A 72,089-nucleotide genomic window follows, 5' to 3' on the forward strand; every position below is an offset into this window, starting at 1 on the left:
TGTTGACCATAGGGAGATGGATCAAGGGGATGTGAGGGAGGAAACTGTGGTGGGAAATGCCTGTGGAGGTAAGCCAGGTAGCCATGGAAGCAAGGCGATACTGCTGAGTCATGTGTAGGAGGTGGACCCATCACCATAGCCTCTCTCCCCTCACATGCCGGCATTGGCACCTGAACAGTAGAGAGGCTGGCACATAAAACACTTGATGCTCTGAACTACAGAATAGGACCCCACCCAGGGTGCTCCTTGAAGTGACTGATGCCCTGAACAACAGAGAAGGACCCCAGGCAATGGCGCCCTCTTAAGTGCCTGAACGGGCGGAGCTATGGAGAAAGACTGGCCAAAGAGTCCTTGTGATAGCCAGCTACAAGAGACTCGAAAAAAGACTGATAGGGCCATAATTGCTGCGGCAGAGGCAGTCCGTGTCCCAGGGACTTGGCACCGCCAGGGTCCCTGCAAACCAAGCAGCTGCACCACCTTCACACTCAAATCTCACTGGGGCAGAGCTGCCACAGGCCAAAAAATCTTGCGTCTGCGTGCAGGATGGCTTTGGTAGTGTCAGACTCTTGCAACCCTGTAGACTGTGGCGTGCCAGGCTTCTCTGTCAGGGAGGGGGGCTCTCCAGGCAAGGACACTGGAGTGTATTGGCCAATACTGGTTGCCATACCCCTCTAGAGCACTATATTTCCTGCTGCCCTAGCCACCAACTCCCCTGAGTACCTGGTGCTGCCAGAACCCCTGCGACCCAAGCAGCTGTACCACCTCCACACCTGGCCTTCTCAGGGGCAAACCCAAGTCCTGTAGGGCAGCCTAAGGAGTAAACCCCAGTGGATGACCCACATGCAGAGGTGGAAATAAAACCACAATTGAAACCCAGGGGCAGTGTGACTAAGGAAGAAGACCCAAAACCCTCCCACCAGCTGTACAAGCTGCAGATGAAATCCACACAATCAACTAGGCAGACTCTGTGTCTATGAAATATATAGAAGGTCATTGAGAGCTCCCACAAAAGAAAATGCACTAGTTCTGATAGCTGTGGACATTGGAGGCAAGAACACAGAGTAGTAGGACCAGATTAGAATCTGAGCTGCCCCCACAGCAGGTCCAGAGACCAGCACAGTGTTGGAGGGCATCCTAGGGAGGTGAGGTGGACTGTGGCTCCCAGCGAGGGAAAGGACTCTGACAGCAGTGACTCAAGAAAACATTCATTATTCTTATTTTTTGACTTATTCTGTAGATTCTTTTGGATTTTTTTCTTCTTCTTCCTCCCCCGCGCCCCCCCACTGTTGTAGTTGTCGATTTTAGTGGCACAATGAAATCTAATTGAGGTTTTGAGCTTTTTTTTTTTTCTTTTCACAGTCACATTTTTATTGTTGTTATAAACCCCTGCCTCTACATTGGGCCTTTGTGGTTATGGGGAGTTTTCCTTATTTTTTTTCTTTTCTCTCTTTTTAATTTTAATTTTTACTTTTTAAACCTATTATTTTTTCTAAATTTATTTCTTTGTTTGTTTTCCTACTGTTCTTTCCCCCTTGCAGTTAATCTTTAATGTATATACATCTTCTTTATCTACCTCTATTTAACTTTGCATATCTATTCTTTCTTTCTTTCCTTTCAACGTATGTTAATTTTATTTTCATTGCTTTAATTCCCCAGTTGGCACCTTGCTTTAGTTTTGTTTTCCAGTTGTGCTTTAGTTAGTTTTGTTCTGCTAGGCATAATTTTTGGTTTCCTTTGTTTGCCAGGTCAATCTACTGTACTTTATTTTCATTAGACTTTTGATTTTGCTTATGGGTATATATGTATTTATGGATATTCAGTCAAACTTTTTATTGTTATAAACCTCTGCATCTACATTGGGCTTTTGTATTTCTGTGGAGTTTTCCCTTTTTTCCCTTTTTTCTTTCTTCTTCCATTTTTTTCTTTTCTCTTTTTTTATACTTTTAATTTTTAAAAACCTATTATATTTTTCTACATTTATTCCATTGTTTGCTTTTCCTACTGTTATTTCCCCTTGCAGTTGATTTTTATATAAACCTTCTTCTTCTACCTCTGTTTAACTTTGCATATCTATTCTTTCTTTCTTTTCTTTCTTTCCTCTCAAAATATTTGTTAGTTTTGTTTTCAGTACTTTATTCCCCACTTGGCACCTTGCTTTAGTTTTGTTTTCCACTTTGTGCTTTAGTTACTTCTGTTATTAACTGGTAAATATAATTTTTGATTTCCTATGTTCACCAGATCAAATACATCCTACTTTATTTTTGTTGGAATGTTTTGACTTTGCTCATGGGTGTATATATGTATATTCCATTATTTTAATTATTCTTTTCCTGATTTTCTAACAACCATTTGTCTTGGGTTCATCTTTGGTTTCTTGTTTTGGGGTATTTCTTTTAATCTCACTAAATGCTATAACAAACCACTTGTGGAATCTTCGTTTCTGACCAAAGATCAAGCCCTGAGCCTTTGGAGTGGGAACACTGACTCCAAGACCCTAGACTACCAGAGAACTAACCCTAGGGAGTATCAAATACTGAGAACTCAGACAAAGAAAAACGCATGAAGACCCAGCATCACCCAACCACCAGTAGCACCCTGAGCAGGATGCCTCATCTAAAGAACAAACAAAACAAATACAAACCCAATCATCAGCAGACAGGATTAACAACCTCACTCAGCCTTGCCCATCAGAGGAAAAACTAACAAACAAACAAAAAACAAAATCTCACCCTAAATAAAGATTACACAAACCACTGGACCAACCTTAGGAGGGAGGGCAGAAACCAAAAGGAAGAAAGAATTCAACCTTAGAAGCCTGGGAAAAGGAGACCTCAAACACAATAAGTTAAAAAAAAAAAAAAAGGCAGATAAATACTACACAAATGAAGGAACAAATTAGAAACTCAGAAGTCCAAATAAATGAAGAGGAAATAGTCAAACTACCTGAAAAAGAATTCAGAATAATGAGAGTAAAGATGATCAAAAACCTTGAAAACAAAATGCAGAAAATGCAACAGTCAATTAACAAAGACCTAGAAGAATTAAAGAAAAAAAAATACAGAGACAAACAGCACAATTACTAAGTAAAAGATAATCTAGAAGGAAACAAGAGCAGAATATCTGAAGCAGAAGAACGAATCAGTGAGCTGGAAGACAAAATGGTGGAAATAACTTCTGAAGAGCAGAATAAAGTAAAAGAATGAAAGGAACTGAGGATAGTCTCAGAGACCTCTGAGACAATATCAAACACACCAATTATAGGGGTGTCAGAAGAAGAAGAGAGAAAGAAAGAGTATGAGAAAATTTTTCAAGAGATTATATTTGAAAATTTCCCCAGCATGGAAAAGGAAATAGTCAATGAAGTCCAAGAGGCACAGAGAGTCCCATACAGGATAAACTCAAGGGGAAACATGACAAGACACATACTAATCAAACTAATAAAGACTAAACACAAAGAATATTAAAAGCACCAAAGGAGAAGCAACAAGTAACATACAAGGGAAACCTCATTTTCTTAACAGCTGATCTTTCAGGAGAAACTCTGCAGGCCAGAAGGGAATGGCAAGATATATTTAAAGTACTGAAAGGAAAGATCTACAACCAAGATTACTGTACCTGGCAAGGATCTCATTCAAAATTGATGGAGAAATAAAAATCTTTTCAGACAAGCAAAAGTTAAGAGAATTCAGTATCACCAAACCAGATTTACATCAAATGTTAAAAGGACTTATATAGTCAAGAAATACAGCAGAAGAAAAAGATCTACAAAATCACACCCAAACAATTAAGAAAATGGCAATAGGAGCACATATATCAATAATTACTTTAAATATAAATGGATTAAAGGCTCCAACCAAAAGACACAGACTGGCTGAATGGATACAAAAACAAGACCCATATATATACTGTCTACAAGAAACCCACTTCAGACCTAAAGACATAGACTGAAAGTGAGAAAATGGAAAAGTATATTCCGTGCCAGCTGGAAGCAAAAGAAAGCTGGAGTAGCAATCCTCATATCAGACAAAATAGACCTTAAAATAAACATTACAAGACATAAGAAAGGACACTACATAATGATCAAGGGATCAATCCAAGAGGAAGACATAACAATTGTAAATATCTATGCACCCAACATAGGAGCACCACAATACATAAGACAAACACTAACAGACATAAAAGGAGAAATTGACAGTAACACAATAATAGTAGGAGACTTTAACACCCCACTCACACCAATGGACAGATTATCAACAGAAAATTAATAAGGAAGCACAAGTCTTAAATGATAAATTCAGTGAGATGGATCTCATTGACATCGTCAGGACATTCCATCCAAATGCAGAAGAATACACCTTCTTCTCAAGTGCACATGGAACATTCTCCAGGATAGCCCACATCGTGGGTCACAAATCAAACCTCAGTAAATTTAAGAAAACTGAAATCATATCAGGCATCTTCTTTGACCACAATGCTGTGAGACTTGATATCAATTACAAGAAAAAAACTGTAAGAAACACAAACATATGGAGATTAAACAACACGTTTCTGAATATCCAACAGGTTACTAAAGAAAGCAAAAGAGAAATCAAAAAATTTCAAGAAACAAATGACAATGAAAACACGACAACTCAAAACCTATGGGATGTAGCAAAAGCAGTTCTAAGAGGGAAGTTTATAGCAATACAATCCTACATCGAGAAACAAGAAAAACATCAAATAGACAACCAAACTTTACACCTAAAACAACTGGAAAAAGAAGAACAAAACCCCCCAAAACTTAGTAGAAGGAAAGAAATCATAAAGATAAAGCAGAAATAAAAAGAAAGAAACAATAGTAAAGATTAGTAAAACTAAAAGCTGATTATTTGAGAATATAAACAAAATTGACAAACCTTTAGCCAGACTCATGAAGAACAAGAGAGAGAAGAACCAAATCAACAAAATTAGTCATGAAAAAGGCGATGTTACAACACACAATGCAGAAATACAAAGGATTATGAGAGACTATTATGAACAACTATATGGCAATAACAGAGAAGGCAATGGCACCCCACTCCAGTACTCTTGCCTGGAAAATCCCATGGATGGAGGAGCCTGGTAGGCTGTAGTCCATGGGGTCGCTAAGAGTCGGACACAACTGAGCAACTTCCCTTTCACTTTTCACTTTCATGCATTGGAGAAGGAAATGGCAACCCACTCCAGTATTCTTGCCTGGAGAATCCCAGGGACAGGGGAGCCTGGTGGGCTTCCATCTTTGGTGTCGCACAGAGTCGGACACAACTGAAGGGACTTAGCAGCAGCAGTAGCAGCATATGGCAATAAAATGAATAACCTGGAAGAAATGGACAGATTCTTAGATAAGTTCAATATTCCAAGACTGAACCAGGAAGAAATAGAATTTATGTAATTTACAATTACACTGCTTGTAATTGCAAGCAGTGACATTGAAGCTGTGATCAAAAATCTCCCCAAAAAACAAAAGCCCAGGAGCAGATGGATTCACAGGAGAATTCTATCAAACATTTAGAGAAGAGCCTATCCTTCCAAAACTCTTTCAAAAACTTGCAGAGGGAGGAACGCTTCCAAACTCATTCTACTAGGCCACCATCACCCTGATACCAAGACCAGACAAAGACAACACAAAAAAAGAAAACTGCAGGCCAATATCACTGATGAACATAGATCCAAAAATCCAGAACAAAATTTTAGCAAACAGGATTCAGCAACACATCAAAAAACTCATACAGCATGATCAAGTTGGGTTTATTCCAGGAATGCAAGGATTCTTCAATATATGCAAATCAATCAATGTGACACACCATATTAACAAATTGAAAGATAAAAACCATATAATAATCTCAATAGATGCAGAAAAAGCCTCTGACAAAATTCAGCACCCATTTATAATTAAAACTCTTCAAAAAATGGACATAGAAGGAACCTACCTCAACATAGTAAAGGCCATATATGATAAGCCTACAGTAAACATTATTCTCAATGTTAAAAAACTAAAAGCATTCCCTGTAAGATCAGGAACAAGACAAGGGTGTCTGTTTTCACCACTGTTATTCAACTTAGTTCTGGAAGTCCTAGCTGCAGCAATCAGAGAAGAAAAAGAAATAAAAGGAATCCAGATCAGAAACTAAGAAGTAAAGCTCTCACTGTTTGCATGATACTGTACATAGAAAAACCTAAAGATAGTATCAGAAAATTACTAGTACTAATCAGTGAATTTAGCAAAGTTTCAGGATACAAAATCAATACACAGAAATCACTTTCATTTCTATATACTAGCAATAAAAATCAGAGAGAGAAATGAAGTAATCAATCCCATTCACCATTGCAACAAAAAAGTTAAATATCTAGGAATAAACTTACCTAATGAGACAAAAGAACTTTATGCAGAAAATTATAAGAGACTGATGAAAGAAATCAAAGATGACATAAACAGATGGAGAGATATTCCATGTTCCTGGGTAGGAAGAATCAATATTATGAAAATGACGATACTACCAAATGCAATCTACAGATTCAATGTGATCCCAATCAATTCGCCAATGGCATTTTTCACAGAACTAGAACAAAACATTTCACAATTCATATGGAAACACAAAAGACCCTGACTAGCTAAAGCAGTCTTGAGAATGAAGAATGGAGCTGGAGGAATCAACCTTCCTGACTTCAAATTATACTACAAAGCTACAATCATCAAGACAGTATGGTACTGGCAAAAAAAAAAACACAAATATACACCAAAGGAACAAAATAGAAAGCCCAGAAATAAACCCATGCACCTATGGGTACCTTATTGTTGACAAAGAAGGCAAGAATATACAATGGAGCAAAGAGAGTCTCTTCAATAAATGGTGCTGGGAAAACTGGACAGCTATGTATAAAAGAATGAAATTAGAACACTTCCTAACACCATACACAAAGATAAACTCAAAATGGATTAAAGACCTAAACGTCAGACCAGAAACTATAAAACTCTTAGAGGAAAACATAGGCAGAACACTCAAAGACATAAATCAAAGCAAGATCCTCTATGACCCACCTCCTAGAGTAATGGAAATAAAAACAAAAGTAAATAAGTGGGACCTGATTAAAGTTAAAAGCTTTTGCACAGCAAAGGAAACTATAAGCAAGGTGAAAAGACAACCTTCAGAAAAGGAGAAAATAAAAGCAAATGTAACAACTGACAAAGGATTAATTTCCAAAATATACAAGCAGCTCCAAATAGGGAAAGGAGCATGTCAAGGCTGTATATTGTCACCCTGCTTATTTAATTTATATGCAGAGTACCTCATGAGAAATGCTGGGCTAGATGAAGCACAAGCTGGAATCAAGACTGCTGAGAGTAATATCAATAATCTCATATGTAGTTGACACCACCCTTATGACAGAAAGTAAAGAAGTAAAGAGCCCCTTGATGAAAGTGAAAGAGGAGAGTGAAAAATTTGGCTTAAAACTCAACATTCAGAAAACTAAGATCATGGAATCTGGTCCCATCACTTTATGGCAGCTAGATGGGGAAACAGTAGAAATAGTCACAGACTTTATTTTCGGGGGGCTCCAAAATCACTGAGGATGGTGACTTCAGCCACGAAATTAAAAGATGCTTGCTCCTTGGAAGAAAAGTTATGACCAACCTGCTGTTGCTGCTGCTGCTGCTGCTAAGTCGCTTCAGTCGTGTCCGACTCTGCAACCCCATAGACGGCAGCCCACCAGGCTCCCCCGTCCCTGGGATTCTCCAGGCAAGTACACTGGAGTGGGTTGCCATTTCCTTCTCCAATGCATGAAAGTGAAAAGTGAAAGTGAAGCCACACAGTCGTGTCCGATTCTTTGCGACACCATGGACTGCAGCCTACCAGGCTCCTCCGTCCATGGGATTTTTCCAGGCAAGTGTACTGGAGTGGGGTGCCATTGTCAGCATATTAAAAAGCAGAGACATTACTTTGTCAACAAAGGTCCATCTAGTCAAAGCTATGTTTTTTCCAGTAGTCATGTATGGATGTGAGAGTTGAACTATAAAGAAAGCTGAGCGATGAAAAATGGATGCTTTTGGACTGTGGTATTGGAGAAGACTCTTGAGAGTCCCTTGGACTGCAAGGAGATCCAACCAGCCCATCCTCAAGGAAATCAGTCCTGAATATTCATTGGAAGGACTGATGCTGAAGCCGAAACTCCAATACTTTGGCCCCCTGATGCAAAGAGCTGACTCACTTGAAAAGACCCTGATGCTGGGAAAGCTTGAGGGCAGGAGGAGAAGGGGACGACAGAGGATGAAATGGCTGGATGGCATCACCGACTCAATGGACATGAGTTTGAGTAAGCTCCAGAAGTTGGCGATGAATAGGGGGGCCTGGCGTGCTGCAGTCCATGGGTCGCAAAGAGTCAGATACAACTGAGTGACTGGACTGAACTGAACTGAACAAGCAGCTCATACAACTCAATGCCAGGAAAACAAGCAACCCAATCAAAAAGTGGCAAATAGAGCTAAACAGACATTTCTCCAAAGAAGACATACAGATCGCTAATAAACACCTGAAAAGATGCTAAACATCGCTCATTATTAGAGAAATGCAAATCAAAACCACAATTAGATATCTTCTCACACCAGTCAGAATGGCCATCATCAAAGTCTACAAACAATAAATGCTGGAGAGGGTGTGGAGAAAAGGGAATGTTCCTGCACTGTTGGTGGGAATGTAAATTGATACAGCCACTATGGAAGATGATATGAAGATTCCTTGAAAAACTAGGAATAAAACCACCATATGACCCAGAAATCCCACTCCTTGGCATATACCCTGAGGAAACCAAAATTGAAAAAGACACATGTATCCCATTGTTCATTGCAGCACTATTTACAATAGCTAGAACATGGAAGCAACCTAGATGTCCGTCAACAGATGAATGGATAAAAAAAGTAGTGGTACATATACACGATGGAATATTACTCAGCCATAAAAAGGAACGTATTTGAGTCAGTTCTGATGAGGTGGATGAACCTAGAACCTATTATACAGAATGAAGTGAGTCAGAAAGAGAAAGATAAATATCATATTCTAATGCACATATATGGAATCTAGAAAAATGGCATGGAAGAATTTATTTACAGGGCAGCAATGGAGAAACAGACATAGAGAATAGACTTATGGACATGGGTAGACGGGAGGGGAGGGTGAGATGTATGGAAAGTGCAACATGGAAATTTATATTACCATATGCAAAATAGACAGCCAATGAGAATTTGCTGCATGGCTCAGGAAACTCAACAGGGGCTCTGTATCAACCTAGAGGGGTGGAATGGGGAATGACATAGGAGGGAGGTTCAAAAGGGAGGGGATATATGTATACCTATGGCTGATTCATGTTGATGTTTGACAGAAAACAACAAAATTCTGTAAAGAATTTATCCTTCAATAAAAATAATTTTTAAAAAGTACTTCTGTAACTTGTCAAAGAGTGTTCTGCCTAGGTTCTCCTCTGAGAGTTTTATAGTGTCTGACCTTACATTTTGATCTTTGATCCATTCTGAGTTTATTTTTGTGTATGGTGTTAGAGATTATTCTAATTTGATTCTTTTCCATGTAGCTGTCCAGTTTCCAGAGCACCACTTATTGAAGAGACTTTCTTTTTTGGTTTGCTAGTATTTTATTCAATATTTTTGAATTTATGTTCTTCAGTGATACTGGCCTGTCATTTTCTTTGTGTGTGTGTTTCTCTGCCTGGTTTTGCTATCAGGGTGATGGTGGCCTCATAGAATGACCTTTGGAGTGTTCCTTCCTCTGCAATTTTTTGGAAGAGTTTGAGATGGACAGGCATTAACTCTTCTCTAACTGTTTGATAGATTCACCTGTGAAACCGTCTGGTCCTGGGCTTTTTATTGGAAAATTTTAAATCACTGTTTTACAGTACTTGTCATTGGTCTCTTCACATTCTCTGTTTCTTCCTTGTTCAATCTTGGAAGGTTGTACCTCTAAGAATCTGTCCATTTCCTCCAGATTGTCCATTTTATTTGCATATAGTTGTTTGTAGTAGTCTCCTATGATCCTTTGAATTTCACACAAGTGTATTCTTAATGAAACCAGCCCTGATTACCTTGTGGTGTGACCATAAAGGTAAAATGAGGGAATGTAATGCAGGAAAATTCTCCCCCCACAGAAGAACATACCATGAGCCCGTGTTAGAGGAATTTTATACAATTGGACACATTCTGGTGTTTCCTCACTAAAAAGTCTAGTCCTCTTTTGTATCAGCCAGAATAGCAGGGAGTTAGAATTGAATTGCTTTTGTGTGTGTGTGTGTGTGTGTGTGTGTGTGTGTGTGTTATGTTAAAAATCAAATGTTACCAGGAGAAATAGCCATTGGTTGTGGTGCTAAAGGCCATGGGCTACATAGAGGACTTGCGGTGAATGTATTCCCCCTGGAAATTGCCCAGACATCTAGATTCGCATGTCTGTAGTCTCTGCTGGAGGGGTAAAATGATTTGGTCATCTACCAGAAAGATTAAACCTCAGCATGCTCAGAAAGGAAGTGCAGAAATCAGTGTTTTAACATGTGTTCTCCTGAGTTGCCCTCTGAAAGTCAGCTCTGCCTGAGTCTAAGACAGCTTCCTCTTTCACTTTCTTCAATGTGATGCAATAACTCTTTCACCCTCCTCCTCACTAGGTAAGATTTTCAAGGTGGAGAGTGAGACAGAGCCTGAAATTCCATGGGCCTGTCTTCAGTAGACAAGCTCGTCCTCAGCACATGGTGGGGTGGAAATATTAGGAGCCTCTGACCAAATGGGCTCCAGTCATGGAACTGGACAAATTCCTTAGAAGTTGGGTAGCACGTGTGACTCTCAAGCTATGGTATGACAGCCACCTCTAAAGGAAAACTTTTCAGGGTTCTTTAAGTGAACCCTCAAATCCAAATTGGTCACCTTGAGACTGTCCATTCTTCTCAGTGGCTTTCCAGGGAATTCATACAGCCAACTCTTCCCAGAAACCAAACTAGGAGATGGAATTGGGTCCTAACTTAAGGAGAGATGCCTCTAGTTTGCCCCTTTTTCTTCTTAAAGTAACAAAGTGCTCTGAGCCAAGATAGATAAGTCCTGATGGCTTTCCTACAACTCCCATGAATGCAAGGGTTTTCCAGGGGAAGCCAACATTTCTGTGTCATCCGGAGACCTCAATTTCCTAATAAGAGTGCTGGTTGATGTTGGCTGCAATCCATGAAGGCTGGCAAGAGGCAGCAAGCATTGGTTAAAGACAGTTGGTCCAGGCTCTCTGCTGGTCAAGATGTAAACTATTTTGAGCACTAGAGTGGAAGAAATCAGTCAGTCGACTGCAGAGCTCAGTTAGGACTGATGAGTGGCCAGGAAGAGCCAAGACAGCTGACCTAATAGTAATAAATTCCATCCAGGCACTAAAACTCCAAATTTAAAGCAATAGCCTATAAAGAGACATGTGAAGGAAGCAAAGCCTCTGATAATCACCTTTCTTAAATACCAATTAATCCAACCTTGTCAATGCTTATGTAACATTCCAGTCCTGTTGGTACAAAAATCTTGGACCTGGGATTATAACTTTTTATACAATTTGAGAACCATCAACCAAATTGAGGATGATTTCCCACAAGCTTGAAGAATGTACAAAGAGAAATGGGGGGATTGAAACATAAAACACTGAGCAGTTTAAAGTGATTTTGCCTTCTTAAAACTGGTTGCTGATTAATCAAACCTTGAGTTATTTTTAGAGGCAGCACTGTGCATGTGCAAAAAGGAGCCTATGTTTCCAGGATGACTGCAGAACCAAGAGGGTTCAGTCTGTGGAACTCTCAGAGTAGGAATGTTGCCAGGGGAGAACTGTATGAAGTCCTTCAATAAGGAAAATCTGGCTTCTAGCAACATGAATAGCTTACATGAACTAATTCAAGACTAGCCAAATAGTTTCCAAGTTTGCAGTTCCCCTAAACCCTTTCATTTTACCCCAGTTTCTGGGTTGAGGAGACAGATTTGAGAGCCCTGCCTCATGTCTTCTTGCCACTCCACCTTGAAATAAAGTTTGTCTCTCAAAAGCCCATTCCATAGTATTGGCTTCTATGTGCATCAGGCAGTGAGCCCTTACTGGGGAACACTAGTGACTGATAGGCCTGGAATTAGATCCCTCTCTGAATTCCTCTAGATCCGACGCTGTTCTACTCCTCTTGGCCTAAAGCAGAACTTGTGTTCCTTAACACTCGAAAGTATCTTGGGATAAAAGTAAGGACTCTGGATATATTCCAATACACTTCGTCAGGCACAAAGCCTTGAAGGCTACCTCAGGAAATGACAGCAATAAGGAGGAGAAATAGATGATAGTGACAATAAGATCGTCTCTCTATGCAGTTTCAGAGAACTTCAATCAAAAGAGCAGAAAACCATATTGGACTGCTCCTTTCCTTTAGAAATGTGCGCATATCTCAGATATGGGGGGTTGGGTTCTAGATCACTGCAATAAAGTGAATATTGCCATAAAGTAAATCATAGGAATTTGGGGGATTCCCAGTGCTTATAAAAGTTGTTAATCCTATTGTACACTTACTAGAAGATGTCTAAAAAATGTACATAGCTTAATTTAAAATTAGAATACAACTACAATAGTAACAGAGACCTGGTCAGAGCACCATAAGGAATAAAATATGCGAAGAGTTTAAAATATTTCACAAATTTACAAAATGTGGCCCAGGGACCCCAAGTGAACACACGATTTTGGGGAAATGATGCCATAGTTATGTTCAATGCACAGTTACTGTAAACTTTCAGTTTGTAATGAAACACAATATATGTGAAGCATGGTTAAGTGAAGTACAATTTTTTAAAGGTATGCCTATAAATCAATTAAAACAATTCACATAAGAGACTGACTCTGGCTAAGTTTTTTGTTTTTTTCTTTTAAATTAATTTAATTGGAGATTAGTTACTTTACAATATTGTGGTTTTTTGCCATATATTGACATGAATAAGCCACAGGTGTACGTGTGTCCCCCCATCCTAAATCCCGCACCCTCCAGAAACAGAGAGATCAACATTTTTCTCTGGGAGCGTACCCCATCCTGCCCCCTGCCTTCTGTGACATTTTCCCCATCTCATATGAAGTCTGGAACATGAAACTCTAAGGTTTGCTTTAGGGACACTGCTCAAGATTTTGCAGGGATGTGGTGTTCCCCAGGAACCTATTATTCCAAGAGATAGACAAAATGAAGGCCCACATGAGTGAGGACTGGAGGGACAACCACCCTAAAATATAGGTCATTCAGAGACCTGCCCAAACTTGTTCTCAAACCTAGAACACGCAGACAGGATACTTGTAATTCCCTATTACAAGTCTTAGAGTTCTCTGTGAGGTCAAAGTCTCAGTCTAAGAAGAATGGCCTCAGTTCAGTAGAGGGAGAATCTCAGGTTGGAGGGTCAGGTCCCAGGACTGGCCAGGACCATGGTGAGGTCCCTGAGTGAAGAAAGAAGTATCACTAGACCCACAAATGAGGAGGCTTTACATACAGACCCCTGCCCCTATTCCTAACCCCAGAGGCTCCAGGCAGAGTTATAAGGATGAGAAGCCTCTTCATTTCTGTCTGGTCTCAGTGAGGGGAAGGGCTTTTTCTCTCAGGATCAGACCTCAGTTCTGCAGAGGAGGGCGTCTTGGCCATCACCACAGTGAAGGTGAGGCCCATCGGTGCTAATGAGAGGGTCTCTCCCACCAAGGAGGAAGGCTCACAGAGTGGCACTGCCACTGTCAAGGAGAGATGCTCAGAGACACGTCCTGACTCCCCACTCGGGATTTGGGGAGGCTAAGGCTTTGTTTGGGGGCAGGAGGACTTAAGTCCATAGAGTAAGGGGACTCAGGCTCTGACAGACGGTACAGGGAGGACCCTAGGGGATGACCCAGGGACCGCTGAACACTGAACGATGGAGTCCCCACAAAGCCCCACCCCTGCCATCATCCCTCAGAGATCCCGCACAGGGTAGCCATCACCAGAATCGGCTCCCCCCAACTTCCGTGCTGGTGGCAATGAGCTCTGATTGTTGTTCAGGGTGTTCGTTTAAATGAGAGTGGATTCCCAGGACTGATCTGAAGGCAAGGTGAGGACCTGAATGTGGACTCATGGGACCATTGCCCCTCCTGTAACAAAGCGAAACCCACCAAGTCTCACCTCTATGGTCGGCAGGGGATGGTTCCTACAACACTGTTAGGCTGAATTATCAGTAAATCTTGGTCTAAGAGATTGTGTAACATCAAAGAGATTACTTGATTCTATAATAGAAACCTAGGCCCCAACTCCAGCCATGGGGAGGGGTCCGAGTGCTAACTCAGCACTGGCAATAAAGATGGTGACACAAAGCAGCACCCATGCACTCAATTCCCTGACTTCTCCTCTGCTGAACTCTAGGAGGTGAAGCTATGTTTGGAGGCTTGTGGACAGAGTTCTGGTAAGGGAGGAGTGTCAGACTCTAATAGACATGAAGATGGAGACTCCGAATGAGGACCATAGGACACGCTCCGCGGCTTTCCCCACGCCACCCCCCGCGTGCCCCTGTCCCCCTGTGCCCCTGCGTCCCTGAGCTATCTGACACCCTGTGCATCATGGCCAGAAATGAGTCATCCTGACTTCCGTTTTACAGTTTCCTGGAAGTAAGGACTTCTATCCGGCAATCAGGCCTCTGGCGGCAGAAGGTGGATTCCCAGCACTGGTCCAGAGTCGAGGTGAAAACTGAGTTGGGACTGAGGCAGGGGCCACTCAGCCCATAACCAAGAGGGCCGCACTAAGTTTCACTGCTGCTGTGAGCCCTGGGAAGCTCCGGCAGAGCCATCAAACTGAGTTCTGCCTGGGCAAGTCTCAGGGATGGGAGGGCTTTGGTCAGGCGTAGCCCCTGCTTGCAGATGGAGGATACCTCTGTCCTAACTGCAGTGAATTGAGAACCCTAAGTACTGACTGGGGGGCCTTCCCCGTTTAAGGGTGGTATCACAAAGCAGAGTGCCTATATATCTAGGGGGCTCGAGTGAAGGGTAGTCATGTATGTCTTATCCTGACTTTGCCCCTCCAGGAACTCGGGGAATTCAGGACTTTGCTCTGAGGCTGAATGACCCAGGTTATTGGTGGGAGGAGTCCTGAGTTCTACCCAGACCGGAACGAGGTCTAAAGTGAACACCAACTCTAAGTGTAAGTTGTCATAGATTTTGGCTCTTTTCCAAATGGAAACCTAGCGTATCTATCTGTGAAGCTGAGTGAGTCTTCTCACTTTTGTCTGGAGAGTTCAGAGATGTGAGGATGTTGGAATATGTGAATGGCCTCAATTCTGCCAAGGGAGGAGGCCCAGGGCTTCAGAGGAGTCAGCATGAGGGCCCTGAAAGAACAATGTTGATCGCTCTCACCCTAGAACAGGGAAAACAATAGAGAGCACCATCCCCCACCCCCACCCACCGCACAGCACTGAGAAGCCCAGGCATGGAAGTCAGGTGTATGTGAACTCTCCTTCTTTCTGATGGTATGGGATTGGTGAGAGCCTTTGTCTGATAGGAGGTACACCAGGGCAGCAGATACCGGTGTCCCAGGCTCTACCTAGAGCCAAGGAAAGACCCTGAAAGAGGACGGAAAACCCCAGTGAGCCCAGGACAGAGTTCCCTAGAGCTGACTGCTGTGGGTGCCCCCTGCCAGGGACACTGGGCTGAGGTACCTCTTCACTTCTTCAGGTATCACAGGAAGATGAGGACCAGGCTTTGGGGTATAAGCTTTGAGCCGCACAGAGGAGGGGCCCCTGCATCTGCCAAAAGTTGATACGATTGTCCTGAATATGAACCGAGAGGACCCCCACCCTCCAGAATGGAGGGGGTTAACCTCAAGGACTGGCCCACTGCTCCTCAGCCCCAGGAAGCAGGCGGCAGGGCTGGCAGGCTGCAGCCTGAGTCTCAATTATTTTGACAGAGTTTTCAAGAGGACAGGGTGATCAGATCAGGAGTCCTCTGGGTTTGTAGAGCAGTGCCCACATGGAAACCTGCAGAGTGGGCCTTCTTAAAGGCCGAGTGGTGCCTCCCTGCCGTGGGCACTCACAACCTCTCATCCTCTCTCCTCTCTGCCCAGATCACGTGCTGTTCTACCTGCACTCCTGCCTGTTGTCCTGACCACAGTCACCATGCCTCGGGGTAAGAAGGCTAAGCTCCACACCTGTGAGAAACACCGCCAGGCTCAGCATGGCACCCAGGATCTGAGGGGTGCTCAGGTCACTGCCACCATGATGGAAGCACTCTCATCTTCCTCCAATCCTGGTCCTGGGGTTGATGCTAAGGGAAAGTCCGGTGCTAGGTTTTGTAACCATCTCAAGAGTCCTCAGGGGGCCCTGGCCACCACCACTGTACCTGTAGGTGTTTCTCCCACAAGATCATCCAAAAGAGCCCTTGGGAAAATTCGGAAAAAGCGAAATTCCTCTCAACCCCCTCTCTCCAATGTGCGGTCTGGAAAACACTCACTAACCAGGCAGACAGGTCTGTTGGTGCAGTTCCTGTTACACATGTGTAAGATGAAAAAGCCCATTAAGAAAGCAAATATGCTGAAGATCATCGATAAAAAGTACCAAAATTGATTCCTCAGGATCCTCAAAAGTGCTTCTGACAGGATGGAGGTGGTATTTGGTATTGACGTGAAGAAAGACAACACTGCCAAGCATTGTTATGTCCTTGTCAGCAAGATGAATCTCCCCCACAATGGGATCCTGCACCATGGCAGGGGTTTTTCCAAGACCGGTCTCCTGATGAATCTCCTGGATGTGATCTTCATGAAGGGCAACTGCACCACAGAGGAAGACATCTGGGATTTCCTGGGTAAGATGAATATCTATGCTGGGAAGAGGCACTTCATATTTGGGGAGCCCAAGAAGCTCATCACCCAAGATTTGGTGCAGCTGAAGTATTTGGAATATCAGCAAGTGCCCGGCAGTGATCCAGCATGCTATGAGCTCCTGTGGGGTCTGAGAGCACACGCTGAAGCAAGCAAGATGAGAGTCCTGGAGTTCCTGGCCAGGATTAACCACTTGGATTCCAGTGCCTTCCACTTTGGGTATGAAGAGGCTTTGAAAGATGAGGAAGAGAGGGCCCAAGCTAGCGGATGTCCCAGTGTTCCCCCAGCAGTTCCTTCCACACCTAGTGAAGCTGAGGCAAATTCTGCACTTTGTGGCTCAAGAGAGTAGTCAGTGTTCCAAGTAGTATAGGACTGGACGTCACCGAGGATTCATAGTGTAAAATACCTTGGTGTTCCTGTTCTGTATGGGGAATTTAGAAATCAACTTGTGTTTTTAAGTTCTCTACTTTTCTAATGCTGCTCCTAAATGAAAGCTTACCTAGCTTATAATCTAAGTGTATGAATAACATCAGTCACACTTTTATTGGTCTTAATGATAAGAGTTTTTCTGTTGTGTAAAGCAAATGGGGAAGCTTCCATCTTATTTAGTAAGCCAGTTCAAGACAAAATGGCATTGCAATATGTTATTTCCTTGAAAATATGAAAAAGTTAAGCAGTAAAATATGTGGGATCAAGAAACATAGGAAAAGTAAGATGGTATTTGGATTCCTCATGCCTTGTACTCTGCGTTTTACAAAATTATAAACAACAGTATATACTTGGTTAATTCAAAATGTAGAATTAAATTCTAATAATTTCAACCTCATGCTCACAGGCTCATTTATTCCCTGAACATGAACTGAGCCTCTGCTCATAGTAGGCTCCATGCTAGTACTTGGAGAGCTGAGAAAAAGATCTAGCCACTGACCATAAAATTACAGAGGCGAGAAGCAGCTGTCATGCAAAGGAAACGGTGACATGACAGCAGTCAAATGTGAATTCCCTGATGCAAGGGAGTGGTGGGCCTTGGGAAAATAGAAGTCCTTAAGTGGGAAGTAATTATAAGTTGTGTGCATGGCGGGCTGGATGAGGCTGTGGCAATCGTGACCAGGGACCAGGTTCTCGCATGGTGGGCTGTATAGTTTAAAAACAAAGCCTGGGATGGGAAACTGCCCTTAACAGTTACAGGCACACTTCACTCTGTTGCACGTTGCTTTATTGTATTTCACAGGTACTGCTTTCTTTTCTTTGTTCTTTTTCTTTACCAAATTGAAAGTTTGTGTTAGTCAACCTTGCTTCCAGCAAGTCTTTTGGCTCCATGTTTCCAACATCGTTTGCTCACTTCATGTCTGTGTGTCACATTTTGATACCTCTTGCAATGTTCACACCCTCAGCAGCAAAAATAATGGACTCAGTGAAGGCTCAGATAATGGTTAGCATCTTTTTTCTTTTAGCAAAGAGGTGTTTCTATTTAAGATATCTATATTGTTCTGAGGCATAATGCTATTGCCCACTTAATAGCCTACAATATAGTATAAACATAAGTTTTATGAAAGTACTGGGAAACCAAAAATTTGTTGTGACTCAATTGTGATATTGACTGTCCTTCAGGGGTTGGGAACCAAACTTGCAGGATTTTCTGGTTCTCCCTGTGCTTTGGGATTGTGAGTAAATCAGACAGAAATCGCGTGAACCTGGCGTGGAATGTATCCTGTAGCTCTTGTTCCGGTGCAGGCAAGCAATGTGCAGATTAGATGTTTTATGCACGTTGCCTTCTATTCACAGAGTTTCTGAGAAATCAGGGTGAGGTCTCCGCGGCGGCTGCAGCCCTAGAGCGCCCGATGCGCACGCGTGCAATCCGCCTCCACTCGCACTTCTACCCTGGCCTCGCGCCCCTGCCACACTTTGTGGACGCCAGCTCGGCTGGTGCGGTCGAACGCGCTGCGGCAGCCCTGGGCCCGGGCTCGGAGGCTCCCGGCGGAGAGGAGGCGGCCCGCCCGGCCAGGGACCCCACGCAAGGCGGCGGCTGGCCTAGGGGTTGCGTAGTCCCCGCCCGGCCAGGCCCAGCCGGGCCCTGGACAGAGACAGGGCAGGGCATTGTTCATGCACTGACCGACCTTAGCACCCCTGGCATGACCTCAGGGAACGGAAACTCTGCCTCCAGCATCACTGGCACTGCCCCAAGAATGGTGGGACGCTTGTCTCTGCTGGTGGGGAATCTCAAGAAGTATGCACACGGGTTCTTGCCTGAGAAACTTCCGCAGCAGGACCATAACACCACCACTGACTTAGAGATGGAGGAGCCCTATCTGCAAGAATCCAAAGAGGAGGGTACTCCACTCAAACTCAAGTGCGAGCTCTGTGGCTGTGTGGACTTTGCCTCCAAGTTCAACCATCCCAATCACTTCTGTTCCATGGCTTGTGCAAAAAGGTACAACGTGGGGTGCACCAAACGAGTGGGGCTTTTCCACTCAGACCGGAGCAAGCTGCAGAAGGTGGGAGCCATGACCCACAACCGCTGTCAGGCCAGCAAAGCCAGTCTGCCGACACTTACCAAGGATACCAAGAAGCAGCCAACAGGCACTGTACCCCTTTCAGTTACCGCTGCCCTGCAGCTAACACACAGCCAGGAAGACTCCAGCCGTTGCTCAGATAACTCAAGCTATGAGGAACCCTTGTCCCCCATCTCAGCCAGCTCGTCCACCTCCCACCGGCGACAAGGCCCACGGGACCTGGAGCTCCCTGACATGCACATGCAGGACCTGGCGGGCATGGGACACCACTTCCTGTCAAGCGGGCCCACCAAGTGGAACGTGGACGATGTCTATGAATTCATCCGCTCTCTGCCAGGCTGCCAGGAAATCACAGAGGAGTTTCGTGGCCAGGAGATCGATGGGCAAGCTCTACTGCTGCTCAAGGAGGACCACCTGATGAGTGCCATAAACATCAAGCTGGGGCCCCCCCTCAAGATCTACGCGAGCATCAGCATGCTTAAGGAGCAGGGCCGGTCGAGGGAAGGGCCCTCGCTGTGGGGCGTGGCTGGGGAGGAGGTCTCGGGACCTCCTTGGTGACTCTCAGGGGCCTTTCTTTCTGTGGGAGGGGCAGAGAGGTAGGTGGCACAGAAGATGGGGCTTTATGCTTGTAAATATTTGAATGCACTGGCTTCCTCCAAAGTCCCACGACTCTAGCCCCGCTTCTCTTCCCCTCTTTCTATCCCCCATTTTCCAGGGGGTATGTGGTCAGGGCTCCCAACCTGAGTTGGGTCACTTCCCAGGGCAGCCGTCGGGCCTGGAGAGAGGCTTCGGAAGCCCTCGCCTGCCTTCGTCCTCTTCTTTCTCGGGGCCCAGCTCACTCTTCCGTTGCCAGCTTCTCCCACTTCAGCCTGTTACTGAAGCCGCCAGAAGGGTTCTCCCCCCTCACCCCTGCAGGTGGAGGGAGAGAAGCTGGGCCCGCTTTGGCCACACCTGCTAGTACAGCCACCTTAACGCTATGTGTGTGACTGTGTGGGAGCCTGGACTGACTGACGGGCCGAGATCCCCCCCGGCATCTCCAGGTGTTTTGTAACAAACAGCCACTTAGTGCTTCGTCCTGGACTCCACTCAGCCTCAGGATGGGGAATAGGAAAAAGCGCTGCCTCGGTGCAGAGGCAGGATCAGAAAGCGATGCAGGTTAGCAGGAGATTTTCCTTTCCAGATTGTCGTGGTGTCTCTGCAGCCCTTTCTTGCACTGTGACACCCCCCGCCCCGACTGCCCTGCTGTGTCACAGACGGCATTAAGGAAGCTGCCAGTGGGCTGGGCCAAGCTGTGCCTCCTGGTCTTGCCTGTCCACCCACCGTGAGAGCCCAGTGGTGGGGCCCAGAGAACGTCCAAGGGCGGAAGAGCTGGAGTGACCGCCAAGGTGAAGAAGGCAGCCTTCAGCCTCGGCTCCCACACTTCTTTGCCTCTGGAACTTGCTGGCAGCAGTGTGAGCTGCCCATGGAGGAGGTGGGGCAAGAAGGGCAAGGGCCGGCCACTGACCTGCCCTGCACACTGCAGGCTCCCAGGGAAGAGTTGGACTCTCCCCAGGGGAGGGTAGGTGCCCTTCTCAGTTCGTTCTATTCCCCACTCACACCCCCAGGCAGGGTTGGAAATGAAGGACTTTTTTAACCTTTTTGGTTTTTTAAAAATAAATCTGTAAAATCCATTCCTTCTGTGCCTTTCTACCCTGGGGATGCCTTTCTGTGATCCTGAAGAGCTACTTTTCACTTGCAGGGAGAGGGTAGGTCCCTGGGCTGGTAGGGGGACGACCACCTTAACTGGACAGCATATCCTCCACGTTTTGCGGCATCATTTGAGGGCACACTCAGCCCCGGTTCAGATCCCACCTGTTCTTCATGGGTATTCCTTGGGAGTGCAAGGGTCCAGGGCCCCTTAAACTCTGAGCCTCCCCAACCAAACACTGCTGTTGGGGAGACAGGACGCTGTTCATCAGGAATACCTGGCCCACCAGAGGCAGAGCCCAGAGCTCCCCACCCTCACACATGCACCTGTGGTGCATGCGGCTCCATGTCCAGCACAGCCCTTGGGGTAACTCTGCCTCACTCAACAGCTGAGCATTCTTTGGATGCTGGAATAGCAAACTGTTAGGAGAGTCTCTGCCTCAGGAGGCAATTGCCTGAGCCTCGAATAAAGAAGGGGCCTTCCAAACACAGGCTGCTTGTACACTCAATTAGTCTGTAACAGAGGGGCCCAGGGAGACTGATTAGCAGGGACCTTTTAAGAACTAATACCCACATCTTGATGACAACTGCAGAAAACCTTTAAGATGTAACTACTTCCTGGAGGAAGAGGAGAAACAAACAACTGACTAGTTGACCACCCACAGGATGGAGCTAGGACTTGGGAGGTCTGGTCTGCAGAAGGTCGGGAATGGCTAGCCAGACAGGGGCCATCATGGGACCCTGGGCTGAGGGGGAGTGGGGAATGTCCCCCAGGAAGACCCCCATATTGCCCACCCCACTCCAGGGCAGGGGAGCGGGCCACTGTGGCCCGTGCAGCTTGGCGAGTCCATGCTGGACCTCGACTTTCGCTTTCTGGAGGACAAAGCCAGGCCCAGCCAGAGTCTGTCCTTGTATGTGAGGTGGGAGAGGGAGCTGAAACTCCTGAAAGAGGATAGGGTGGATCTGCAGGGCTGACTGACACAGGTAAACACACTCCTGCCGTCTCTTCACTCTGGGTGGAAGGACTCAGTCTGAAGGGTGCTTCCTTCAACATATATTCGCTCCTGATATTCATGCCTTACATAGAATTTTGCAAAACTTTTGATCGTGACTGACAGTTTGTTCCCCACTCTCACATATGTACTGAGATGTATGTAACTGAAGCAAAACAGAATAATACCTACCCTGATATAAAAAAAAAAATCAGGGTGACACTCCCCTGAGGTGGGATGATGCCCAGAATCCGATAGAATGGTACACTCTTTCCTCTCTGGGCATAACTGTCAGCTTTTAGGTTGTGAATATTTTTTAAATCTACAGTTCCTTCTCATTCACCCTCCCATAGCCCCTGGCAACCACCACTCTACTGTCTGTTTCTTTGACTTAGACCATTTTAGATTCCTCATGTAAAGGACATGCAGTATTTGTCCTTCTGTGTCTGGCTTATTTCACTGTACCATAATGTCCTCTAGATTTATCCACGCTGTCATGACTAGAGAGGTTAGCTTCTTTTTAAGGCTGAATGATATTCCATTGTATGTATATTTTACTTATTTATCCATTCATCTGTCACTGGACAGGTAGGCAACTTCCCTGTCATGACTATTGTGAGTAGTGCTGCAGTGAACATGGGAGTGCAGAGCTCTCTTCAAGGTCCTGATTTCAGTTCCTGTGGATAGTAGTGGAATTGCGGAAAGTATTATGTGTTATCTTTGATTTTTTGACGAACCCCTATACTGTTTTCCATACTGGCTGTACCAATTTACATTCCTACCAGCAGTGTTGAATATGTATAGTTTACTAAGAAACTTGCAAACAGTCTTCCAAAGTGGCTCTACCATTTTGCATCACCACCACCAAGGAATGAGAGTTCTTGTTGATTCGCATCCTTACCAGCATTTGGTGTTTTCAGTCCTTTGAATGCTGGCCATTCTGAAAGGCATGTCGTGGTATCTGCTTGTTTTCTTAATTTGCAGTTCCATAATGGTATATGATGTGGAGCATCTTTCCATATGCTTGTTTGCCATCTCTGTATCTTCCTTGGTGAGGTATCTATTCATATCTTTCGTCCATTTTTTATTAGATGTTAGTTTTCTTCTTATGAATTTTAAGAATTCATTGTATATTTTAGATTAGAGCTTTCATCAGATGTATCCTTTGAAAATATTTTCTCCCAGACTATGGCTCATCTTGTTCTCTTGATGGTGTATTTTTACAGAGCAGAGGTTTAAAGGGAATGGAATCTAGCTTATCAATTATTTCTTTCATGGATCCCCATCACTTTTTTCTTTGATGATCTTTTGTTGATCGATTGATTTGCTATGCGGCACATGGGATCTTATCCAGGGTTTGAACTGACACCCCTTGCACTGGAAACACAGTTTGTGTGTGTGTGTGTGTGTGTGTGTGTGTTGAGGAATAGTAAATTAACAATATTGTGACAGTTTCAGGTGGACAGTGAAAGTACTCAGCCATCATATGCACATATCCACTCTCCCCCAAACTCCCTTCCCATCAATACTGCCACATAACACATAACCAAAATAATTAAGAGTGATAAATAAAGGAGACAAATAGATAATGCTCAGTAACCATATGATAATCTGCATGTGCAAAATCAGACACCCTCAAGTGATCAAGGGCTTACAAGATTATCTGGTGCTATCCTTCTATGTAGAAAGTAAATATTTTATTATTTGGACTAAAAATATTTTTTTCAATTTATTCTTTGGCTGTGCTGGGTCTTAGTTGTGACACTCAGGACCTTTGCTGACATGTCTGCAGGCTCTTTAGTTGTGGCATGAGAGATTTTTAGTTGTGGCACATGAACTCTTGGTTGTGACATGTGGGATCCAGTTACCTGACCAGGGATTGAACCCAGGCCCCCTGCATTGGGAGCACAGAGTCTTAACCACTCGACCAACAACAGGAGGGTACTGAAAGTAAAGATTTTTAAACTACCCTAAATCTGGTGGCTCAGATGGTAAAGAATCTGCCTGCAATGCGGGAGACCTGAGTTCAATCACTGGGTTGGGGAGATCCCCTGAAGGAGGGCAACCCACTCCAGTATTCTTGCCTGGAGAATCCCCATGAACACAGGAGCCTGGCAGGCTGCAGTCCGTGGTGTTGTAAAGTGTCAGATATGACTGAGCAAATAAGCAGACACCCTAATCTGGCTGAAGAGAAGGAATATATCAGCTCTTTTTCTCTGACAGCATAACATCTTTCCCGAGTTCCTTGATTTCTGCTGCATGTTCCTAATCTTAGATTACTTTTGGGACCAAGACCTGTTTTCTCCAACATTTGCTAGAGGTTAACTGTTCAATGTCTGTAGGAATATGCATTTCCCAGGAAGCCTTTAATCAAGTGACAGATGCTGATATGGGAACCTCCATGAAGGAGGGCTGAGGAGACAATCACCGCTGAATATAGTGGTCATCCAAAGACTAAGAAGAGGAATGTTAGATCAGTAGAAGGCAGAGACCCAGGTTGTAGTAGATGTAGATTGTTGAGCAAAAGGAATCCGAAAGGACTAGAGTTGCATCCCCACTGTCTGTTCTCAGAGGCCCTGATGAACTACGATCACATGAGGATCACACTGACTTCCCACTTGGAATTCTCAGGAGACTAGGACCTTGATGTAAGACAAGCAGCTTCATAAAGCAGAGAGTGGAGTTACAGGATTCGTCATGAGTCAATGTGAGGACCTGAAAGTGAATGCATGGTAGCACACACTATAAAAGGAGGCCCTGGAAAATCGCTGATGCTGTGGTCCCCAGGAAGCACTGGGCACAGATGTCAGGTTGATTTCAGTCTGGAAAGTCTCAGCGAGGTGAGTCATTTGTCTAATAGGATCAGCCTGTTTCGCAGAGGGACAGACCTGAATCCAAGGAGGACCTCACATGCGATGCTGAGCGTTAGACAGGACCCCTGGAGAGGGAGCCAAACAGATTTCTGTAAATTCTTAGCCCTGAGAGACCCAGAAGAGCTACTTCTGAGTGGTCCCCTCATTCAACCTGTGTGATCTTAGGAGGACAGGGCCTCCTCTAGCAGAATCAGACCCCAGATCTGCAGAGGGGGGCATCTTGACCATAACCGGACTTAAGGTGAGGACCATCAGTGCTAGTGAGAGGGTCTCTCCCCCTACGAGGGAGGCTCACAGAGTGGCGCCCCCTCCTGACAAGCAGAGATGCTCAGAGCAGCACCCTGACTCCCGACACTAGGGACTTGGGAAGGCGAGAGCTTCGTTTGGGAGCTGGAGGACTCGGGTTCATAGAAGGAGGTGTCCTGGGCTCTGATACACTGCACAAGGAGGACCCAGGGACGGATGAATATTGAGCTACCGGGTTTCCGTAGTGCTCCGCCCCTGCCCCCTGCCCCTGTCCCGCCCCTAGGAGACCCCACGTATGAACGTATGCAAGGCCCCTCTTTTCCGCTTCCAAGGCGAGGAGCACGACTGGTAGCTGCAGCGTCTGTTCAGCGGAGATTGTGTGCTGGACTCGTCCGGAGCCAAGGTGAGGACCTGAATGTAGCTGAAGTGAATTTCCCAAGCCCTCCCTGTAAGAAAAGTGACCCAACCACATCCCACCCCTGCAATCTGCAGTGTAAGATCCCCTGTCCGGAGTTGCGGGCCGAGGAGCCATCTTGTTGCCACGTGAAGGGTCGGTGGCGGCTCGGGCGGCTTTGTTGAAAGAGGATGGACTCTTTATGCATTGGAAGTGGTATTTGCCCTCAACAGGTGAAAAGATGGGGCTTTCAGTGCTCACAGGGCTATCTCCTTCCAAAGTGGTGGCTGCACAGAAGCCATTCCTGCCACCAATGCTGCAGTGCCGCGCAGTAGTGGCCCCCAATCTTTTTGGCACCGGGGTACCAGTTTCTTGGAAGACAGTTTTTGCATGGGGTGGGGTGCAGTGTGGGATGGGGTGTGATTCAGTGGACAAAGGAGGGTGGGGTGGCATGAGGGTAGGGTAGGGTAGGCTAAAGGGATGGTTTCAGGATGCTTCAAGCACATTACATTGTTTACTTTATTTCTGTTATTATTACATCCCCTCCTGCTCAGCTCATTGGGCATTAGAATGGGAAGGTTTGGACCCCTACCATAGGGGTCCAAATTACCATAGAGTAATTCAGGCTGAGAGAACCCGTCATTTTTGCATGGTGTGCGGGGGCTGGCGGGCGTTGTGGATAAGGGACGTTCAGGTAGAGAAAGGCCTTTATATAAAAGGATATGGACCTAGAGGGTATTATGTATGTTAAGTGAAATGAGTCAGAAAAAACGAAATACTGTATGATTTCACTTCTGTGAGGAATCTGTAACACAGAAACAATTGTAGAAGCAAGAGAGAAAAAACAGGTGGTTGATGGGGGTTAGGGTTAGGGGTGTGGGGGAGAAGAGAAATAGGTGAGAAAGGTTAAGATGTAACTACCAGTTACATAATAAAAAGCAATGGGTGTGAAAGGTAAATAAATAAAGACATAGAATGATAGATAAGGTAACCCCATTAGGCATAGGGAGGAGTCTCAGCCTTAGAAGGAGTCAAGCTAGGACCTTCAGTGCTAGTCAGCAGGCTGGCATCCAAGCGGATTGCTGCACTAAGGAGCAGCCCCACTCTCAGATCTGGGCATCCCCAAACAAGGTAGCTGGATATGGAGCCCCCAGCATCTCCTCTAGCCACTCAGGGAGGTGAGAGCTTTGCTCTGGGGCATGCAGACTCGGGTCAGCAGAGGGAAGACCTCAACCCCTACCCAAACTGGAGGCCAGAATCCTGAGTGAGGACTGAGGGAGCCCCTGACTCCAGAACTGGGGCAGGGGGTGGGGGTCGAGAGTGCTGCCCTTTTGGTTAGCAGCATAGCCCCAAATAATTTTTGGTGGAATGTGGCTCACTCGGTCAGCTTGGGTCCGGGAAAGGTGAAGACCTTTCACAGGGTTTTGGGCTCAGGTCTTCAGAAGGCAGAGTCCCAGGAAGGATGTGGAGTCGAGGGGAAGATCCATACGTGGTAGAGAGAGCCACATCTGATGCCGCCTCAGCTGTCAGCCCCAGGGGTCCCAGGGAAGAGCTGGCCAGTTCTGGTGCCCCTGACTTCTGCCTGTGGGGTCTGAGGGAGATGAGGGCCTTGGTTTCAGGTCTGCTTGCCCGGGTCAGCAGAAAACGAGGAGTTCTAGGCCATGACAGATGTTGAGGCACCAATTCTATGTGAGGAAGGAGACAACTGACTCCCCCAGAACAGAGGAGCCCACACAGAGTGCCACCTCTGCCGTCACCCTGGGAAGCCGGGTTAGAGCTCTCAGGCAGAGACGCCCTCTCATTTTCTCCAAGGATGGTTTCAGGGACATTAGGGTTTGAGTCTGATGGGTGAAGCCTCATTCAACATAGGGAGGAAGCCCAGTTTCTAAAAGGAGTCACAGTGGTAACACTGAATGAACATGCGAGAACCCCACCCAGAAGGAAGTGAACCATATAGTCGCATCACTCCTCTCAGACCTGGGAGACCCAGGCATGGGGACCAGATGACCCCCACTTGCTTCTGCTCAGAGCCTCGCAGGGAGGTGAGGAACCTCGTTGATGGGGGTATGGGTTCAGGTCCGCCACTGGAGCATTTGCAGCTAGTACCAGGAGCCCAGAAGAGGACCTAAGAATTGAGGGACCATCCAGCTACCCCACGACAACAGAGGGCAGTGCAAAATCTCTTCCTGACTGTCCGCATGAGGAGTCCACACACAGCTGTAGCTAGAGATCGGGAAAATGTCACTGCTTTCTAGTGGGTCTCAGGGAGATGGGGGCCTTAGTAGGAGGAGAGAGATCTCAAGTCCAGACAGAGATTTCCTGGTCTTGCCAGGAGTCACAGAGTCACGGTAAGGACCCAGAGAGATGACTTAGATGAGCACCTACCCAAAGCAGTGGGGGCCTGCAAAGTCCCAGTCCCTGTCTGCCCTGGGGCACCTCAGGCAGAGATTGCCAGATGTCACTCCTCACTTTCAGCCCCAGGAACTCAGGGAGATGTGGGCCTTGATCTGAGGCCAGAAAACTCAGGGTGGACTAAGGGAGGAACATAAATCACATCCAAGTGAGGACGAAAGGGGCCAGTGATGACAGAACAGTGAAGTCCCACAGAGTCCAGCCCCTGCTGCCATCCCAGGGAGGTCAGGGACAGGGGTGACTAGAGGTGGCTCACACTTTATTTCACCTTGGGAACCTCAGTGTGCTCAGGTCAGCAGAGGGAGAATTTCTAACATTTGCTAGGACTCACAGAGAAGATGCTGAGGACTGTGGGAAACTCCCAGAATTCCTCGCACTGTCACTCCTTGGTGCCCCCAGGCATACATGGCAGGCAGAAGTGTGCCTCACTCACAGCTAACAGGGAAGTGAGCGTCTTAGTCTAATGAGTCAGCAGAAGAAGGAGTCTTAGACTCTCCCCTGAGTAAAATTTGGGGACCTTGCATGAGTAGCACCCATTACAGGGCCTCAATCTCCTGCTGCAGCTCTTCAGGCCCCAGAGACCGTGGGCGGTAGGGCCAGGTAAGGCCACCCTGGCTTTCCCCATTCGATCTTAGGGAGCTGTTGGCCTTGCTGTGAGGAAAGGTCCTCAAGCCAGGAGAGAAAGGAGCCCCCAGATCCTCCCAGGAGTCAAAGTGGGGACTGCAAATGAGGACTGAAGGTAGCACGCTCCCCCTTGCAGCTAATCAAACGAACACTAGAGTCTTGCCTGATCCTCCGCTGAGGCCCCTCATTTCTTTGTGTCATTTCTAAGGGAGATGAGGTTCTTCACCTGAAGGGGCAGCACCAGAGGCAGGAGGGAAGGGCCCACACCCTTGGTGTTGACAAGATGAGGACCCTGAATGGTGGAGAACTGAGTTCAGGACAGAGCAGGCCCCCAGAACTGCCAGTGCCTTCCACCCCTACAGTGTCCACGACTTGGTTCCTTCTCATGGGTCCCAGGGAGCTTAGAGGCATCACCTTTCAAGCGGCACATGGCAGGGGTCCCGGCCCCACTAAGAGCTGATGTGACAGTTGTGTGTGTGAACGAAGGGACCCAGAGAGGGCCCCACTCCCAGGATCTTCTGTCACTGGAGGCAGCCACAGGCAGGCTGTGGCCTGAGGCTGGCTCGCTCTCACTTCTTACACAGGGTTCTCAGGGGATAGGCTGACCAAGAACAAGAGGCCAGTGGTTCCTGGAGTAGGGCTCTCAAGGAAACAGGCAGAACAGCCTTATTCCCTCCATGCTGAAGGAGCTCATCCACTCATCTTCCCTTCTTCAGGTTCCAGCATTACCTACTTTCCTGCCTGCTCCCCTGCCCGCTGTGCCTGCTGATAGTCATGCCTCGGGGGCAGAAGAGCAAGCGCCGTGCACGTGAGAAACGCCGCCAGGCACGCATGGAGACCAAGGATCTCGGGAATGCTCAGGCTGCTGCCACCCCCACCCCTACTTCTGGGAGTACGCCCCCAGGCTCCCCCCCTGCCGGTGCGGGCCAGAAGCCTCAGGGAGCTGCAGCCACTAGCTCTCTTGTTGCAGGGGCTTCACGCCCAAGATCTAAAGCACGTGGCAGGCGCCAAGTTAAGGAACGTAAAAATTCTTCCCAGGCCTCAACCTCTGCCATGATTGCTCCTCTAGGTCTTCTGGCCAAGAAGGCAGGAATGTTGATTCACTTCATGCTACAGAAGTTTAAGCTGAAACAGCCCATTAAGAAGATAGATATGCTGAAGATTGTCCACAAAGCGTTCAAGGCACAGTTCCCTGAAATCCTCAAGAAAGCCACTGATCGCATAGAGCTGGTGTTTGGCCTTGAATTGAAGGAAATCAAGCCGAATGGTTACTCCTATACCCTTGTCAGCAAGGAGCGCCTCGCCAAAGATGGGGTGCTGGGCAGTACCTTGGAGGTGCTGAAGAATGGGCTTCTGATGCCTCTGCTGGGTGTGATCTTCCTGAATGGCAATTGTGCCTCTGAGGCAGAGGTCTGGGACTTCCTGAATGCTCTGGGCATCTATGATGGAAAGATGCACATAATCTTTGGGGAGCCCAGGAAGTTCATCACTGAAGAGTTGGTGCAGGAGAAGTACCTGGTGTATCGTCAGATTCCTGACAGTGATCCCCTGAGCTATGAGTTCCTGTGGGGCCCAAGAGCCCATGCTGAAACCAGCAAGATGAAGGTGCTGGAGTTTGTGGCCAAGATCAATAGTACCGTCCCCAGTGCTTTCCCGTTCCATTATGAGGAGGCTTTGAGAGAAGAGGAAGAGAGAGCCAAAGCCAAATCTGCAAGCAAGGCTCGTGGTGCTGCCAAGGCCACTGCCCACTCCACGGTCCCACTCAGCGATCCATCTAGCCCCCAATGAGGTCTCAGGCAGCTTCTTCACTTTGACCAATACTGCCAACCTTTTTAGTAGTGAGAGGATAAAGTGTGGCTGGAAAGGTCATAATATACATCTTTTTTGTGCTCCTGTTTTACCCTGTTACCTTTCAAATGTTTGTTTTCCTATAATGTTTGTTTAGATTCAGAATCCAAGTTTACGAATGAAACGGATCACAGTTTTGTTGTTGTCTGTCAGATCTAAGAGTAAGAGTTTGTAGTGTAATTCAAAAAATCCTTGCATCAACAAGATAACATAGCTTTGGAATAGGAATTTTCTTGGAAATGTGAAAGAATGCTGTGGTTTTAAAACAGATGAAAATGAAGTAAGCTGTAGTCAAGTTTTGATTTATGTTATTCACCTTTGTCTCTCTCTCTCTAACATTCAGTAGTACCCTTAGCAATACACTTAGATGTTGTTAGCGTATTCAATAATGCCAATAAAAATAAACAATAAGAATACATTCCTTGCTTGGTGGCTCCTTTATTCCCATCTTTACTTGAGCATCTGCTCTTCAGAAGGTTCTGTGCTGGTGGGGGTGATGCAAAGATAAAGGACCCTGTACCTGCCTGTAGATGTCTTGTGTATATGAGCAGTGATTCCATAAGGAAGGTGGTGTGATGATCTAAGACAAGTGACAAAAATCAGGGAGGATGCTGGGGAGGGAGTTGGGATGAGAGCAGTGAGGTATAAATTCTCTCAGCCTTTATTCTCTTAAACCAAAACTTTGAGGTTTGGTATTTTGGCCAAGGTCAATGGTAACATCCCCAGTGCCTTCCCACCCGATTATGAAAAGGCTCTGAGAGAGGATGACGAGAGAGCCCGAGCTGCAGTCAGGGTTTATAGTCCTGCCAAGGTCAGTGTGTGCTCCAAAGTCACGTCTAGCAGTCCCTCCAGCCCCTAGTCAGGTCTGAGGCAACTATTTGACTGTGTTCGACCAACACTCCCAACCTTTTAAGTTGTGAGAGGCTAAGGTGGGGCTGGAAAGCTAATCATAATATACATCTTCGTTGTCTTCCTGTTCCTTCCTGGGAGGTCATTTTAAGTTGGCTGCGTGGTGGGCTGGATGAACCTGTGATAATGGTGAGCCCGGCCCAGATCCCCAGATGGTGGGCCTCAGATTTGGGAGGCTGAGACTGAAATGAGAAGCTTCCCTGAACAGTTACCCTGAGATTGTTAGTCAACCAGAGGGAATCGCCACCTGGGGGAAAGAACAGAAGGTGTCGAGTGCTCCTGCCCCAGTGCAGGTGAACACGGTCCACAAACCAGATGTTTGATGCATATTACTCTCTCCTTTGTGATGGGATGTTGAGACATCACCGTACTGGCACTCTGGGCCCTGAACGGAAGAAGCCCCAGCACACTCCAAACATGAGGGTATCTCGAGTGTAATCTAGTAGACCTCCTGAGCGGGGCTAGATTTTAGTGGTGGTGAAATACATGAAAATCGGGGTGTTTTGTCGGGAGGGCTTTGGGAGGTAGGGGAATTACTGGTCCTTGACACAAATTCTATAAGGTTTTGCATTGCATCCTGGTAAAACACTTGCCTCTAAATTCAATAACATGTTCTCAGATAGAGAAAATTTACTTAGGATTACTTGTTTAGTTGCTAAGTTGTGTCTGACTCTCTGTCACCCCATGGTCTGTAGTCCACCAGGCTCCTGTGTCCATGGAACTTTCCAGGCAAGAATCCTAGAGTGGGTTGCCATTTCCTTCTCCAGGGGATCTTCACAACCCAGGGATTGAACCCGCATCTCCTGCTTGGCAGCTGGATTCTTTACCACTGAGCCACCCGGGGAAGCCCAATGATTACTTGCTAAGCAGCAGTTTGATTGACTCAGCTTTCTTTGTTTAGAAGACTGCATAGTCTCTAGCTTCTGCTGGATAAAGAACAATTTCCATAGATGAGGGTAGTTTCTTATGCAACGAAAATAATCATCATCATAACTACCAGGCATGAAATACCTAAACATTGCCAGCCGCAGTGCGACGTGGTTTATATGTTCCATATGTCCCGATACTTCTGTAAGACAAGGCTTATCAAACTCCCTTAGGACACAACTTGCAGTATTCTCAAGGCTGATAAAGTGACAGAACTGAGTGTAGAGTCTGGTCTGAATTGCTCTAGAGTCCATACTGTTTCAGTCCTCCCAGTCTGAGGCTGACTTTGTGTCTATTCATTTCTCTTCACACTGCTCCATGGTGTCTCTCAGGCAATAGGAAAGAAGAACTTGTAGCCAGAGTACTAAAAGCAGCCTGAAGGTGAAAATGAGAATGAAACCCCATTTAGGGGTTGTCTGGGGGCTTGTTTCCCTGGGATCCTTCCATCCCTCACCCCAGGGATCTTGGAGAACTGACCACCTGGGTCACAGCACGGGTGTCCAGTCCCAGTCTGTTCCCAGTGACAGCGCCCTTCCCTGGGTCTTCCCTGATGAGCCCTGTGCCCTTGTCTCCAGACTGGAACCTGACTTCCAGCCAGCTGTTCTCTGAATCTCCTCTGGACGGTGGCCTCTGCTCGCAGAGGAACGGACCAGTCAGATGCCCCACCCTGCCTGACTCAGAGCATCCCAACTCTCCGCAGGTTCCTCACCCAAAACACCAGGACCACAGCTGCCCTTTCCCCATGAGGGGTCACTTCCGGCAGGGAGGTTCGGACACTTCCTCATCCCCACTGGCTGCCCCCACCACGTTCTTGGTGTTTTCCAATCTGCTGGTGACTAGGGTCTGATTTAGCACAGAAACTACTGGTTGTTGGGCTTCCCCAGTGGCTCAGCTGAAAGTGCATCTATTATTACATCACTATTTTTTTTTTAGACCCAGGTGGCTCAGATAGTAAAGAATCCACCTGCAATGCAGGAGACCCTGGTTCGATCCCTGGGTTGGGAAGATTCCCTGGAGAAGGAAATGGCAACCCACTGCAGTATTCTTGCCTGGAGAATTCCATGGACAGAGGAGCCGGGCGTGATCCAGTCCATAGGGTCACAAAGAGTCAGACACAAGTGAGCAACTAACTCTAACATTTACTAGTGGTGTGATCCTGGGTAACATCCTTAACCCCTTTGTGCCTCTTACCTGTAAAATTTCCATGAATGATACCTAACTACAAAATATTTTGAGAATTGCATGTAAGGTAGTCAGTGTAGTGCCCATGAATTCATAAACATTTTATATATGTGTTAACTATTATTTTATTATCAAAGCATTCCATTGAGATTTCATTTTGCATGTTGAAGATTTAATTGACATTTAATACAGCAAGAATGTGGGCCCTATAGATAACCTTAACACTTAAAATGTAGAAATAATAACCTTCTGAGAGGGAATTTGTCACATTGGTAGTGCCTAAAGCACTATAGGATGATTAATATTAATTAAGTCAATAAAAAGTGTTAATGTTTAAATATTAGCCATGGTTATCAGAAAACTTTATTAGCCTTAACACTTCATTCCCCATTTGTATAGGATGTGCTCAAATGCTCAGTCGTGTCTAACTCTGCAACCCCATGAGTTGTAGCCCTCCAGGCTCCTCTGTCTATGGGATTCCCCAGGCAAGAATATTGGAGTGGAGTGCCATTTCCTCCTCCAGGAGATCTTCCTGACCCAGGGATCAAACAAACCCATGTCTCTAATGTCTCCTGCACTGACAGGTGGATTCTTTACCACTGGTGCCACCTGAGAAGCACCTTGTATAGGATAAATGAGGTAATTAAACAGATTTTATTTTGTGTCATTAGTAAATAACTAAGCTGTGATGGACTGAGGAACTCAGCTTTGACTACATCTTGGACTAAGTGAAATTTAAGGATTGTTTGGTATCGAAAAGTGAAAGTCACTCAGTTGTGCCCCACTCTTTGTGACCCCGTGGACTATACAGTCCATGGAATTCTCCAGGCCAGAATACTGGAATGGGTAGCCTTTCCCTTCTCCAGTGGATCTTCCCAACCCAGGGATTGAGCCCAGGTCTCCCACACTGCAGGTGAATTCTTTACCAGCTGAGCTACAAGGGAAGCCCAAGAACACTGGAGTGGGTAGCCTATCCCTTCTCCAGCAGATCTTCCCAACCCAGGAATCGAACTGGGGTCTCCTGCATTGTGGGCAGATTCTTTACCAACTAAGCTATCAGGGAAGCCCTTGGTATCAAAAGATACCTCTTAATATAATTTTTATAAATTTGAGAAGAAAAGAGGTTGTGATGACCTCTTTTGAGAGTAACATGTGGAAGAAGGACTGGAATACATTGGAAATGCTGCATAATCATAGCATTGTTTTCATGTATACTTGATAGTTTTTAAGTGATTTTTAGAAATAGTTTTTAAGTGATTTTTAGAAATAATTATTTATTTACTTTATTTATTTATTTGACTGCACTTCTTAGTTGTAGTATGTGGGATCTAGTTCCCTGATCAGGAATCAAACCCGGGCCCTCTACATTGGGAGCACTGAGTCTTAGCCACTGGACCACCAGAGAAATTCCTTTAAGTGGTTTTTAAACTCAATTTTTTCTAGCTGAAACATTTTATGTGATGATAACTAGCTTCATAACAAATTAAATTTTTATTTATACAAATATTTAGAATTTATGATTAGATGTGTGCACTTGAACCAGATGGACTTACTCTATTTTACATCAATAAATAGTTTTGGAATTTGGTACTTTTGGATATGCATTATCTTTTTTCAAGTACTGGGTTGGCCAAAAATTTCATTCAGGTTTTTCCATAATTGTATAATTATATTGTAACTGTGTGGAAAAACCCAAATGAATATTTTTGGCCAACCCAGTATGATGTATATCTGGCACAGCTTCCTGTTTGACTCTATTGTTGTATATTATGTAAAATGACATTGAGTTTGCTTCCCATTGATTAGAATCAATGACGTAAGTCATAATTATGTCCTGGAATCATATGTATTTCTAGTCTGCCCATATTGTAAGTTAAATAGGCAATGAGAACTAGCCTAGAAAGGTAAATATCCTCTATCATTTCTTTCCACTTGAGAAAGGGCACCCAGAACTCTAAAATCAACTTCATAACCATATACATATAAACAAAATAAGTTGTTTGTAAGTTGGGGTCTCTTGTACTAAGGGGAGATATTAAGATAACCCTTTTTGAAAAATATAGAGAACTAAGGCAAGGATAATTAGAATTTATAACATCACCTCAAGCTATCAAGCCAGACTACAAGAATAGTACACTGTAATGTATATATGTGTTGTGATGCCAATTCCAATTTAAATTAATTGTACATTTTATTGATCTGATGAGTGCATTTGTTAGCTAAAGCCAAAGAAAATGCAGATTTTCTGTTTGACAGTTATGATTGATATACCCCCTAAATTGTTTGGATTTACTGGTTTAATAATTCCACATTTGGGAAACTGTGGGAAGGTCTCTTTTTAGAACACTGATGCATACGAAACTATTGTGACTATTCTCTCCTTTGTAAAATATTCTACAGCCTTGGCTTCTGCATTAGTCAAGATAAGCTAGATTATGCTGTTGTTCAGTCATTAAGTCATGTCTGACTCTTTGTAACTCCATGGACTGCAGGATGCCAGGCTTCCCTGTCCTTCACTATCTCCTGGAGTTTGCTCAAACTCGTGTGCATTGAGTCAGTGATTCTGTCTAATCATTTTGTCATCTGTTACCCGCTTCTCCTCCTCCTCTCAGTCTTTCCCAGAATCAGGATCTTTTCCAGTGAGTTGGCTCTTTGCATTAGGTGTCCAAAGTATTAGAGCTTCAGCTTTTATTGGAGAAGCGAAAGGCAAATCACTTCAGTATTCTTGCCTCAAGAACCTCATGGACAGTATTAAAAGGTTATGTTGGAGTGTCAAATTAGTCCTGAAATCTCAGTGTTTTACCTCAACAAAGCTTTCTTTCCCAACAGCACTACATGTTCAGTGGGCATGGGGTAGGGAGGGGCATTTGGAGATTTTCTCTGAGACTTCCCTATTCATTGAAGCAGAGGAGAGTGGCCAGGGAGTCTTTAAAGGGCTTTTCTCTGACTCAGCAAAACCCATCACTTTTCTCCCATTTCATTGGCTAAAGCTAGTCATATATCCTTGGTTAACAAGGGGTCTGAAAATTGTGGCTTTCCATGTGCCTAAGAAGAAAGAGTATAGGATTGGGTTTGGTGAGCGTAGCACTGTCTCTGCTACAGTTTTTAAGACACTGACCTATCCTGGCTCTTCTACCTCTCAATCTATTGTTTTCTCCAACTCCTCAATGGACTTATCCTTTTCCATGTCACCTCTTGGGAAACTAGTGTTCCCCAAGTTACCATATCTAGCCCACTATTTTTTTTCTCCCTACAACTATCCCCAGGTAACTTCCTCTGTTCCTCCAGTTATATGAACTATCTGCTGCTAACTTCCAGATCTATTATCCCAAGTTCTGACCTACCCACAAAGCCTGAAACAGAAATCCAGCTCTGATTGATTCAAGGGTATTTCCAACTCAATGTGAAAAAGTATAAACACATGATTGTTTTCCAAACCTCATTCCTCTTCCTGTTTCCTTTGTCCCAGTTAGTGGCAGCATCATATTTCCAAGTCTAGATTCCTCCCTATCATTCCCACCTTTTAATTTTGTATGCCATTTAGCTAGGCTACGGTGCTCAGTTGTTTAGTCAAGTATCAGTCTAGATATCCACTGTGAAGATCTTTCATAGATGTGACTGATTAATAGTTAAATCTGTAGGCAGATTACCATCCATAGTGACTGGGCCCCATGCAATCAGTTGAGGGCTCCAAGAACAAGAACTGAGTTTCCTGAAGGAATTTATAAAAATTATACATGTATATATATATATATATATATACACACACACACACACACACACACACACACACGTATAATTGTGTTTATATATAATTGTGTGTATATATATAAATATGTATGTATAATTGACTATACACACACATGTGTGTGTGTCTGTGCATGTGTGTGTATAGTCTATTGGTCTATTTCTTTGGAGAACCCTAACTAATATACTACCATCAGTTCAGTTCAGTCACTCAATCATGTCCGACTTTTTGCAACCCCATGGACTGCAGCATGCCAGGCTTCCCTGTCCATCACCAACTTCTGAAGCCTACTCAAACTCATGTCCATCACATTGGTGATGCCACCCAACCATCTCATCCTCTGTCATCCCCTTCCCCTCCCACCTTCAGTCTTTCCCAGAATCAGGGTCTTTTCAAATGTACCACCATACACAAATGGAAAAGTCCCACCAAATATGCTTCCTAAATATTTCTTCATCCTGTCCATACCTATTGCCAATACTCTTATTTGGAGCTCTTGCCATTTCCATCCTAATTAACTGAGCTAACAACTCTGATATTAACCAGCAACAGTATCTTGAAATTATTCATTATTTTCATGGTAGTCATAGTTTCTTTGTCCCCTCATTTGTTGTTTAGCTTTATGTTTCTCACAGTTATATCCATTTCTTTCTGTTTGCTGCTTCTAATGCCCTTCTTTTCTAAGTGATCAGCCAATATTTTTTATTTTTTTTATTTTTTTTTATTTTTTTTTAAATTTCAAATTTTAAATTTTATTTTGTTTTTAAACTTTATATAATTGTATTAGTTTTGCCAAATATCAAAATGAATCCATCACAGGTATACATGTGCTCCCCATCCTGAACCCTCCTCCCTCCTCCCTCCCCATACCATCCCTCTGGGTCGTCCCAGTGCACTAGCCCCAAGCATCCAGTATCGTGCATTGAAGCTGGACTGGCATCTCGTTTCATACATGATATTTTACATGTTTCAATGCCATTCTCCCAGATCTCCCCACCCTCTCCCTCTCCCACAGAGTCCATAAGACTGTTCTATACATCAGTGTCTCTTTTGCTGTCTCGTATACAGGGTTATTGTTATCATCTTTCTAAATTCCATATATATGCGTTAGTATACTGTATTGGTGTTTTTCCTTCTGGCTTACTTCACTCTGTATAATAGGCTCCAGTTTCATCCACCTCATTAGAACTGATTCAAATGAATTCTTTTTAATGGCTGAGTAATACTCCATTGTGTATATGTACCACAGCTTTCTTATCCATTCATCTGCTGATGGGCATCTAGGTTGCTTCCATGTCCTGGCTATTATAAACAGTGCTGCGATGAACATTGGGGTACACGTGTCTCTTTCCCTTCTGGTTTCCTCAGTGTGTATGCCCAGCAGTGGGATTGCTGGATCATAAGGCAGTTCTATTTCCAGTTTTTTTAAGGAATCTCCACACTGTTCTCCATAGTGGCTGTACTAGTTTGCATTCCCACCAACAGTGTAAGAGGGTTCCCTTTTCTCCACACCCTCTCCAACATTTATTTGGATCGCAGCCATTCTGACTGGTGTGAAATGGTACCTCATAGTGGTCTTGATTTGCATTTCTCTGATAATGAGTGATGTTGAGCATCTTTTCATGTGTTTGTTAGCCATCTGTATGTCTTCTTTGGAGAAATGTCTGTTTAGTTCTTTGGCCCATTTTTTGATTGAGTCATTTATTTTTCTGGAGTTGAGCTGTAGGAGTTGCTTGTATATTTTTGAGATTAGTTGTTTGTCAGTTGCTTCATTTGCTATTATTTTCTCCCATTCTGAAGGCTGTCTTTTCACCTTGTTGATAGTTTCCTTTGATGTGCAGAAGCTTTTAAGGTTAATTAGGTCCCATTTGTTTATTTTTGCTTTTATTTCCGATATTCTGGGAGGTGGGTCATAGAGGATCCTGCTGTGATGTATGTCAGAGAGTGTTTTGCCTATGTTCTCCTCTAGGAGTTTTATAGTTTCTGGTCTTATGTTTAGATCTTTAATCCATTTTGAGTTTATTTTTGTGTATGGTGTTAGAAAGTGGTCTAGTTTCATTCTTTTACAAGTGGTTGACCAGTTTTCCCAGCACCACTTGTTAAAGAGATTGTCTTTAATCCATTGTATATTCTTGCCTCCTTTGTCAAAGATAAGGTGTCCATATGTGCATGGATTTATCTCTGGGCTTTCTATTTTGTTCCATTGATCTATATTTCTGTCTTTGTGCCAGTACCATACTGTCTTGATAACTGTGGCTTTGTAGTAGAGCCTGAAGTCAGGTAGGTTGATTCCTCCAGTTCCATTCTTCTTTCTCAAGATCGCTTTGGCTATTCGAGGTTTTTTGTATTTCCATACAAATTGTGAAATTATTTGTTCTAGCTCTGTGAAGAATACTGTTGGTAGCTTGATAGGGATTGTGTTTAATCTATAAATTGCTTTGGGTAGTATACTCATTTTCACTATATTGATTCTTCCAATCCATGAACATGGTATATTTCTCCATCTATGTCCTCTTTGATTTCTTTCACCAGTGTTTTATAGTTTTCTATATATAGGTCTTTAGTTTCTTTAGGTAGATATATTCCTAAGTATTTTATTCTTTCCGTTGCAATGGTGAATGGAATTGTTTCCTTAATTTCTCTTTCTGTTTTCTCATTATTAGTGTATAGGAATGCAAGGGATTTCTGTGTGTTGATTTTATATCCTGCAACTTTACTATAGTCATTGATTAGTTCTAGTAATTTTCTGGTGGAGTCTTTAGGGTTTTCTAGCATATTGAGTTAAAATCAAGAGTTTTCTTGTGAATGACCTGAATGGTTGTCCTGTGAATTGAGTACATTTGTTTCAATACAGGGTCACTGGCTGCTCAAAAGCCATGCCTAATTACCTGCTCTACTGAGACATTCCAGCTGGAATGTTTGGGATGCTGTTACATTTACTCTTGATCGTGCCACCAAATTTTTAAAGTTTGTCTTTGACCGGCAAACTGAGTTACCTTAAATCAGTAGTCTACAACTCCTTCATTTTTACTTCTCAACACATCTGTTGATCTTTCTTACTTCTGTACTGAAACACCTTTCACTATCATCACTAGGTATCTCCTGGGTAATAAATTCATCAAGCACTTTAAAATATAGTGTTTATTTTTTCAGCTTTATTAAGGTATAATTGACACATAGGAATTGTATATATTTAAGATGTACAATGATGTTTTGATATAGTATAGACTGTGAAATAATAATCACAATAAATCTAATTAGCATGTCTACCACCTCACATAGTTACCATTTTCTATTTTTAACACAAGTGTTATGTGTCCACTACAATACAGTTGACATTTTTTAAAAGTTTGATACAGATACTGAACTATCACCTATAATTCCATCCCATAAAGATAACAATGAACAGTCCAATTGAATCATTGTTAATAATATGATGCATTTTCTTTCAGAAATACATACATTTATGACAATAATATATATTACAGAATTGCAATAAAGTGCCATAAAGCAGATAGGTATCTTTCTTTTTTAAAAGTAATACTTTTAAAATCATAATACATATATTACCATGTATTATTTTTCTAATATCAATGAATACTCTGTACATTGAATTATGCATTTTATAGATAACTTTATGAGTAAAGCTATTTCTCTACCTTAATCAAAAATTTTACATCTATGAGAACCTCTTTATTTATATGTCTGTTACACTAATATAGTACTGTTTTAATGATTAAATATTTAAAATATATTTCAAAATGCAGTAGGTAAAGTTCCTTCTAAATGCCCTTCTTTTCAATGTTTTTCAGCTATTTGCTAAATTTATTCTTTCAGGTGGCTTTTAAAATTGCTTTGTCAAATTCCAAGTGAAAATTCAGTTGGATTTAGAGTGGGTTTAAGTTAATCCTACATACTTAAAAATAGCTTCTTTATGCTATTTAAAAGTGTTTTTAACTCCAAGAACATTTTGAGATTTATCCTACTTTAGAGCATTTGACATGGTTGGCTACTTGTCTGTGCCTGAAATATTCTTCCAGGTTGCTTTTGGAATTTTATTCATCATCAGTTTTATTCTCATCTTTTTGGATCTTTCTTCTCATTCTTCTTGTGGTCTTCCATTTTGGAGTCTCATCCTTAAGCATTAATGTCTTTTATCTCTCCTCTGTTTTCATCATATAAACACTCCTGGAAGATCTAATTCTTTCCTATGGCTTCAGCCACTATCTGGATGCTAATCTCTTAACTCAAAATTTCCAGAGTTTCTAGACTTCATGTCCTGTCAACTAGTCCTGTAATACTGGGACCTTGGCTGCTTAAATGCCTTGCATAATTACCTCCTCAACTGAGATGTTCTAGGTAGAATCCTATAAGACATATTGACTTAGATGTCTGTCAGATACTTAAAATGGAATCTGTCCCCAAGTCTAGACTCACAGTCTTATCTTCACCAACCAGTTCTTCCTATTCTCTTTTCTTTTACCTATGAGAGTCCCACCACCACACTATGTTACCCATTCCAGAAAGCTGGCAATCACCAGTAAGTCCATCTCCTTCAGACTTTTAGTCTTTCACTGAGATCTAACATATCTATAAATATAGATGTCTTAGTAATCTACCACCAAACTAATGCTGCACAGTATACCACCCCAAAATGTATTGGCATACAACAATACACATATTCTCGGAAGCACAGGTCTGTGGGGTTTGGGGACAACTCTGCTTCAGGCTGAGGTCTGCAGATTTGATTGAGGTCTTCCCCAATGTGTTCATTCTGAGGTCCAAGATGAAGGGACAGCAACACCCCACAGGTAGTTTTTCTCATGGCAGATCACTGGAGCCCAGGAGGGTCAAGCCAAAAGAAGCAAGTATTGCATTGGCAAAAAAGTTCATTTGGGTTTTTCATAACGTCATACAGAAAAACCTGAACAAACTTTTTGGCCAGTCCAATCTATATCAAGGCTCTGCTCACATAATATCCACTAATATTATATTGGCCAAAGCCACCAACCGTAATGTCAAAGTGGCACCTAAGTACACAGTGCCCAACACAAAGCCATAGGATGGATGTATATACGTAGTTATTTGGGGGAAGTAGAGAATTAAGGGCTTCCCAGATGGCTCAGTGGTAAACAATATGCCTGCCAAGCAGAAGACGCAAGTTTGATCCCTGGGTTGGGAAGATCCCCTGGAGATGGAAATAGCAATCTACTCCAGTATTCTTGCCTGGAGAATCCCATGGACAGAGGAACCTGGCGGGCTACAGTCCATGGGGTCACCAAAGAGTTGGACATGACTTAGTGACTAAACAACAACAAAAGAATTGAGATCAATTATTCAACCTACCACAACCTGATAATATTGGCCAAATTCATCCCATCCTCCACATTCCACTGCTAATGCCTTAATTTGTATCTCTTAATTTCTCCCCCACATTAGTGAATACTTTCAACTATTATCTATGATTCCATCTTTGCCTCCATTCAATGAATATTTCAGACACACGTCAGAATCATCTTTATACAGCACAAGTTAGATTGTGACGCTAACACTTAAAATCACTGTGAATCAGGACAATGTATATGTTCCTTTGCATGTCATGTAAGACCGCTGTTCTCCTGACCCTAGGCTAGTCTCCTTTGCACAACTCTGAACCCACACACCATCTGGTTATAATGAACTACTTACCATTCACTAAACAAATTCGAGAGAGAATTCTGCACTTGGAAGATCATACTGCCAGTGGCCCAAAATGTCTGACATAAAATTGATGCTAAAAATAAATGTTTGATAAAATAATAATTGTAAAAGACAACATCCTGACAACATCATTTTCTCACTTACTAGACTTTGTTAGCCTAATTAATTAAGTAACAAACTGACCAACTTGGCCTCTGAGCTCTTTCTGAAACCCTGACAAAATAGCATTTTTTCTTTTTGTGGCCTTTGCTGTCTGTGTGTCACATCTCTTCTCATTTAGTTATCTTAATTCTAATATCTTGCATCATTTATATTCAGCTTATTATCCTGAAAATCTCATCTCAGATGACCTGTTAAATTAGAACAAATTCAAAGGGAATGAAAATGGATGTTTCTATCATCACATAGTAATGAACATACATACTTTGGGGGAGTAAGGGTTTAAAAACCCCAAAGTAGCATTGGGAGCCAACTATCCATTAGGGAATTTATGGAAATAAAACACTACCGTGTTTATCTGTGGCTCTACATGGTAGAATGGAAAGCACATCATCTCTGGAGACAGTCTGGAATCTGTGTACCAGCTTTGGCACTTTCATTCATCTAATAAATAGTGTGGAAGTACCTCCTAAATGCCAGTCAGTATACTAGTGGATACCAAGGTGAACAAAACATACATACTCTTATAATCCAATGGGAAAATTGAATATGATAGATTTGCCAGTATTCATTTTCTCTGTGCTGTGTGCTCAGTTTCTTCAGTCATGTCTGACTCTTTGCGATCCTATGGACTGTAGCCCACCAGGCTCCTCTGTCTATGGGGATTCTCAAGGCAAGAATACTGGAGTGGGTTGTGATGCCCTCCTCCAGGGCAGGGCAGAAAGATCCTTCCCAACCAGGATCAAATTGGCATCTCTTATGTTTCCTGTTCATTTTCTCTACCTTATGCAAATAGAAAAAGTTCAGTTTCCTTCTCCTTTCGAAGTTAGATTTTGCCCTGTGACTTGCTTTGTTCAGATGAAATATGGGTATGTGTCACCTACATGGAGAGGCATTTAGTTGTCAGTGCTCAAGTCTCAAGCCATAACTTCCCTCAGTGTAGCAATCCTAGAAATACATATTGATTGAGAAAGCAACAGTATTGGAACTGCTGTCAGCAGGAATCCATCAGTAATTCCCATGAGCAGTACCTTCTTGCTACTCTGCTTTGAATACATATAGTGTAAGGGAAAAAAAAATCAATTTAAAGCCTCTACGATTTGGGGAATGTTTGTTACAACACTGTAACAAATACTAACCTGACAGATACAGAAAGTCAGTCAGTTCAGTCACTCAGTCCTGTCCAACTCTTTGTGATCCCATGGACTGCAGCACACCAGGCTTCCCTATCCATCACCAAATCCCGGAGCTTACTCAAACTCATGTCCATAGAGTTGGTGATAGCAACAACTTAATAAATACTAGTTTTTTTTCTCATAATCTCCTAATTGGTTTCTGACAAACTATTTCTTTGGCATTTCCCAGAAAGTTCCTAGATGTCTGTCCATCCTTCTCAATCTCTTTCAGCGGCCACCCTTAGCCTTGGGCCAGAAGATGATGCATTATCTTTTCAATGAGCTACAGGAAAATAATTCACTTCTACCCATTGCTGAAAACTGACCTTAACTAATTTTAAACTGATCATTTTTAAGATCTTTTAGACAAACTTTCAAAGAATAGTCTCCTCGAATCACCACAGGTTCTTGAAACCCAATATGTCAAAACAACTTATGGGCTCACCCCCAAACCAGAGTGTCCTTCAGGTTCATTTCAGTAAGTAGCCCTACTGTCTACCCTGTAGCTAATGTCACTAACATAGGCATCATCCCTCTTCCTCATTATTCCCCAAACTATAACCAAGAATGAAGATCTGTTGATTATTCTGTTATATTATTTAAAATCTTCCCAGTTCTCTTAAATTTCACTAAACTGTCCTCACCATTATCTCTCTTTGATTTCTTCATTAGTCTTGTGGTTAATGATTTCCCTGTATTTGCTTTTATGCACCCTTTCCAATCTTTTCTTCCTCAGTGTTTTAAAATATTTATGTATTGATTTATTTATGACTACACTGGGTCTTCACTGCTGAGCATGGGCTTTTCTCTAGTTGTGGTGAACGAGGGCTACTCTTTGTTGCAGTGTGCAAGCTTCTCATTGCAGTGGCTTCTCTTGTTGCAGAGCACAGGTTCTAGGTGTACAGCTTCAGTAGTTGTGGTGCGTGGTTTCTAGAGTGCAGGTCAGTAGTGGCACACAGGCTTAGTTGTCCTGCGGCATATGGGATCCTCCCAGACCAGGGATTGAACCCTTGTCCTCTACATTGTCAGGTGGATTCTCAACCACTAGAACACCAGGGAAGCCCCTTTCTCAACTTTTGAGGCTTCTATTACAGCACTAATATTTTTATTCAATTTTGAGTTTTGATTTCATGAATTTTAAATGGGACAGAGGATGAGATGGTTAGATGGCATCATCAACTTGATGGACATGAATTTGAGCAAGTTTCAGGAGTTGGTGATGGACAGGGAAGCCTGGCGTGCTACAGTCCATGGGGTTGCAAAGCGTGACATAACTGAGCGACTGAACTGAAAAACTGAAAATTACATAGTCCTTGAGATATTTTCCAATGATCCCGTTCTGATTTTTGCTCTAGCACTTTGAATTCTTGGGATTAGTGTAAGAATCTTCCACAGTCCTACTTAGAGAATCCTGGAGTAGATTCAATGTCTGGAGGATTTGGGTAGAAAAGGAAAACAGCAGCATCATTTCTCAGCCTTACACAGCCAGGTGGCAGTGTTGCTTCTTGGAAGATAGTCATCAGAGGTTTGTAGGTCTGTATGTTTAGGGCTTGAGCCTTAGCATTTATTTTATTATTCTGTTGAATCCGATCTACTGGCTCCTTATTCCTTCCCAGTCATGTTGCTGGAGCAGCAACACAAGCCTAATTCCTTAACTTTTTCAAATAGCTTTATTTTGTTTAACACCTCTGACAGCCTCAATGAAAAATATTTCTCTGAAAGAAAGATTGTGGAAGGAAGAATTAAAATATAGTTCCTGACTGTTCTTCCTATGGAAAGGCTCATTTTCAGGGAAGCAATTGCAGTGTCATTACAGAAGATTCTGCGAAAACTGCAGCACAAGATACTTTAAACATTTCAGTCCATTCCACGTGACTGCAGGGCAATTAATGAAATCCAGATTAATCAGAAACTTGCTAGGCACCAGTGTGATTTGACTAACAGCCTGGGAAGGTACAAAATAACTGGGTAATGAAGTGGATCTGACTATAATATGGTAGACTGCTCCTGGGATTGTAAAGAAACCCATAGTCTAGACAGATGCTGTATCTTATGGACAAGAGATCTTTACAACTGGAAATATATTGTATCTTTCCTATCTGATTCCATTTTGTGCACCCCGTGGACTAAAGATTGAAAGGCAGAATTAGAGATGGGAATATTTTAGGAAACTCCAGGCCCAATCTGATATCCATCATCAGAGGTGGAGGAGGTGCTCTGTGTTACTCTAGGACTTCATCACACATCATCTTATCTGACCCTCATAAAAAATAAATCCTGTCTCAAGCAGGAAGAATAGTTCTCACTCTCACTTTTTTATAGGTGATGAACTTGAAGCTCCAAAATGTGAAATGTGAGATTGGAATGTAGTTACCCACAGATGGAAAGACAAGAATTCTTTCATTAGTGATGCTCTGGAAGTCACCAGTTATCTATACCCAAGCTGCAGCTGCAAAATCCTCTCTCTAGTTTTGCTTGGGGAGAGTGGGAAATTCCATGCCCATATTATTAGGCAGATCATCAGCTTTGTGAATGATATGAGCACGTTTTTGTCCGGGTGAAGTTCTCAGAGATAAATAAGTGCAAACATCATCCACTGCTTATGAACTGTGACAAGAAGAGTTAGCCTTAAGCATGAGGGAAGTCGGTGTCTACCTATGTGGCGAGATTCAGGAAGCAGTCAGATGGCTTCTTGTCCTTCTCTGATTCAAATAGATCTCTGTCCCTACCATTGTAATTTTCCCAAGAGAGGGACTGCATTGACAGAACTAAAGATAGATGGTATAGTCCTTTTTTTTTTTTTTTTTTTTTTAAGGAGACTTAAAAAATTTTTTACCCATTTATTTGACTGCACCAGATCTCAGTTCTGGCATGACCAAGAATCGAACCCAGGCCCCCTTCATTGGCAGTGTGAAGTAATAGCCACTGAAGCACCAGGGAAGCCCCAGTAGATTATATAGTCCTTATAGGGCGGCATGAGGATGCTAGACCAAATGAATGGCTGAGACATTTGGCAAAAGAAAAAACATAGAGACAGAAAGCAAATTTCTAGGCTTTGAGACAAACAAAGTTTAGTTCAACTTCCCCATGAGGAATTACCAAGTAGAAAAAAATCAAAAGCAATAGCAATAATAATAAAATGTATTCCTTAGGAATAGCAAGGCGTTATACTAGGTGACGTGAGCAATAGAAATGGGAAAAAAAAAATAACACTGTTTATCCTCAAGAAGTTTAGAATTTACCTTGAAGGATAACACATGTGTTTGTGTAAAACCACACCTAACTGTCTGAAGTGACACACTGCAGGTGTGAAATGTCTGATGACAGAGCGGAGATGTGCTTGAGCCCAGCAATACAAGAGACTGTTGTTTGCCTTTTTTTCCTTAATGTTTATTTTGTGATTTGGGTCACATGGGCATTGTTCTGAGGTTAGAATTTAATATTTCAAAAGAGGATGGATAGAAATTGAAAACTGTTATCTATTTCTTAGCACTAAAACAAAGATATAAAGATAATGTGACTCCACTCTCATCTCTCCAATCTTAACTATAAACCATATAATGCAGTCAGGGAGAAGTGATTGAATGCCAGTCATGTGGGAGATGCCCTGTATTCGTGTAGCATTTAAGAGGTTACAAAAAACACATGCATGTTTATATTCTCTATGCATCCTCATAATTTCTCCACAAGATAAGTGGACCAGAAATTACTCTGGCAATTTATGGCGGAGACTATTAAGCATACTGCCAAACTCAAACATCGATTTAACCACACTGATGCTCAATGAATGGTTCTGCAATCAAAGGCCTTGGCCTCATAGGAGTGAAGACAAAGTCATGCATGTAAGGAGAAAAAAAGCTACAGAGAGATAATAAAATTAAAAGGCACTAGACTATGAATCAGAACATTTTGGTTTATACCTTGATCTGAGAAATTTACTTGATATCCTGGGACCCTTTATTTTCATTCATAAAACTAGACAATAGCTTGCTTCAAGGAGTTACTTATATATGGATAGGCTTTAAAAACAATAATGTATTAGTCACTCAGTCATGTCCAACTCTTTGCAACCCCATGGACTGTAGCCCACTAGGCTCCTCTGTCCATGAAGTTTTGCATAAATCTATGGTATTAAAAGGGAAAAAAGAATGAAGAAGTATGAAGAGAAGTGCTAAATGAAATGCTAATCATAATAAAATATTATATATTTGTATTGTACATATATATTAGGTATAAACTTATTAAAATATATAAAATTTTGATTAATTGCTACAAGAACTTTTGAAGTTAGGATTATCCCATTTTGCAGATAGGGAAAACTGAGGTTTGAAGATTTTTAATCAGTTGCTCATGTTTACGTACTTGTAAATTTCAGGGCTTGGATTTGAACTAAGACATTTTTACTTACAAGTCTTTGTATTTTCTTATGCACCTATGCCTCTATTTAAAGTGAAAGAAAAGTAGTGAAAGTGTTAGTCATGTCCAACTCTTGGTGACCCCAAGGACTTAAGCCTGCCAGGCCCCTCTGTTCATGGAATTCTCTGGGCAAAAATACTAGAATGAGTAGCCATTCCCTTCTCCAGGGGATCTTCTCAACCCAAGGATCAAACCTGCATCTCCTGCATTGGCAGGTGAAATCTTTACCACTCTTGTGGTTGTTGTTCAGTTGCTAAGTCCTGTCTGACTCTGCGATCCCATGGACTGCAGCACGCCAGGCTTCCCTGTCCTTCACTATCTCCTGGAGTTTGCTCAAACTCATGTCCATTGAGTCAGTGATGCCATCGAAACATCTCATCTGTCATTCCCTTCTCCCCCTGCCCTCAATCTTCCCCAGCATCAGGGTCTTTTCCAGTGAATTGGCTGTTTGCATCAGGTGTCCAAAGTATTAGAGCTTCAGCTTTAGCATCAGTCCTCCCAATGAATATTCAGGGTTGATTTCCTTTATGATTGACTGGTTGCATCTCCTTTCTGTCCAAGGGACTCTCAAGCACCACAGTTCAAAAGCATTAGTTTTTGGGTGCTCAGTCTTCTTTATGGTCCAACACTCACATCCATACATGACTACTGGAAAAGCCATAGCTTTGACTATATGGATCTTTGTCAGCAAAGTGATGTCTCTGCTTTTTAATATACTGTCTAGGTTTGTCATAGCTTTCCTTCCAAGGAGCAAATGTCTTTAATTTCATGGCTGCAGTCACCATGCACAGTGATTTTGGAGCCCAAGAAAATAAAATCTGTCACTGTTTCCACATTTCCCCATCTATTTGCCATGAAGTGATAGGACAAGATGCCATAATCTTTGTTTTTTTTTTTTTTTAATATTGCATTATAAGTCAGATTTTTTACTCTCCTCTTTAACCCTCATCAAGAGGTTCTTCAGTTCCTCTTCATTTTCTGCCATAAGAGTGGTATCATCTACATATCTGAGGTTATTGATATTTCTCCCAGAAACCTTGATTCCAGCTTGTGATTCCCCCATCCTGGCATTTTGCATGATGTACTCTGTATATAAGGAAAGTTTTCACTTCCCTGCAGATTGGGTAGTATTTATAGGCAGAAAATGAATTATTCCCATCAGAATAGATGTAAGACTGACAATGTATAGAGGAAATTATTAACCAGTCACACTGGACAAAAAGATGTAAGATAACAGGAAACCCAGTTGGCAGAGGACCATTTTATGGGGAATTAAACATCAAAATTTTGACTCCATGTGTATCTTGATATAGAGTTTGCATACATCTATGGATTCTTTGTAAGAATAGCGATGATAATAGCAAATATTTGTTGAGTGCTTGCTGTATACCAAGTACTAAGCTAAACCTTTAGCATACATCCTCACTTTTCATGCTCCTTACAAGTCTACACAGCAGTACAATTATTACCTCAATTTTTGAAAAAATGAAAAAGATAAGGATTATAGAGTTTAAGGGAACTGCTAAAGCTTATACAGATAGTATGAGACAGGGATAGGATATGAACTCTGTTCATTTCAGGAAATGCCCTTATTTCTATATATGCCCACATTTATTCTCTCATCCAATATCTGCATTTTCCTGTTATGCTTGCTTAAATCATAGGCATTCCTCAGCATATTTATTTCTAAAATACTAACAATTTAGCATTTTTTTAAAATTTCTTGAGCCAAGCACAGTCCTGTGGCAATTGGTGGCAACATGAATTGGAGTTTGGGATCAATATCTTAAAACTGCCCCCCACATGAACCTCTGGCAGGGTCACCACCAGCCACTGCCTACCATTTGCAATGGACAGTATGCTACTGTGCTCTCCCCGGTTCTCCGAACTTCTCTATCTAAAACCAAAGAAGAGATGATTTTCCTGGTTTAAAAAATTATAGAATATTTAGGGTATAATTTTATGATTCTCTATCTTTGATAATGGTCATCTGAGTTAAATTCACCCATTCCAGTCCATTTCAGTTCGCTGATTCCTAGAATGTCGACATTCACTCTTGACATCTCTTGTTTGACCACTTCCAATTTGCCTTGATTCATGGACCTGACATTCCAGGTTCCTATGCAATATTGTTCTTTACAACATCGGACCTTGCTTCTATCACCAGTCACATCCACAGCTGGGTATTGTTTTTGCTTTGGCTCCATCCCTTCATTCTTTCTGGAGTTATTTCTCCACTGATCTCCAGTAGCATATTGGGCACCTACTGACCTGGGGAGTTTCTCTTTCAGTATCCTATCATTTTGCCTTTTCATACTGTTCATGGGGTTCTCAAGGCAAGAATACTGAAGTGGTTTGCCATTCCCTTCTCCAGTGGACCACATTCTGTCAGATTTCTCCACCATGACCCGCCTGTCTCGGGTTGCCCCACGGGAATGGCTTAGTTTCATTGAGTTAGACAAGGCTGTAGTCCTAGTGATCAAGAGACCAATGTGTCTTTTCCTGAGTGTTAGTGATAACCCACAGAATCAAAAAGATGGCCATATTTAGGGGCTATGATAAAGTAATAAAACATGACAAAGGAAAAAAGGAATGTAATTCAGTTCAAATATTAATTCAAACATTTGTCTTCCTGGAAAAGGAACTTTGATTCCATTTCAAAGAGAGAAAAAACTTTTATAAAAGGATGCTGTTTAATTTCACAATGGTAGGGTAATATATGAAGAAGTTTCAAATAAATGTGATAATCATAATGAGGCTTAAATTATTTTTCCCTATAGTGATATTAGCTTAAGGAAGTTAGATATTTAAAAGTAGGCCATACTTTATATGTCATAATCTTTTTGGATTATGACATATTAATTAATTATTAATGACATGTTAATATACATTAAAAATTTTTTTCTCTCTACTAACCACTTGTGAAGAGATGATAATGTAAAGTAATTGATGGTTTGAAGTCATTCTATTCTACCTTTAAGTATATCTGATACTAAAAGAGGGGAAAAATAACTACACATTGGAGCAATTTGCAAAAAAATAAATCTATGCCCTTATGATAAGCAGTATTATGGAATCCACTGTGGCAATGAAATAATGTGCTTCAGTGGCTGAATTCCTTTCTGTCAGTTACATTTAGTTCCCATAGAAATATTGAAGTGATGGAATTAATTTTAGCCATTTATGCTGAAGACGTTTACAATTAAAAAAGTACTTTATTTTTGAGGTCAGGCTCTGGCTTTTTATTTAGAAGTTTAAATTTCTCTTAGAAATGTTAGCTTTAAAAATCCAGCTTCTGTCACCAAAGTAGGTTAGGTAAAAACTACAAAAATCTAGTGTCTCATCCTTGAACTTTAGGGTATACATTCTTTGAAATTTCTGTGAGATTTATAGCCCCTATGCCCCATCAACACATTCCTCTCTGTTCATCACCTCTCATGGCTTCTAGCCAGTTTCAACCTGGCTTCTGCTTGGATTGCTATACACAGAAATTTAACTTTTGCCTTTTAACATGAGCCTCGCACCTTCAGAATGTTCTTCTCCCACTTTCTGAGGTCTCCTGTCACATGGCCTCTTCATCCTCCCTCATGGCTCTTCCCGCATAGCTTATGCCTAATCTCAACCACTTTTGTGAGCCTTTAATTTTGGAGTTGACGAATTCCATTTGTTTCCTGGTTTTACCACAAATGTTTCTGTTATTGTTTTGTGTGATTTCAAGGAAAAAAAATAGAAGATGTGGAAGTATGGTACTGTGGTTTTTGATTGAAGATACCTAATTAGTTATTTCATGTGGAATGTGGTTGAATAGACTGATTATCATTAAAAAGTTATTAATAAAAATAATGTGATAAATATAATCAAATTTTAGCCCTACAAAACCTGATATTTTTTGAAATGATATTATATTGCTAATAAGAAATGGATTAGCTAGAACATGTTGAGAAAATACTGTATTAAGACAGATGTTTATAACTAAAAATAATCAGGTAGTTTCTTGAATGAGTTGGATTTAATGGGGTGAAATTATTAAATAACTTCATTTTTCCCATGTATGAGTCATTCACATACCCTGTATTATATCATTTTTGCTTGAATTTCAGGGGTTTTCCCACTTGAGCACATCTGAAAGGTTTTTTTTAGTTACTCTTAGTTATGAACAATCTCAAGTTCAGGCATTATAAGTCCGCTCCAATCTAAAATAAAAACCTGAGCCTCTCAGTTTATAGGTTCTTTTGTTCTCCAGGTTGGGCTAAAAAGAGAAGCAGGGGGAGATAGGGGGAAGGAAGGGGGAGTGGGGAGGGGGAGGGAGGCAAAGCAACAGTATCAGAACCACCAGTAGCAGCATGTCAGGGGTCTTGATGCCTAGGCTTGAAACTGACACACTGTCACTTACACTGCATTCTCTTGGTGAATAATTAGGCCAGATGTATTCAAGGGTTGAGGAAGTCAATGCTTCTCTATTGCAGCAATACTATTTGCAAATGGCTTGGATACATGGAGGATAAGGAATTGGGGACATGATTGCAATCAATCTACTACAGTGGCTTTTGCTCCTTCTTTGTAGACAACTCTCCCAAATCCACTGCCATATTTCTTATGGGAGACGTCCCTTCCAGCTGGCAGTTTACCACTGTTTCCTCAACTCTGGCCTCTAGTAGTATCTTGTACTTAGCCATAGTAGCCAGACCCCTGAGGCACACACCTTTCAGAATATCTCAAGTTCAGCTCAGTGTTGTGCGTCTCTTCTAGTCCATGGGACACTTTGCCTTTTTGCATCACCATCAGTGGAAATATAGTTTTAATCCCTGGAGTCCTCTCTCCCCAACCAGAAACAGATACGTTCAGTCTCTTATTTCTGTACTTTCTCAGGTAAAAGTTTTTGTTCTGACCCCAAGGAAAACATTTCAAGCTTCTCTGTGTGGTCCCTAACAACTCTCCCCCTTCCCTGGCTTCAGTTGTGGAGATGAAAATAACAGAAATGCCAGTGGCAGTAGAGAAATGCCTAGTACCCTATCAAACCTCTTCAATGAAGTCACCACTAATCATTTTTCTCTCTTGTCCCTCCCACTTCTCAGACGTCCTTGACATACTGTCAGCTATAGGACCATTCAACCATTTTTTGCTCCCACTTCTGTTGCAAGTCTAAAATAGATAGTCTTCTCTCACATGCAAAATATTACAGCAGGAAACTCTCCACTTAAAAGTTTTACATTAAAATTTTAATTAGACTAGCAATTTAATTGTGCAAATTTAGAAACTAAGTGATCGGTGTTGTAAAGGATCTTAATATGGTTCAGGGACCTGGAGATCTTTGATTTATAGAGCAGAATCAAAGAAGAGTAAAATTTATCTTCTGGAATTTGAATTGCTGTCAAGTCAGAAGAGAGGTAAAAAAAAAAATGTGTTTTATTCATTGTTGTATGCCAACACCTACCTCAGTTCCTGGCAGAGCTATCCTATGATATTTATTAATTGAACTGATTTGCATTAAACTGTGCCTTTGAAGCTTCAGAGAATAAAACTTGGATTAAAAATGAAAGTCACAGGGAGGTAAATTTTAGTTAAACAGAAGGCAAAGCTTACCATGAATTACAGCTGTACAAAATAGACTTCTAAGGGAAACAGTGAGATACTACACCTGTCCAGGCAGAAAGTGTCTGGGCATTTGTGAACGATACTGTAAAGACAATTTTTACATTGGTTAGGATTAAGGACTAATCCATTAATGTTTCATCTCTGCTATTTCTAAGATGCCAAAGCTATTTTATATGGATTCTAGTAATACTTTTATTTATTTTTTTTTAATTTATTTAATTGGAGGTTAATTACTTTACAATATTGTATTGGTTTTGCCATGCATGGACATGAATCCGCCATGGGTGTACATGAGTTCCCCATCCTGAAACCCCTCCCACCTCCCTCCCCATCCCATCCCTCTGGGTCATCCCAGTGCACCAGTCCTGAGCACCCTGTATCATGCATCGAACCTGGACTGGCAATTAATTTCACATATGATAATATACATGTTTCAATGCCATTCTCCCAAACCATCCCACCCTTGCCCTCTCTCACAGAGTCCAAAAGACTGTTCTATACATCTGAGTCTCTTTTGCTATCTCGTATATAGCGTTATCATTACCATCTTTCTAAATTCCATATATATGTGTTAGTATACTGTATTGGTGTTTTTCTTTCTGGCTTACTTCATTCTGTATAATAGGTTCCAGTTTCATCCACCTCATTAGAATTGATTCAAATGTATTTCTTAATGGCTGAGTAATATTCCATTGTGTATATGTACCACAGCTTTCTTATCCATTCATCTGCTGATGGACATCTAGGTTGCTTCCATGTCCTGGCTATTATAAACAGTGCTGCCATGAACATTAGGGTACACATGGCTCTTTTAATTCTGGTTTCCTTGGTGTGTATGCCCAGCAGTGGGATTGCTGGGTCGTATGGCAGTTCTATTTCCAGTTTTTTAAGGAATCTCCACACTGTTCTCCATAGTGGCTGTACTAGTTTGCATTACCACCAACAGTGTCAGAGGGTTCCCTTTTCTCCACACCCTCTCCAGCATTTATTGTTTGTAGATTTTTGGATAGCAGCCATTCTGATCAGCATGAGATGGTAGCTCATTGTGGTTTTGATTTGCATTTCTCTGATAATGAGTGATGTTGAGCATCTTTTCATGTGTTTGTTAGCCATCTGTGTCTTCTTTGGAGAAATGTCTGTTTAGTTCTTTGGCCCATTTTTTGATTGGGTCATTTATTTTTCTGGAATTGAACTGCAGGAGTTGCTTGTATATTTTTGAGATTAATTCTTTGTCAGTTGCTTCATTTGCTATTATTTTCTCCCATTCTGAAGGCTGTCTTTTCACCTTGTTTATAGTTTCCTTTGTTGTGCAAAAGCTTTTAATTTTAATTAGGTCCCATTTGTTTATTTTTGCTTTTATTTCCAATATTCTGGGAGGTGAGCCATAGAGGACCCTGCTGTGAGTTTTAGTACTTTTAAATATCAATAAGTTTGTCTCTTTGGTTGTCATTATTGTAGGTCACATATATTATATAAGTATATCATTGTATTTGTAATTTTCCATTATATAATTTCTAAAATTTTAAATCATAGACAGTCATAGAAACCTACTCATTTTCCTCATTTTCTCATGATTATTAGGGAAGTACGTCTTCAAAACAGTGGTAATATATGTGTCTTGAAGTATTAGGTTGGTGCAAATGTAATTATGGTTTCAGACCATGAATTTTAAATCATTACAACTAGGCTCAAACACTGGAGAATCCCAGGGATGGGGGAACCTGGTGGGCTGCCATCTATGGGGTTGTACAGAGTTGGACACGAAGTGACTTGGCAGCAGCAGCAGCAGCAGGCTCAAACATCTTTATTCATTTCATCAAAGTAGAAACCATTACAATCAACACATTTTTGCAAACAAGAAATAAGTTTGTTTATTCCTGTACCATAAAAATCCATGGTTCGGGATTCAGTGAACTCTTGGAAAGCATTTTCTACCTCTGGTTGTGGAAGCATTTTCCCTGCAAAAAGTTGTTGAGATGCTTGAAGAAGTGGTACTTGGTTGGTGGCAGGTCAGGTGAATATGGCGGATGAAGCAAAACTTCACAGCCCAATTCATTCAACTTTTGAAGTGTTGGTTGTGCAACACGTGGTTGGGTATTGTCATAGAGAAGAACTGGGCCCTTTCTGTTGACCAATGTCGGCTGCAGGCGTTGCAGTTTTTGGTGCATCTCATTGATTTGCTGAGTGTACTTCTCAGAGGTAATGCTCTCACCAGGATTCAGAAAGCTGTAGTGGATCAGACCAGCAACGAACTACCAAACAGTGACCATGACCTTTTTTTGTTGCAAGTTTGGCTTTGGGAAGTGCTTTGGAGTTTCTTCTTGGTCCAACCACTGAGCTGGTCATCACCAGCTGTTGTATAAAATCCACTTTTCAGCACACGTCACAAACCAATCAAGAAATGGCTCATTGATGCATAGAATTAGAGAAGACAACACTTCAAAACAACATTTTTTTTTTTTATTTGTGGTCAGCTCTTGCCTGGAGAAGGCCAGGGACGGTGGAGCCTGGTGGGCTGCTGTCTATGGGGTTGCACAGACTCAGACATGACTGGAGTGATTTAGCAGCAGCAGCAGCATAAGGCACCCACTTACTGAGCTTTTTCACCTTTCCAATTTGCTTCAAATGCCAAATGATCATAGAATGGTTGATGTTGAGTTCTTCAGTAACTTCTCGTGTAGTTCTAAGAGGATCAGCTTCGGTGATTGATCTCAGTTGTTAATTGTCAATGTCCATTGGCCGGCCACTGTGCTCCTCATCTTCACGGCTCTCATCTCCTTTGCAAAACTTCTTGAACCACCACTGCACTGTATGTTCATTAGCAGTTCCTGGGCCAAATGCGTTGTTGATATTGTGAGTTGTCTCTGCTGTTTTACAACCCATTTTGAACTCAAATAAGAAAATTGCTCAAATTTGTTTTTTGTCTAACATCATTTCCATAGTCTAAAATAAATATAAGATAAGTAGCAAGTAATAAGTCATTAGCAAAAAAATATAAAGCAAGAAATGCACATTAAAATGATGTCTAGCATAACTGCATTTATTTAGAATATATTCCAATGTCAAACAGCAAATTTCAATAATGCAAAAACCACAGTTACTTTTGTACTAACCTAATACTTTGAATTGCCTCATACTCAGTTTATACTAGTACACCAAAATGGTAAATGTAATCTCTATGGGCTATAGCATTTTTAAAAATATTTATTTATTATTTTTATGTATTTATTTATTTTGCTGCATCGGCTCTTAGTTGTAGCACGTGGAATCTAGATCTCTGACCAGGAATTGACCTGGGTCCCCTGCATTGGGAGCATGAAGCCTTAATCACTGGGCCACCAGGGAAGTCCCTGGGCTATTGTCATTTTATAAATTTCTGTCAAACTAGTATAACTATTTATTTTGCCCTTATACTGCTTTTATTTTTTTTTTCCTGACACTTTCACTTTTGAGTATTTACATACTTAGTGCATTACCTCAAAGACCATAAGATAAAGTATATTTTATTTTTTGTGCTTAGCCAAGTTTTGTATCAAAATCTAGATAAATATAATATCCAACTTTAGCTAATCTTTGTTTTAATCCAAAAGCAGGTGTGTCAAATAAGAAGTTCTAGGGAAATGTAATAATTAGTTGTAGTGCCTGAGATATTATGATTAAATTATGTGAGGATTAAAAGATGCCTTCAACATGCTCCAGAAAACTCTCCTTCTTTTCAGTACTAATCAAAATTTATAAGTTTATGAATGATGTGTATAGAATTCTAAATGCAAATCGAACTCAGAATGATTAGTGGAATTCTAGTATGTTCTCCTTTCCTTCCCATATTTATATATTCTGTAGCACCTTCAAGTCCCTCACCAAGGTCTACATTTTCTCTAATGCCATCCCTGATGGGCCGAGATCTCATACATGAAGATCGTACTCTAAAATCAACTGTTCTGATAGTTTTCAAACAGTTAGCAATTATTGTATAATTATTTAATCATAAATAAATACAAGTCATTAATAAATAACACCTTGGTGCTTCCCTGGTAGCTCAGTGGTAAAAAAAAAAAAAAAAACAAAAAAAAACCGCCTGCCAATGCAGGAGACCTGGGTATGATCCCTGATCTGGGAAGATCCTACATGCCACAGAGCAACTAAACCTGTGTGCTATAACTATTGAGCATAACTATTGAGCTTTTGGGTCTAGAGCCTGAGAGCAGAAACCACTGAAGCCCACGTGCCCTAGAGCCTGTGTTCCAAAACAAGAGAAGCCACTGCAGTGAGAAGCCTACACACTGCAATTAGAGAGTACCCCCTGCTCACCATAACTAGAAAAAGCCCACACACAACAATGTAGACCCAGTGCAACCAAAAGTAAATAAATAAATAAAATTAAAATAAATCTATAGCATCCTGTACTCTCACTAAACTATATAATGTATTGTGTTATTCTCTCATTGTTTAATATATATCATCAGTGCATGAAGGTGGGGTGGGTAAGATTCATGGATCATCCTGAGAATTAAAGTATAAGAAAAACCTAGATGTTCTACGTCAGCATACATCATTTCAGCATTTTTTAAGAATTGTTAATTTAATAGGAACACATTTTCTCTCTGATTGAGCATTCAAAGAACTGGGAGCCATTTCCAGGCAGAGATTTGATCTAGAGATTCAATGAGACAAGTTCCAGCACTGAATTATGCAGTCATTCATCTTGGTGGAGTTTTGCTTCTGATGTCTCCTAAGCAGCGACTCTCATTACAGAGCAGGTATCTCAGAGTGAATGAAGTGAAACATTTTCCTTCAGTACCGAATTCTGTGTATTTACTCTTCGTGGGTAACTCAGGTCCCCAGGATTCTGCATCTCAGTGGTCACAGTTGTCATATATCCACCATGTTTGCATAAGTCGCTCCAGTCGTGTCCAACTCTTTGCAACCCTATGGACTGTCACCCACCAGGCTCCTCTGTCCATGAGATTTTCCAGGTAAGAATACTGAAATGGGTTACCATTTCCTCCTCCAGAGGAAGTTCCCAATCCAGGGATCAAGGCATCTCTGGCATTTCCTGCATTGACAGGCATATTCTTTACCACTGAGCCACTTGGGAAGCTTGATCTCTATTGATGATGGTCTATTAATTATTGATATTTGTTGGACTCTTACTTTTATCTAATTCTTTGTGATCTTTTTTTTTTTCCGTAGTGCTTTTTGCCCATCTCTGTTTTCACAGAGTTTATTTTCAGCTCATGGTTTATTGGATTTCTCTTTTCATATGTCTTTAAAAATTTGTTCTTAGGCTTCACAGAATCCTTACACCAAATTCAATCATTGTCATGTTTCTTGAAACTTGTCAACCTTTGAGTAAATAAATATCCAAGAACTTATATAAATTGTTTGATTAAGTTAATATACTAAATTATATTCAATCCATATGAATAATAGCCACATCTCATTTATAAAGGTCATTGTTTTTATGTGATCATTATATGATTAGCTGGAGTGTGCCCATGAAAACTAACCCTAGCTGCACCTGGGGGAAGACTCTAGTGTTTTATATAAGGGTACCAAGATGGTTCTTTTTTTAAATTAATTTATTTATTTTAATTGGAGGATAATTACTTTACAATATTGTGATTTTTGCTGTACAAAGAGTTGACTCATTGGAAAAGACTCTGATGCTGGGAGGGATTGGGGGCAGGAGGAGAAGGGGACGACAGAGGATTAGATGGCTGGATGGCATCACTGACTCAATGGACGTGAGTCTCAGTGAACTCCGGGAGTTGGTGATGGACAGGGAGGCCTGGCGTGCTGCAGTTCATGGGGTCGCAAAGAGTCAGACATGACTGAGCGACTGAACTGACTGACTGACATGAATCAGCCATGGGTTCTTTTGAGACAATAATCTTTTCTGCACATTTTTTTCTTCCTTCATTTCAAACAATTGGTCAGGTTTTCTCAATTGTATATTTTATTTATTTATTTATTTATTTTACTTTACAATATTGTATTGGTTTTATAATTTCCTGATAGATATTTACAGAACACATAGAGATTGTTTGGTTAAAATCATTGGTTCTGCCTTCCCTTTGTGTTTGGGGGTTTAAAAAATATTTATTTATTTGGCTGCACCAGGTCTTCATTGTGGCATGCGGGATCTTTAGTTGTGGCATGTGGGGTCTAGTTCCCTGACCAGGGATCGAATCTGGGCCCCCTGCATTGGGAGCATGGAATCTTAGCCACTGGACCACCAGGGAAGTCCCCTCCCCACCCCCTTGCCTGCCTTTCCTTTGTTAAATGATAATTTTGTCTGTCCTCCCACAATACACATGAGAGAGAGAGAGTTGACTTTTGAAGGGGGGAGAAGAAGAAAGAGAAAGGTTGAGATTGGGAATGACGTTGGACAAAGAAGACATTGAGGGTCCTGGTGAGAGCAGGGACATGACAGCCCTTTGAGGGATGGCTTGTAATGGGTTCAGGGAGTCTGGGCCTCCTGCAGAGGGGCTCTCAGACTCACCAAGTGAGTCACAAATGGGATTGGAAGCAGCAGAACTGCCAGACCTGATAAGACTGTGTAGAAGCCTTAATAAAAGTTAAAATTGCATTTTCCAACAGCCTGGTGGGATGGAGCTTGGATTCAGGTTTAATTTTATTTAAATAAGATAGCAAATGAATATTTCTTACACATCTCAGTTGAATGAGTTCCTACCTACTACACAGTTTTCATCTGAAACTGCTAAGAACACTCATGTTGAATATAACTTCATCCTGGGCTGACTATAATCTCCAACTTTCAAAAGTGGCTTCCAAGACAACTGTGCTCATCTGCATCAAGCTGGCAGAGGAGGAAAGGCTTGAAGGACCTCAAGATACCATTTTTGTATGTATCAGCCTGGAAGTGGCATATATCACTTCTATTCACATCTCATTGGCTAGAACTCCAGCTATATCCACACCTAACTATAAGGTGAGAAGAAATATTCAAGGACTTCTCTGGTGATCCAGTGGCTAAGACTCCATGTTCCCAATGTAGGGGGCCTGGGTTCGACCCCTGATCAGGGAACTAAGATCCCATTTGCTGCAACCTAGCATAGCCTGGCATAGCCAATAAATTCATTAAATAAATAAAAAGAATTCATTTATAAATAAAGTCATTAAATAAATGAAAAGAATTTATTTATAGATAAATAAAAAGAATTTATTTAAATGTATTTATTTATAAATAAAAGAATTTATAAATAAATTTTAAAAGATTTTATTTATAAATAAAAAGAATTTACAAACAAATAAGATTGTATTTATAAATAAAATAATTTATTTAAATTTATTTATAAGCAAAAATTTATTTAAATATATTTATAATTTATAAATAAATGTATTTATTTATTATAAATAAAAAGATTTCTCAGTTTCTTACTGTCTGTATTACCTCACAGTAGTTCTTCTGGGCCCTCCTTTTTTGTTGTTGTTTTGATTGAGGTAACGTTGGTTTATAACATAAGTTCCATGGGTACAACATTCAGTTCAGTTCAGTCGCTCAGTTGTGTCCGACTCTTTGCGACCCCATGAATCGCAGCACACCAGGCCTCCCTGTCCATCACCAAGTCCTGGAGTTCACTCAGACTCACGTCCATTGAGTCAGTGATGCCATCCAGCCATCTCATCCTCTGTCGTCCCCTTCTCCTCCTGCCTCCAATCCCTCCCAGCATCAGAGTCTTTTCCAATGAGTAAACTCTTCATATGAGGTGGCCAAAGTACTGGAGTTTCAGCTTTAGTATCATTCCTTCTAAAGAAATCCCAGGGCTGATCTCCTTCAGAATGGACTGGTTGGATCTCCTTGCAGTCCAAGGGACTTTAAGAGTCTTCTTCAACACCACAGTTCAAAAGCATCAATTCTTCAGCACTCAGCCTTCTTCACAGTCCAACTCTCACAACCATACATGAGCACTGGAAAAACCATAGCCTTGACTAGACAGACCTTTGTTGGCAAAGTAATGTCTCTGCTTTTGAATATGCTATCTAGGTTGGTCATAACTTTCCTTCCAAGGAGTAAGCGTCTTTTGATTTCATTGCTGCAGTCACCATCTACAGTAATTTTGGAGCCCAAAAAAATAAAGTCTGACACTGTTTCCACTGTTTCCCCATCTATTTCCCATGAAGTGATGGGACCAGATGCCATGATCTTCGTTTTCTGAATGTTGAGCTTTAAGCCAACTTTTTCACTCTCCTCTTTCACTTTCATCAAGAGGCTTTTTAGTTCCTCTTCACTTTCTGCCATAAGGGTGGTGTCATCTGCATATCTGAGGTTATTGATATTTCTCCCAGCAATCTTGATTCCAGTTTGTGTTTCTTCCAGTCCAGCGTTTCTCATGATGTACTCTGCATAGAAGTTAAATAAGCAGGGTGACAATATACAGCCTTGACGTATTCCTTTTCCTATTTGGAACCAGTCTGTTGTTCCATGTCCAGTTCTAACTGTTGCTTCCTGACCTGCATACAGGTTTCTCAAGAGGCAGATCAGGTGGTCTGGTATTCCCATCTCTTTCAGAATTTTCCACAGTTTGCTGTGATCCACACAGTCAAAGGCTTTGGCATAGTCAATAAAGCAGAAATAGATGTTTTTCTGGAACTCTCTTGCTTTTTCCATGATCCAGCGGATGTTGGCAATTTGATCTCTGGTTCCTCTGCCTTTTCTAAAACATTACATTCTACTAATGTATACACTGAGTGCTTACCACCAAGAATTTAGTTTCCATCCATCACCATACAGTTGAGCCCCTCTACCCATTTGGCACCTCCCGCTCCCACCCCTTCCCCTCTGGTAACCATTACTACTCTGATCTCTGAATCTACGTGTTTGTTTTTGTTGGGTTTGGTTTGTCGTTTATTTTTGCTGTTATTGTTTAAACCTTCCTTTAAAAAAATTCTATACAATGGAGATAATAATACTTACCTTTAAGGGTTAAATTTGATAGTTTGTTGAGAACCCCGCACATGTGCTATATGGGTAGCTATTATTTAATCAACTAATTTTGGATGGCAAATTACCAGCTCATTACCAGCTAATAAGGTAAACCACAAGATGGGGTTATAAACCAAAGTCAAGTACAACTGAAGCAGGCTGCAACTTCAGATGTGCCATAAGGATCATTCACTAGTGGAGGCCCATCAATCACATGTGTGACTTCTGAGCAGTCAGCTCACCAAAATGTCAGCATGTAGAAAATTCTAGCTATCTTCAGTGTGGGCTGAGATGGGAGAGTTGAATCTTCTTTCTTGGTCTCTATTCCCTGTAGCTTTAACAGTTGGGAGCTTCTTGCCACATTGGGTGTGGATCTAGTATTTGATAAAAGCTTCCTTTTTTGGAAACATGAACCTGAAGCAAGGGAAAACTGTTTAATCTGGATCTCACCTAAGAAAGAGCAAACTAGTGTTGGACTGACTCCTTGTAGGGACAGCAAGATCGTGATGATCTCCAAAGAGGTGTCTCCCCTCAGAAATCTTCAAGAGGAACATTTGCTAGAGTTGATTTTCATTCTATGGGCTCATGGTGTGATGTTACCATACTCTTAATATGGTTCATTTATTTACTTATGTATCCTGCTCATTTAGGCCTTTCATTTTCTTGAAAGAGCCAAGAAACTTCAGTCATAAAACACTTGAGCCATGTATAGAAAAGCACACTGTCATTCCAACTTCTACATGATAAAGTACATTAATAAGTGAATCTGTTCCCAAATTGTTAACTTATGTGTTTTTCTCACCTATAAAAGTTTGAAAGGAAATTATCTTTTTACACTACTACAAATTTTCCAACTAATGGCATAAATTTTATATGGAACAAATTGTTTTGGCCTTCCATTCAGTGTATGTTTGACTCTCTCCCTGGTTACACTAGTGTTTATTACTGCAAGCAATCTTATCTAAAAGGGGAAAGGAAGAATTAATGTTTTCATCATTTAGTTTGTTTATGCCTGAGGTTTAGAACCACTCCAAAGCACTGTTTGTCAGATCTCTTTGAAATGAACAAAATATTTTCAAATGCTGCAGATTTTTTTCTCTGAAGTCTACAAAGCAAGCAGATTCCCTTATGCACTCAATGTTGATATATTTGGTGCTTAATCTTATTACATTGTCAGACAAACTACGGATCAGGTAATAAGAGCTTAATATGTTTGAGATACCAGTGCTCATTCTTTGGCTTATTTTTCTGAGTTAGCCCATTATATAATGAAGTTTCTTTGGTTTTAAGCAACCAAAATAATTCCATGTTGCTGAAGTTAAACAGTTTAATGTGGAAAACTTATCAGGGGCTAGGTTTTCAAATGGGCCAGAACCAGGGTTGTCTTTAAGGCTGCCAAGCAGGAATCGGCAGTTGGGACAGCCAGAATACCCCTGCCCCCATCTCCCACACCAGGGAGGAATGAAATTAAAAGCGTTGTTTTTTGTTTCTTTGTTTTTGTCCATGCCTCATAGCATGTTGGATCTTAGTTCCCCGACCAGGGATTGAACCCACAGCCCTTCATTGAAAGTATGGAGCCTTAACCACTGGACGGCCAAGGAAGTCACCACAACCACTGTCGATCTTTATTTCTTTGCTCAAGATTTACACTGGTTTGGAGTGAGTCACGTGCCCACCCCTTAGCTGGGGGAGGACAGAGCCATTGTTCATAGCCCACCAGACTATATTCAATAAAGAAGAAGTAATTCCTCAAAATAACTATTGGATGCTTTTAGGGAGAGAGAATTGATTCTGGCCTACCAAATCCAATACTCTTTGCAATGCTAGGGACTGTAGCCTGCCAAGCTCCTCTGTCCCTGGAATTTTCCAGGCGAGAATACCGGAGTGGGTTTCCATACTCCAGGGGATCTTCTCGAACTAGGGATTGAACCCACGTCTCCTGCATTGGCAGGAGGATTCTTTACCACTGAGCCACCTGGAAAGCCCTATATGCAGAGTACATCATGCGAAATGCCAGGCTGAGTGAATCACAAGCTGGAATTGAGATTTCTGGGAGAAATATCAACAACCTCAGATATGCAGATGCTGCTGCTGCTGCTGCTAAGTTGCTTCAGTCATGTCCAACTCTGTGCAACCCCATAGACGGCAGCCCACCAGGTTTCTCTGTCCCTGGGATTCTCCAGGCAAGAATACTGGAGTGGGTTGCCATTTCCTGCTCCAATGCATGAAAGTAAAAAGTGAAAGTGAAGTTGCTCAGTCGTATCTGACTCTTCAAGACCCCATGGACTGTAGCCTACTAGGCCCCTCCATCCATGGGATTTTCCAGGCAAGAGTACTGGAGTGGGGTGCCATGTCCTTCTCCAGATATGCAGATGATATCACTCTAATGGCAGAAAGTGAAGAGAAACTAAAAAGCCTCTTGATGAAGGTGAAAGAGGAGAGTGGCTTCAAGTTGGCTTGAAGCTCAACATTCAAAAAACTAATACCATGACATTTGATCCCATCACTTCATGGCAAATAGAAGGGGGAAAAGTGGAAACAGTAACGGATTTTATTTTCTTAGGCTCCAAAATCACTGCAGATGGTGACTGCAGCCATGAAATTAAAAGATAATTGCTGCTTGAAAGGAAAGCTATGACAAACCTAGACAATGTGTTAAAAAGCAGAGACATCACTTTGCCTACAAAGGTCCATATAATCAAAGCTGTGGTTTTTCTGGTAGTTATGTACAGATATGAGAATTGGACCAGAAAGAAGGCTGAGCATTGAAGAATTGATGCTTTTCAAACTGTCGTGCTGGAGAAGACTCTTGAGAGTCCCTTGGACAGAAAGGAGATCCAACCAGTCAATCATAAAGGAAATCAACCCTGAATATTCATTGGAAGGACTGTTTCTAAAGCTGAAGCTCCAATAATTTGACCACCTGATGGGAAGAGCCAACTCATTGGAAAAGACCCTGATGCTGGGAAAGATTGAAGGCAAAAGGAGAAGGGGACAGCAGAGGATGAGATGGTTGGATGGCATCACCGACTCAATGGATATGAACTTGAGCAAACTCCGTGAGATAATAGAGGACAGAGGAGCCTGGCATGCTACAGTCCATGGGGTCTCAAAGAGTTGGATATGACTTAGCAACTGAACAACTATCCTCAGCATATGTCTACATGAAAAATCTAGTATTGACTATAGGCACTGTTCTGTAGAGAAGACCTCCAGAACTAATTTGCCTAACTGAAACTTTACACCAATTAAATGACAAGTCCCTATTACCTCCTCCCTACCGTCTCCTGGTAACTACTGTTCTACTCCATTCTTATGAGTTTAATTATATTCGATACCTCATACAAGTGGAACCTCCTGCAATATTTGCCCTTTTGTGACTGGCTTATTTCACTTACCATTCTGTCCTTCAGGTTCATTCACATTGTCTCAAATGGCAGGATTACCCTCTTTTTTGAAGCTGAATAATATTCAATTGTATGCATTTCTTCATCCATTCATCTGTTAATGGACAGTTGCCTGGCTAGCTCTGTAGATAAAGCATGAGACTCTTGTTTTTTTAATAAGTGGGTTTAGATATCCCCAAGGTGAAGTGAAGTGAAAGTCAGTCAGTCGTGTCTGACTCTTTGTGACCCCATGGACTATATAGTCCATAGAGTTCTCTAGGCCAGAATACTGGAGTGAGTAGACTTTTCCTTTTCCAGGGGATCTTCCCAACCCAGGGATCGAACCCAGGTCTCCTGCATTGCAGGCAGATTCTTTACCAGCTGAGCCACAAGGGAAGCCCAAAAATGAGGCCAAATTATATCTGATGATCTGAATTGGTGACTTGTACTTTTCCAGGGTAACAGAAGAGACCTTAAAGCCTTGCCATTCCCAAAGTCTTTAAAAACTACTTTAAATCCTCTAATTTATAGTTTAATTTGTTAAATGAAATGAATACCTCTGGAATAATGTGGAGGCAGTCTGGGGTGCCTCCAGGAAAGAATTTCACTTAACCTTTCACACATCTGTATCTTGAAGGAAAGAGGTATTAATCAGTGAAAGGCCTCTCGTAGGATTTTTCATCCTAAAATTTGGGCAAATAATCTAGCCTTGAGAATACTGCTGTGTGGCATATACATGCTAAGTAAGTGTTTGTTAAGTAAATAAATGTCCTTTACTAAGATGGAGCTGATGGAACTTCCCTGGTGCTCCAGTGGTTAAGACTCTTTGCTCCCAGTGTCGGGGGTTTGATCCCTGGTTGGAGAACTAAGATTCCACATGCTGCACAGCATGGCCAAAATGTTTTTTCAGAGTAAAAGAATTTTCATAAGGAGCTGATGGTGGTAAAAATGCCATCAACACAGCATGGTCAAAATTATTCAATCTAAATGGCCTAGCACTTGGGTTTACATCTTTCACCAATTACCAGTTTGCTGTTGACAAAGAACATTAACTGGTGAAACAAAAATGGGAGTACGAAAAGTATCTGAATATTTGCAAATGAACAAACTTTGAAATATATGTTTTTCAGAATTATTGAACTTCCTGTTCTACTTTGCCCTTGGCTAGAGTAAAATCATTGATAAAAATTGGAGGTGCACAGCAAAGGGAAAAATAAGGCAAGTCTAAGGGAAAATAGATGGGGGAACAGTGGAAACAGTGGCTGACTTTATTTTTCTCGGCTCCAAAATGCAGCCATGAAATTAAAAGACGCTTGCTCCTTGGAAGGAAAGTTATGACCAACCTAGACAGCATATTAAAAAGCAGAGACATTATTTTGCCAACAAAGGTCCGTCTAGTCAAGGCTATGGTTTTTCCAGTGGTCATGTATGGATGTGAGAGTTGGACTGTGAAGAAGGCTGAGCGCCGAAGAATTAATGCTTTTGAACTGTGGTGTTGGAGAAGACTCTTGAGAGTCCCTTGGTCTGCAAGGAGATCCAGCCAGTCCATTCTGAAGGAGATCAGCCCTGGGATTTCTTTGGAAGGACTGATGCTGAAGCTGAAACTCCAATACTTTGGCCACCTGATGTGAAGGGCTGACTCATTGGAAAAGACCCTGATGCTGGGAAAGACTGAGGGCAGGATTAGAAGGGGACGACAGAGGATGAGATGGTTGGATAGCATCACCAACTCAATGGACGTGGGTTTGGGTGGACTCCAGGAGTTGGTGATGGACAGGGAGGCCTGGCATGCTGTGGTTCATGGGGCTGCCAAGAGTCGGACATGACTAAGCAACTGAACTGAACTGAACTGAAAGGAAAATAATTTATTTATAGCTCAATCACTCAAAATGCAGTAGTTGTGGATTATTGTGTAGGTGTAAAGCGTCAATAGTGAAATACTTCAAGATGAACCATTTGTCTGCCCATCAAATACTAATCTTCTTTTTAAAAAACGATTTTATTGATATATTTTTGGCTGTGCTGGGTCTTCATTGCTGCTTGGGCTTTTCTCTAATTGCAGTGCATGGGCTTCCCATTGTGATGGCTTCTCTTGTTGTGGAAAAAAGGCTCTAGGTGTGTGGGCTCAGTAGTTGTGGCTCCCGGGCTGTAGAGCACAGGCTCAATAGTGTGGCACATGGGCTTAGTTGCCCTGCGGCATGTGGGATCTTCCAAAATTAGGGATTGAAGCTACGTTTCCTGTATTGGCAAGCAGATGTTTAACCATTGGACCACCGTAGATTTCCCAAATATTAATCTTCTTGAGGGCACAGTAGGTTGCACATTATAGAGAATCAGTATATATTATTTGGATTGAGTTGAACTCTGATGTTACTTGCTTTCATTACTTGCTGACCTTAAAGCCCTTGCCTGAGCTCACAAAACCCCTACCATTTTGAAGTTGGAAATACCTGGTATACATGGCCACCTTAATATGGAGAGCAGTTTTACCATTTGTTAAAATTTGTTTATATCGGTGATCCGATTAATGGAATTTTTCTAGTCAAGTCTTCATATGAACTGTCAGCAGATGAGTTTACAGTGCTGTCTTACATGCATCCTTGTATTGTACACTCAACTTATATCCTGGCCCCAATCCTCCCCCAAAATTATAAGAGGACTTTCCTGTAGAGGGAGGTTCAAGTTTCCTAGCACCATCTTAATTTGTATCTTTACCTTTCTTTGACATCCACATCTTGATGGAATTAAAGACTAAGGTTTTTCATAGTTTAACTTGCCATCAGCATGCATTGAAATCAGAGCAGAAAAACAAATACACGGTGGCGTCAGAGCAGGAAGCCTTGTGCATAACTCAGAGGAATTCAAGCAGAGAATGTAATTGCATGCTGAAATCAAAATGCTTATTGATCTGCAAATCCTTACATATATACAAAGAGAAAACAAATGTTGGTTTTTTTTTTTTTTTTTTTTTTTTAAGAACAAAGGACACCCAATCCACCCAGTTGTAACTTCCTGGCATTGTGTTGGCTAAATGATGACTGAGGGAAAGGTCCTGCCTACATGGTTTTCTATGTATTTTGTGTGCATCCTTGGAGACTGACTTTTCTTCAAGTCATTGCTCAGCATAACTTCAGATATCTTAGGCTGAAAATCCATGGTTCTGGTTTTCAGCTTTCTCCTTATGAGAAAGTTGCGTTTTACGATTCATTAAAGTCTATTGATATTAAATAATATAAAGAAGCAGGCCTCAATTCATGCACACAGAATTGAAACTTGGCACACAATAGATCATGCTTCAATTTATATTTTCTAGAACACTCTAACTTGCCTATAACAATTTTTGGTGCATCTTAGGGAATCAAATTTTCTAGACCTTAGTTGCTCATTATATATGTGTGATTCTAGGGAGGAAGCAGAAACAGCACCAGTAATTTGAATAGGGAATATTAGCATAACAAATTAATCATGAATACAAAGGAGTCAAACCCTAAATGGGGTAAAAGAAGACTCTCGAAGGGATCTTGGGATAGCAAGTTTTGAAACCAATGATGACAATATCTAGAGTGAGAAGAGTTGAGAATATAAGAACAGTAATTTAGCAGAGGGCCCTCCCAAGACTGAGGTTCAGATCTCCTGGAAGAAGGCAGGAACAGGTATCCTCCATGGTCAAAGAAACTTGCCAGAGGGCACATAGCACAGCTAGTGGGCCACTGAGTGGGGAGAGTGTGGCTTGAGAGTGAAGCTGACTGGAGCTGATCTGTGAGAGTCCCTAGGCTCCAGTGATCAATAATAAAGTGTCAGAGCTGGAAGGAAAATGCCTTCCACCTGCTGTTGCTTCGCAGTGTCCCTTAAGCTTTTTCTACTGTTGAAATAAACATTGTGTCACTGGCCAAAAAGAAAAATTTAGAGAGTGTGCCTCTTATATTACAAACAAAGGCAAGGAAGTTGGGGTTGTGTCAAGAAGTGATTAACTGGCACACTCACATATATGATGAATCTAATTTAGGTGTCCAACTGTTTATTTTTAATATAATGGCCAATATAACATGTATATGCTTTCTGTCATCCTCTCACTCAAGTAATACTTCCCAAAATCTTAGATGCCCAGAAATAACCCACATGAAGAAAATAGGAACACTTTAAGACAATAGGCTTCCCTGGTAGCTCAGAAGGTAAATAATCTGCCTGCAATGCAGGAGACCCAGGTTCAATCCCTGGGTAGGGAAGATCCCCTGGAGAAGGAAATGGCAACTCACTCCAGTGTCCTTGCCCGGAGAATCCCATGAACAGAGGATCCTGGTGGGCTACAGTCCTTGGGATCACAAAGAGTTGGACACGATTGAGCAATTAGCACTAACACAAACTAATAAGATAATAAGTAGTTGCATGAATTATGGTAAAGCAAAGAGAATATGCCTTATCTCCTAAAAGAGATCCAATTCATATAAATGTAAGTATTTTTAGTCTGCATACAGACCCCATCAGTTCAGTTCAGTTCAGTCGCTCAGTCATGTCTGACTCTTTGCGACCCCATGAATTGCAGCACACCAGGCCTCCCTGTCCATCACCAACTTCCAGAGTTCACTCAAACTCATGTCCATCAAGTCAGTGATGCCATCCAGCCATCTCATCCTCTGTTATCCCCTTCTCCTCCTGCCCCCAATCCCTCCCAGCATCAGGGTCTTTTCCAATGAGTCAACTCTTCGCATGAGGTAGCCCAAAGTACTGGAGTTTCAGCTTTAGCATAATTCCTTCCAAAGAACACCCAGGACTGATCTCCTTTAGAATGGACTGGTTGGATCTCCTTGCAGTCCAAGGGACTCACAAGAGTCTTCTCCAACACTACAGTTCAAAAGCATCAATTCTTCTGTGCTCAGCTTTCTTCACAGTTCAACTCTCACATCCATACATGACCACTGGAAAAACCATAGCCTTGACTATACAGACCTTTGTTGGCAAAGTACTGTGTTAATATTTATAAAAGTAGTTAAACTGTCTACAAACCAGTGGATTTATTTTCACTTTGTTATTTTTTGGTGGGCTTCCTTGGTGGCTGAGACGATAAAGAATTGACCTGCAATGTGGGAGACCCAGGTTCAATCCCTGGGTTAGGAAGATCCTCTGGAGAAGGGAATGACAACCCACTCCAGTATTCTTGCCTGGAGAATTCCATGAACAGAGAAACCTGGTGGGCTACAGCCCGTAGGGTCACAAAGAATCAGACACGACTGAGCAACTAACACTTTCACTTTTCACTTTTGGTGTTTTGGGTATGAACAGTGAAAAACGCCATTCTCTGATTATGAAACCACAGATTCAATCAGTCCTCCAATTGATTAGAAGGATTTATCTATCATTCATCTACTGTTTAAATGTCTCCTCTATGATGCCCAAATAAATAATTTCTAGTATTTAACCAGATATATGCATGAGTGGCTTAGGGACTAATTAAAAATAATCATTTTTATTTTGTATCAGGAAGAAAGGAAGC

The 72,089-nt window shown here is 42.1% G+C and overlaps 2 protein-coding genes and 1 pseudogene across 2 annotated transcripts; all 3 read left to right on the forward strand.

The window, feature by feature from the left end:
- Window positions 1-16,128: 16,128 nt before the first annotated feature.
- On the forward strand, window positions 16,129-17,287 carry LOC113886697 (melanoma-associated antigen B3-like). Its single transcript, XM_027533026.1, is given in 1 exon segment — window positions 16,129-17,287. A coding segment is annotated over 1 exon segment (1,050 nt). The 5' UTR covers window positions 16,129-16,162; the 3' UTR covers window positions 17,213-17,287.
- A 1,280-nt stretch (window positions 17,288-18,567) lies between these two features.
- Window positions 18,568-19,934, forward strand: LOC113888000 (annotated as a pseudogene).
- A 9,443-nt stretch (window positions 19,935-29,377) lies between these two features.
- On the forward strand, window positions 29,378-30,440 carry LOC113888001 (melanoma-associated antigen B1-like). The gene has a single exon (XM_027535370.1). It carries the CDS (start codon window positions 29,378-29,380, stop codon window positions 30,389-30,391), a length of 1,014 nt encoding a protein of 337 aa, XP_027391171.1. The 3' UTR covers window positions 30,392-30,440.
- The last annotated feature ends 41,649 nt before the right edge of the window (window positions 30,441-72,089 follow it).

Source organism: Bos indicus x Bos taurus, chromosome X, assembly GCF_003369695.1.
Source record: "Bos indicus x Bos taurus breed Angus x Brahman F1 hybrid chromosome X, Bos_hybrid_MaternalHap_v2.0, whole genome shotgun sequence".
NCBI classification, from domain to species: domain Eukaryota; kingdom Metazoa; phylum Chordata; class Mammalia; order Artiodactyla; family Bovidae; genus Bos; species Bos indicus x Bos taurus.

Bases quoted from the DNA above. Each gene is read 5' to 3' on its own strand.
- LOC113888001 (XM_027535370.1), top strand. From the start codon at position 29,378: ATGCCTCGGGGGCAGAAGAGCAAGCGCCGTGCACGTGAGAAACGCCGC.